The 72,089-nt window shown below is 39.1% G+C and overlaps 1 protein-coding gene across 1 annotated transcript; it reads left to right on the forward strand.

The window, feature by feature from the left end:
• Positions 1-5,421: 5,421 nt before the first annotated feature.
• Positions 5,422-54,087, forward strand: GALNT1 (polypeptide N-acetylgalactosaminyltransferase 1; the record flags this gene model as incomplete). Its single annotated transcript, XM_082015434.1, has 11 exons — positions 5,422-6,894; positions 13,985-14,159; positions 27,864-28,030; positions 35,092-35,299; positions 36,909-37,079; positions 38,567-38,684; positions 39,618-39,798; positions 48,515-48,654; positions 49,776-49,874; positions 50,644-50,778; positions 53,941-54,087. Exons 1-11 carry the CDS (start codon positions 6,756-6,758, stop codon positions 54,085-54,087), a joined length of 1,680 nt encoding a protein of 559 aa, XP_081871560.1. The 5' UTR covers positions 5,422-6,755.
• Between the last annotated feature and the right edge of the window lie 18,002 nt (positions 54,088-72,089).

Genomic DNA, 72,089 nt, shown 5'->3' on the forward strand with positions numbered 1-72,089 from the left:
TTTATGCCTGATGAAAATTACCAGATGAGTTTGTGATTCTGTGAAGAAGACAGAGAATACACCTGTTTTTCATGGGCAATGGGTTGACCCTCTGATGTGAATATTTTTTTACATTTGCTTTTAACACTGAAACTGGGTAACACTTTGTTTATCCTCAAACTGACCTATTTACTGATGAGCTGATGGTAATGAGCTCTCTGCAAAAAAGCACCAAAAACAATTTAACAGAGTGTGGGCTGGTAAAAAGAAAAATACTTGGCACAGTAGCAAAAGTAGTTCTGAAACATGAGTCTAGTGATGGCATCACTTCTGTCTTCAAATACAGGCATACTCAACTGGATAGGCATCATTAATAGTTCCTATATATGCAGTTTAGACAATGCTCTTATTGACAATCTGCATTTGGTTCATTTTTTAGAAGTTTACTTAAAAATCCATACATGTTACCTAGAGTATGCCAGCCTCTTCTCCTTCACTACTAAATAGACTGAGAAGCTGAAAATGCAATTTTGTGTAGGCCATCAATCTTTCCTTAGATGCTGTTTAGTTAATCACTTTCCATTTGGTTTAAATTTATATTTAGTTTAGAAATAGCAAATGTTGTGTCATGATTTTGATGAGCCCTTACTTTGTTCCAACTTCTGTTAATTCCTATCTGAAAGTTTGTAAAACAAACTGTCAGCTTTGTTTCCTTAGATGCAACATACAGCACAGAATCCTGATTAGTTGAATAAAGGCAATAAAGTCCTTTGTCAAGTCTGTTACAAACAGTTGTGTTGAAGACTGATCATTAGGATAAAGATGAAGGTCCAAAGATAAAAATGATTGAATAGTCATGTGTCATACTGGAAAGAGTAAGCATTCTTTCCCATGCCAATTGTGTTGTTAAAAGAGGTGGTAAAGTGAAACAATGCACTTTATATGAGCAGTAATTTAAAGGATTACCTTCTTCTATAGTGTCAAGTGTATCATGGATTCTGTTGGGGAGGGCGGGAATCACTTGACCTTCAGCAGTAACAAGACTTGAATGTACCCACTTTTCCTTCTTTCACTTCATTCTTCATAAGTTACAGCCTCTGTAATATTTCCAAGGTGTTCTTAGTACTCATTTGTAGCATAAAGTGTTTGTTATCTATTATCCAATATTTTGGAGGGAGGAAAAATACCTGGTTTTGCAAAAATCTTCAGTTTTATTACATTACTCAGTAGCAAATGCAGTTATTAAAACTATGCATTTTGGGATTATTACTGTGGCTACCAGAATTGTTTATAGGTGCAGTTGACTGACTTTGCTGTAAGGGCACACTGCTGATTCATGTTAAGGTTGTTATCAGGTTCCAAAGGTTTCTGCGGAACAGCTTCCTTACCTGTTGCCACCCAGCCTATATGGATAATAAGCTTATTCCATGCTGGGAACAGGACTTTGTGCTTGCCTTTATTGAACTTCTTGAAGTTTTCAGCCTGCCTATTTTTCTGGCCCTTGGGTGCCCCTTGAATTAGCCACCCAGAGCCACTCCAAGGGCACCCTTTCAGGGTCTTGTTTACATGCTAAACCCCTGGTTGGGTGTCACCAGCAGCCTTGCTGGGAGTGCATTAGGTCCCATCCTCCAGGTTCTCAGTAAAGACACCAACCAGTATCAGCTCCAGTTTTGAGCCTTGAAGGACGCCACTAGTGAATGACTGTCAGCTGGACTTTGGACTGCTGGTCAAAACCCATAGAGCCTGGTGGTCCAGCTAGCAGTTCACCCACCTGGTAGCCCACTTCTTCGGGTCATGTCTGAGTTCTAATGAAGTATTCTGGAAGACTGTCACAGTCCCTGTTAAAGTCAAGGTAAACAACATTTGGTGCTCTTCCTGTGTTCACCAAACCAGTCCTCTCCTTAAGGCAAGCTACCAGGCTGGTCAAATATGATGTGCCCTTGGTGAATCTGTATTGTCTATTTCCAGTTGCCCTTTTGGGTTTTTCTTTTTTGTGTCTGTGGATATAGGTTCCAGGAGGATTTGTGCCATAATCTTCACAGGGACTGAAGTGAGACTGACTAGCAGATGGTTCTCCAGATCTTCCTTTTCCTTCTTGATGATAACTTTTCTCCTAGTCCTGAGGCAACTCTCTGGATCACCATGACCTTTCAGAGATGACAGAGAATGACCCTGCAATAAGATTTGTCTGCTCCTTCAGCACCCTCAGATGCCTCCTGTCTGGTGCTATGGAGCTGCGCATGTCACTTAAGAGATCCCTGACTCAGTCTGTCTGTACTGCATATGAAGTTTCAGTCCCACAGACTCTGCCGCTAGACTCAAATCTGGGGCACTCGGAAGTAAACCTTACCAATCAAGCAAAGGAGGCAACAAAGGCACAGAGTATCTCAGCCTCTTCCACACCCAGATCTGCTGGGTGACCAGATCTGCTGCCCCACTGAGCAATGGATCTGTCTTTACTCTCAGCCTTTCTTTTGCCAGTATCCTTACAGGTGCCTTTCTTGTTGCTCTTTTTGTTTCTTCCAAACCTGAACTCCAGGGTTCCCAGAGTACCTCCTCACATGCTCAAGAGATGTTTCTGTGTTCCTCCAAAGCAGCTTGGCTTCCACCTGTGTATTTCACAGGAGAAATGCAGGAGCCTCTCTGTGATGCTGCTTGCCTCACTTTGTCACACAGATGCTGGCCAGCAGCCCTAGTTCCTCAGAGGGTCCTAGTATCTTGAAAGCTTGCCTTTGACACCAGCCGTGCAGCCAGGTGTTGATAGGCTGTGTGCACTCCTGCTTGAATCTTACCCTCTGACTGGAGCAATTGAGGAGAGCAGTGCCTGGGTCCCATGCCTGCTACACTCCACCCCCCGAGTTCTGCAGTCACTGCTCTTACGCTCAAGATCACACCTGGCAGCATAATTGTTTCATACATGGATCATAGAAGCTTTGGATTGGAAGGGACCTTTTAAGGTCATCTAGTCCAACCCCCCTGCAATGAACAGGGGCATTTTCAACTAGATCAGATTGCTCAGAGCCCCGTCCAACCTGACCTTGAGCGTTTCCAGGGATGGGGCATCTACCACCTCTCTGGGCAACCTGTGCCAGTGTTTTACCCGGTTAATAGGCGAGGAATGGTTGTTGAAGAACTGAACTCGGGCAAACTCATCAGTCTTTCAGAAGCATCCCAAGCAGTATAACTATTCTGAAAATGCACATCTGCAGGCTTTTCTTCTGTTCCCACAAGTCACTAATTTCCTGGATTTGTCTGTCACCCACTCATCCCAGTCTCCATCCACTCATCCTTTGAGTACAAGTCTCTTCCTTGCATCATGGGGCTGAGACTTGCGGTGCTGCAAGGTCTGTGTGAAGACCCATCTATCTACTGTTCACCCTTGCTCATGGTGTATCAGTCTGCCCCCTTTGTCCTGTAGCTCCTTACACTGAAGGACAGCAACTGAGGCAGAACACTCCTCCCATGGGTGAGGCCACCACCACCACTCCAGCACTAGAGAGAAGTACCTAGCATTTCTTACAGCCCAAGCCCTGGGTCGGAGTCCTTTTGCAGAGCTCTGTCTGGATCAAGGGTCTGGTATGCCAAGGGTAGTTGTTTCATCAGAGTTTCTGGGCCCCTTTGCTTCACTGCTGTGCTGTCTGAATTCTGCTGGTAAGCAGTGGAAGTGCTGTCATAAAGCTGGTGGTAAAAATTCAGTTTAATTCATGAGATGGTAAACTACCCGAGGGATTGAGAGCCTTTGCCTAAAGGTACAGGGAAGAGCCTTATTGATGGTAACCAGTGTGTGTTGAACTTTTTCACTGCTGTCTCTTAATCACTTCTCTGAACCCTCAAAGGGTTCACAAAGTGTTTCTTTGACATTTCACTGAACTCTCAAAGGAGTTTTCTTGCATTAGAGGCAGATAGAGTGCCAGCTTATGCATTTTAAAACACTTGATATAGTTGGTATTTTTATGGACAGAAAGTGTAGGTTACAGTTCTCCTCCTAGTGTCTTGCTAATTTGAGGACCCCTAAGCACTGTGCTCCTGTGTGTTTTACACTTCCTTTTATAGCCTAATGTCTCATGAGTCTGAACTTCAAGAAGTCTGAAATTATAAAAATTTATTCAGTTTTCTTTTAAAATATGTCATTTTTAATTAGCATTTGTTTTCTTTGAGTACAAGCAGGATGGTGGGTATGACTTGATTGTTTGCGAGATCATTTCTGTGGTGTCCCAAATTAGAGGAAAAGAAGAAACCTATCGTATGGAGATTTTAAGTAGATTCGTATCATGTCAGACAGATTTTTTTTTCTGTATATGGTATTTGCTTCTGCCAGTGTCTAATAGTGATATCCAGGGAAGAGAACAGGGGAAATTGTAATGATACTTCCTCGCTGTACTCTCCTAGCATGCGGTGACTTGACAGTCACAGTCAGGGACTGCCCGACGTAGGGGGGAGGACTTGGTATTTAATAGCTGATGAATAGACTTGCAGCGCTGGCAGCATACTGTGGCAGGCAGTTCCTCTGCATAACTACACATTGTGGGGAATACCTTCCATTTGTTTTTTAACTTCTTGCTGCTAAATTCACTTTATTTTTGCCAATACAAGAAGTAACAGACAACAGTTGTTCTCTATTTACCATCTCCATGCAGCTTTTGATTTTTATAGACCTGCCACTTAATTTAGGTTACATCTTTTCGAGCCAGCAAGAATGCTGGTCTCTTCACTTACATCTTACATTTAAGCTATTCCTTGCTGTCTTCATCCTTTGCCCTTCTCACTTGTCCTTTCTAATCCTTCTGTATCCTTTTTTGAAATGACAAGACTGGATGGTCATACAGTGCTCAAGATGAGAAAGCAGATACTGTGTAATGGCATAGTGATGGTTTGGTTTCTGTTCTTCTCTTTGTAGTCTGTAACAAATTATTTTTCTTTCACTGTTGCTGATCATCAAGCTGATTGTTTCATAGAGCTTTATAGTGCAACTCCAAGATCCAGAGTTCAGGCCCATCCTTGTCTCTTAAAAAAACCTGAACAAACAAAAAAAGAAAAACCAACCACAAAATCCCAAGCAAACAATCCCTGGGATTTTTTCTTAACATACCTCACTTAATGTTTCATTGTGGTAATTTCATCTGCTATTTTATCATCAAGTTGTTAATTACAGGTACTTTTGCTGTTCTTAATTTTATATAGTCACAAAACTCTTTCTTGGCACTTGATGCACACCTGTGCAGGCAGCTGAGGAATACGCACCCTTCTAGTCTTGTACGGGTGGAAGGCTACAGGCTCCTGCATTGCTATGCCATCCGAACCTATGCCACTTAGGTGTACAGGAATGCATGGAGACATGAATGTCTCTGCCAATAAGAAGAAATAAGCTGTATTTAGAAGAGGAATGTCATCATACCTCAAAATGAGGTATTTTCCCTCAAGAAGAGGTGGGGGGAAGGCAGGAATCAAATTATGACAACGAAATACTAAAGGAAGGGTAGTCTTAATGATACAGGTTTTTTTGTGAGTTTTTCCTAATCATGGTTTAGGATTAATATTCTCATTTCCAATAAATTCATCAGTTTAGGCTGAAAGCATAAACTGATAAACTGTTCGTAGGTCAATTTTAAAATTCCAGCGTGTTTTTGAAGACTCTTCTCTTCCGTTTATTTTATAAGTCAAGAATAAGCTTAAGCTTATTCTTAAGCTTAATAAGCTGCAATTCTGGTTTTGACTAGTGAGCTATTCCCACTGGGAAATACTTCATGAGTACTTTGTGTTGAAACACATCAGCACTGGGGAACATGTTGGTAAAAAAAAAAAAAAAAAAAAAATCATATTTTAGTGTAAGTGAACAAGCTCTAAGCTGTTGTTGATTCTGTCCCACCTAATTGTAAGTCACGGAAATAAGCATTCCTTGTAACAAAATTTGCATGGAATTTGAGTAGGACGAAAGAGAATTTCAAAGGCTGGCATTCTAAAATTTTAATGTATACATGTTGAAAAATGTATAAAAGTTTGCTTTATAATAAAGTGTTAAATTATCAAAGTCACTTTAAGCATCAAAATTATTAGTTGATAACTTTAGCTTTGAATGCCTAGTAAGTGATCGCAGTGGCTTGTGGATGCTTTCTTCACTTTGCCTACTGTTTAACTTTACCAAAAGGGATGTTTATTTTTGGTTTGCTGAAAGCAAAGCATTTGTCTTTGTGATGAAGGTGTAACGTGCCATTAGAATTTATGTAAAATACAGGCATTTGTAGACTAGCGTTCCTAGTGATGGGCCCAGAAAGTCAGTGTGTATGATGTGGGAGGAGCATGAGGAATTGATTCCCTGCTTCCTGACATGTTCCTGGCTTTCATTCACGTAGCTTGTTCTGATTTCTGGGGGATCCAGAAAGTTCCTTTTAATTTCATTAGATGGACCTACCCTCTTCCCCAGTGGTTCAGCAGAGCACTTTGTTTTGGTAACTCATTTTAATGTTTCAGGTGATGAATGTTAGCATAGTAAAGGACTGGAGTAATGCTGCTTTAATTGACTCTGTTCCCTTAATCTCATTGGAGTGCATAGAGCATTCATTTTGATACATCCAGCATTTGGTAATTAAACTGTTACCTTTAAAATGTAGTTAAAATGTCTGCTTTTAGCTGCTGTCCTCAGGTGACTTTTTGTGACCTTTTTTCTTTTTTCTTTCTTTTTTTTCCAGATATAGAACGTGGTCTCTCAAACTGGATTAAAGCAACCTGTTAATATTTTTATTTATACTTTTTTATTTTTGTATTTGACTTAAAGTGCCATGAAAAAATTTGCATATTGCAAGGTGGTCCTTGCCACCTCTTTGGTTTGGGTCCTTCTGGATATGTTTCTACTGCTGTACTTCAGTGAATGCAACAAATGTGATGAGAAAAAAGAACGAGGCCTGCCTGCTGGAGATGGTGAGTTTTCTGCCTGAGTAATCTTTAAATTATGCTCATTTAAAATTGCACTCCTTTTAAACTTTTTTTTTTTTTTTTGCCCCAACAATATAGTATTGCATCAGCATTTAGGAATTGCAGAATGTTCAATGTTTGTTTGAATGGCAAGGGAATAAGCACATTGCCAGAGATGTATGTTGCAGGCTGAAATACTTAAGATGTACAATTTTAAGCACTAATGGCTATGGAAAAATAATAAAACTATGCAACAAGTGGTTCAGGAATGTAAGGTATGTTAATATAGTCTAAAGTATGTTCTAAATTTCCACCAGTGAGGGAGCGAAGGCACTGTTAACTTCACTAGAGTAGGTAGTAAAACAAACCAAACCAAAAACCAAGCTTACTTGTCCCTCACCCCCCTGAACAAAAACACAAAACCACAACACCCAAAAAAACTCACCTAAGCCAAAATTTGGGCAGTGACTATAGCAATAAGGGACAGTGAATATTGTAATAAAACAAATTTATGAAAATAACTAGAATAAACCTGGATGTAAAAGTGTCAAATATGAGGGGGTGTCTGTGTGTGTATATATGCACACACACAAACCTGCACATGCTTATGTATATAAGATTTTCTTTTAAGTGAAAGCTGTATTATTCAATACTACAGGTCTTCAGGTAAGCTTTTAGTTTTGTTACTGCCATCTTAATTTTTGGGTACCAGTTAGATGAGCTGAGTGTGGTTTTTTTTGAAAGGCAGTATGTTCATTGTTGCCAACTTTTTAATTTTAGTGAGGTCATTGTAGTTGATCACGTGGGAGAAAGAGTTGGTGCAGCGCGGAGTCTCATCCCTGCAGTGTCTCAGCACAGGCATGTAGAACTGCAAGCAGCTGCTGCCTCCAGTTCGTTTGTGAAACATGTAATTTGTTCCCTGCTGTAGGATACCTAAGCAGTGATGCTCAATATTAAGTCCGATCAGCCAACTGTACTCAAGATTAATTAACGCTTTCCATCACAAAAAACTTTTTTACCTATTGTCTATGCCAGATGTCAACTTTGACCTCCCTGGGAAATTTTCTGAAATGTTTTAAGAACAGTGTTGTTCTGTTACAGAGTAACACTGGGGAGATATTTAGGAAATGTTACTTTTGGTTTTGGTTTTTTGTGTGGGTTTTTTTTTTTTTTTAACCTGTGATGAAAACAGGCTGATAAATCTCCACAGAGAACAACAATGTATAGGAATGTAGAATTTCTGTGCTTAGTACCTCGGAACTGTTGTTTCCACAACTGCATGCAAACATTTTAGAGAGGTTCTAGATCACCTGAGTTTTGCAGAAGGGGCTGAAATTTTCAGTCACTTGCAGTTCATCTTTTGGGTTTCTTTTTCAATAAACAGAGAAGAAGGTGACGAGAAAATGTATCAGAGTTATGTAGAAAGTATGTCTTTTATAGGAGCTCAGTCTTTTTTTTTTTTTTTTTTTTTCTCCCCCAGATGTTGGGAAACTTTCTTGAGGATAAAATGATGACTGATACTGTGGTGTTAAGGAATGGATCCACTTTTTGGATTCCCACAAAGTTTTTACATGGTGCTATAGCAGATAACTTATGCCAGGCATCTTTAGAGCTGTCTTGCAAGCAGGATTTTTTTTTTTTTTTTTTGCTGTTGGCAAACAGCAGTTGAAGTCGATATATTATCAAACTTGTTTTTTGATATATTCATGATGTCGAAAGTTCAGATGACTTTATGTATAAAAGTCTTTTGGGGATCCTTCAGGTGAGGGGGAATCTGCAGTTTTTAAAGATTAGTATTATGACTTTCCCTATGCAACATTAGTTTTACTTAGTTGAGTAGTCTTCATTGTGGCCTTTCCCTAACCTGTGTGTGCTAAAATCCTTGATATCCTTTTAATATCTTACAGTTGGCTTGTAAACAAACAATGACAAACCCAAACAAACAAAACAAAACTTTTAATTTTTTACATTTTTTTGGTTGTTTTTTTTTAAACAGCTGACTTGTAGTAAGGTATTTGCAGAAATATGTCTGCTAGAAACAATGGTTGTAGTTGACACTGTGACACTTCCTTTTAACCTAGTTGCATGCCTGCTCTTAGATATTCTTACTTGTTCCAGTAGTTTACTGACTTGGAGTCTGTAATGGATTTATTCCCACGCAGAGTGCCTAGAATCTCCTCAGATAACATTGAGCCTACTTTTTCTGTGAAGCTTTTCTCAAAATCTGCTTTTTCACTCTACTCCCCCATCCATTTCCATAATTGATTAATTTTCTTGATTCAGCATAAATTATGTAAGTGTTCTGAATTTAATAATCTCTTTGTCCATGTCACTGTGGTATGTAGCTTCTCTTTGTAATTCGTGGAAGAATTCCATGGCATTTAATGAACCTACTTGACATATGAATAAGTTTTTCTGAAGAGTTTGTAAGTTTATTTTAGGCTGTGCTTGCCTAGTTGGAAAAATTAATCTTTAGATATCTCAGCAGGAGCAAAGGATTTTGAGGATAATTTTGGACAGTTCTGGCTTTTATGAAGTTAGAGGGATGTTTTCTGTAGGTTTTTAATACAGAAAATGGAGGGAGCTTCTTTTTCAGAATGAGACTTAGAGCCATGGTCTAAATTGCCTTTGGGAAAAATCTTCCTCCTTGGTATTGGTGGCCTAAGATACTAGCATCTTAAATCATGAGATTCACCTTATGTTTAATATTGGATTGTATGTATACCATTGTTTTATTTTACAAATTGCTCAAAATAAGAAATAGTAAAGGAATGTGAATCTGTGGAAAAATCTGTGTACATTATTACGGGGAACTGTAAGATGAGCTGGATAAAGGTCTTTGTGTCTGCTCTCATAGAGATTGAGGGCTGGCAGTTGAAATGATATGAGTGTGGAGATGAGGGGACAGAAGGTGAAGTGGAAAAGGGACAGGCGCTTACCAGGCTGTGAGTGAGAGAGCTGAGGTGGAGATGTTTTGGGAAAAGGGGGCCTGGTATGGGGTCTGGGTAGTATGGAACTCGAGAACGAAAGTGATACCAGAGGAGGGATAGTTGGAATCTAGTGACTGTGATTGTGTGGGATGATTTGGCCCACCCCCTCCACCATGGTGGAAGAAGACAGTAGTAGCTTCAGGAGGTAGCCTGAGGAAGTGGGATCAGAACACCTGGATGTTTCTAGCATCAGTCCATGGGAGCTCGGAGGGAGCCTGTGCTTGTCCTGGCTGATACTGCTGCTCTTTCTTCTCCCCACTGTCACCATTCCAGAGAGGTGGGAGTAGGTCGGTGGAAGCTCTCTCCCGTGCTCAGCTCTCAGGTTGCCTCACCTATTCTGAGCTACCCAGCTGGCCTCGATGGTGTCCACCCCTTGCCCAGACTGTCACCGGTGTTCTTTCTATTGGCCCATCTTCTGGGTGGTGGTTCCCTGTTTGTAATTCTTGATGGTTCATCAGTCAAATTCACAAAGAGTAGTTGTTGTTGATGGAAGGCTCTTAATGTAAGTTCAAAGGTTGTTAGAGTTAGAAAGAAAATCACTGAACCTTAGCAAGCATCATCCATGTTATGTAGTGGTTTTTGCCAAACCTGAAATTCATAGGATAACTAGTTGAGCATTATTGTTTACAGATGGGGATTCGGCATTACAATTTCGATTTCACAGCCTGGAGTAGAACTTACTGATAAGTGTAAACAAGTTCTAGACTTAAAGAAAGGGTTCAAGCCATTCTCTAACAATACAAAAATTCCTGTAAACAACAAATGCCCAGGTAGTACTGTGGTTTTATAATAAAGAATTTTTTTGTGTAGCTCCATCTTATTTCTGTAAGAATCATTTATGTCAGCTCTGAGGTCTTGACTTAAATGAAGCTCAAATGAGTCCTTCCTTACCCCCAGTTATAGGCTTCTCAAAGGTATGACTGCAAAAGGAGCTTCCAGTTTTGGCACTTGATGCAGTTTCTGAATAAACTTCGAAACTCATCCCTTTTCCCTTTTTTCCTCAAGGGGCATTCCACTTGCGCAATGATTAAAAGCCCTGGGGGGAAAAAAAAAAAATTCTTTCAGACCTAGGAGTGTTGTTGCAAGAGTCTTGTGATCTCAGCTACTTGCTATTTACTCTCTTTTCTCAGGGCAATGGCAAATTTAAACTAGGACCAGCCATTTTCATCAAATGCCAGTCGAGCCTTGTGTTCTGAATTTTGAGCTCATTGGTGAAGATGGAATCTCTAAATTGTAACTTGGTTCTGGATTTTCTCATCTGTAAAAAAAAAATGTAAGAAGAAAAGTGAGAAGCTTCAAGATATAACACACAGATTTAATTTTTGAAAATAGGCACTATTCATCATAAATCAGTCTTGTTATATTAAGGCTGAGGTGTGTATAAGAGACAAAACTTCTATGAACTTCTACCTGTCTGAACAGCTTTCTTGTAATTGTGGTAGTTCTTCCAAAGGTGACTGGACTTTTGTTTTGGTCAGTTTACCATTGTTGTGGTCCCTAAAGACATGTCACAGGAGAATCCGTTCCTTTTTCTGGCTTTGGATGGTCTTAGATTTTGAAGTATCTGTTTTTCATCAGGCATATTGCCTGGTAAAAAGGAATTTGTAGTCCGTAGACATAAAGAGTTCCTGATTTTTAATGAAGATCTGGAAGACATCAAGCCTTCTTTGAAACTAATGGTTTACTGATACAAATGAGAAACGTATAGAAAAACATTACTAGATTTCCTATTGGATCAGGTGATGATTAAGTCATTCATTTAGCTCCAAAACTTGTAGCTATAAATTAAGTTTCTGCTTGTTAGAAGTATGTCATCAGTACATGTCTACAGTCCTTCAAAGGAAATATTTTTTTCATAGATAACAGACAAGAGCACTGTGGTTTGAGTTTCTAACCATGTGTATTAGTCATTTTGAGAGAATGTTGTTGGTTTGTGTTTATATGAAAACTACATGCTTTTGTGGGAAAACAGATTACCATAAATGCAGAAACCTGAGAGAAGATGGTTTCCTTTTCTTGGAAAGTCATCTCTCTGTCTGCACACCAAGCTTGCCTGTCTTTGCATTTAGTGAGTTCTGTAATATCTGTGGAACTACTTAGCTGTTGCTGGGTTTTTCTGCAGGAGAAGGGAGTACTTTATTTAGGTAGAATGTGTAATCAAGTAGTGTATATTTGCTAGTGAAATGAAAAAATTCAGCTGATGACTTTGTGGAATTTGTACACCTGGGTCCAACTCACTGATGTGCTAAACCAGCGTCTAACAGCAAGATCTGCAAATGTGAAAGATGAGTTTTCAGTTAATACAGCTATTCAGTTTAACTGGTTTAGTCAAAGTTAAGAAACAACTGGAAGTCTAAATGAAACAGGAAATTATTTTTTTTTCTTCTAAGTAGCAAATATGGTAGGGTAAGACATTCACTCTTCAGAATGCTGAAAAGTATGGTGAATATAACTATTCTGATAGCTTCTATTAAATCATTTTAGGTATGTTGAGCACTCAACATTTAATGATACTCTGTCCAAGTGAACTTATATACTAGTTGTTATACACTTACTAAAAATAGTTACGATAGCCCATGTAATAAAAGCAAGCTGAATATATAAAATTAAGCCTAAATAATTGCCTTATTGTATACTGTAATTTTATATTAATTATCCCCCAAGAGGCACAAATTCTAGTTTAAAAGGTTATGCAATTGCAAATGAGCAAGTTTTGATGCCGGCTCAACCTGCTTTCTTAGGAGGCAAAGATACAAAGCAAACTGCTTGCTCATTTTAGCCCATAGTTAAAACAGGTATCTTAATCTGCTCAGGATCTGCTTGGACATACTTATTCTATCAATTTTCAGTGTATGAGTGGCTAGCTGGCAACTTCTAGAATTATATAGCTCAACTGGCAGCCAAGGAGGGGTTGGTAAAAAGAAAGCATCTCTGTGGTGGGATGATTTTTCTCAGTAAATATTACTGTGTTAATGCAACTAGTGCAGTTGCTTCAGGTATTTGAAAATGAAAGTTTCTCAAGGAACATATTTTGCTTGTAACCAATTAGTGCTAAATGCAAACTGGCAAAATGTTTCAATTATTAGTAAGTATGTGTTTTAAGTCTTAGTGTTTCAGCAAGGATGGAAAGCTTGGGCTTTTTTTTTTTTTTTAACTTTTATTCTTTATATGGCTATTTGCTCTTGGCATAAGCTTTAATTATGCTGTGCTGTCCTAGATACAAATTGAAGATAGGCTTATTACTATGTGGTTCCTTTATTTAAAAAAAAAAACACCCTTCCTGTTCCTCTGTTTAGATCTTAAATTACTAATTTTTTAATTAAAGTTTGTACTGAATTTGTAAAGTAGCAATATATTTCAAATTCAATATTCGAGCATTTAAAACATGTCAGTTCAGGAGAAAAGTAGATGGGTATTTGTAAAGAAAATGTAACATAGGTGGGTTTTTTAATGTTTTGATTTTTTCACTCCTTTTGTTTAAAAAAAATCAAATAATTCAAGAGCCTGGATTCCATTTCTCCTGCCTCTCTCTCTCATGAGTTTGATCAGATATTTGATATTTAAGATTTCTTTGGTTTAAACATGTCAAGTGTTACAGTTTCTGTTTCAAGTACTAAAATTAAACTCAAATGTAATTGTGTTGACTAAAAAATGTTAGTAAAACCAAGAGAAATTATATCTGACCTGTAAATGCCAATGTCATTCCATCAAAACAAAAATGTGAAAATAAATGTAAAATTACAATTTTACTTGAATTTTCCTTTACAGGGATTATAGTAAAGATTAACTTTTCCTGAAAAGCTTGTGTGTGCAAGAGCAATCTGGGATATAAATGTCTGTTGTTACAGAACTTGAACAGTAAAGTCAGTTAGGATATGATGATGGATAGATATAAACCCTTACTGTTTTTTCAAATGAATTGTGGTGTCTAAGAGTACTAGTTAACTATTTCTGTTAAACCCCCAAATACGAAAATTTGTTTTCGCTTCCAAAACCCGATGGGCTTAGAACTCTGTTTTAAACAGGAGCACTCCTACAGTGTAAAATAAAGTATGAAGAAAAAAAGCATGCGTAAAAGTAGTTACCAACATTTTATTTATTCTTAGTTCCAGAACCTATACAGAAACCACATGAAGGACCTGGAGAGATGGGGAAGCCTGTGGTCATTCCAAAAGAAGAGCAAGAAAAAATGAAAGAAATGTTTAAAATAAATCAATTTAATTTAATGGCAAGTGAAATGATAGCACTCAACAGATCTTTACCTGATGTCAGGTTAGAAGGGTAAGTGCTTTATGTTGTATTAAAAATGTACTCTACTTAAATGAAGCACGTGTGAAGAGTGATCCAAAACAAGAGTTCAGTTCTGTAAGATATTACTGTTGAAGTGCAAAGTAGCATGATTTCCTGTATATATGGTACTTATTTGTAAAATGAGATTGAACAGCAGAAACCAGTTTTCTTCAGTGTTATTTTATTTTGAATCTGATTAGAAGTATGAAGCCTGTTCGGGGAATAGAAATTAATTTGGTTGAAGGAAAACAAAGTTAACTTATGGCCTGGCATTTCAGAAAAAAAATACTTATTTTAAAAATGCATGCGCTGCTTTTAATATAATGCAGAATTTTAGTCTGCCTCATGAAATAAAAAAGATTTGATGAGAGAGAAATACTTTAAAAATTTCTTACCTAATGAAATGTGCAAAGCCTCATTTAGATTGCATTATAATGTTCTCTAATATCCATCTGGTTTGTTTTTGATCTTGCCTCTGAAATATTGATTCTCTCTGAGCTATTTGAGTCATAAGTAATTAAAAAGAAAATTGTCACCTTGTTTTAAATAAAACTAAGATTGCTTTGCTCTCCTGAGGCTCCTCTGGCAGGTTAGCTGATGACTCCCCACACCCCCGATCCCTCTTGTTTATGAAAGGGACTCTCAAGTTAAATAAAGCTCATGAAACAAGATTTTTCCCAATTGGTTATTTGCATTCTCTTGCAAGATGCTGTAGAAACTCCATTTCTTTAGGAGCTTTGCTGTTGCTTCTGTATACACAAGGCCTAGCTGCTGGATTAATTTGATTTCATTTCCTACCTCAGAAGGTAATATTAGAAGAATGAGATGAAGCTTTTACCGTTTTTCATTTTTAATAAGTGATAAAGAACTGGTTTGTAGGTACCTTTGTCTATTGTAATGAATGTGATTCTATGTAGCGTGCGAGTTCCTGGTAGTGCTGGTGTTCTTAATAATTGAGACATATATTTTTCAGAAATGATTTTGTAAGTTTGAATTAATGTAACTTTTCAATTGATTTTCAGATATATTATTAGTCAGATTTTACAGTCACTACTTGCCTGTTTCTCAGTGGAAGAATGCGAATCATGAACTTGAAGGGTTTTCTTTCAAAACTGACAGGTGTTTGAGGGGGTTATATCCTTTTCTCTCATGTTATTGCTCTGATCATGGTTGCAACTTGGCATTGGGATCTCCTGGCATTCATGCAAATTCATATGCAGTGTCTGCCCCTTTTACCACACTCTCTACAGGATGAGAAATTGCCTCACTGTAAAGTGGTGACTTCCACCAATTAAGAACTTGTGGTTTGCATTCTCGAAAATAATGAGTTTTGTTGGAGACTTTTGTCAAAACTGGGATGCTAATTTGGGGTGATTTCTGTGTGCTTTTTCTGGAAGAGCTGAATGGAAAAAATTAACAAAGCTTTGGGGAAATGATAGTTACAGCGGTTGGTTATTTGGAAAGTAAACATCAGCATTCATATTGGAAAGCTTGCATGTATATATTCTAGCATTTTCATAGTGTAAGTACAAAGATAAGAAAATAAATTTGGGGATCTAAGAAGTTGACTTAATTGTGAGCTTTGTGAAGTCTAGACTTTTGAATTAACCAAAAATGGAAAGAGAAATTGTTATAAACTATTAAAAATCTATTACATAAGCATCACTCAAGCTTTTGCAGACAAATGAAATTACAATTTTAACATCAGGTTGAGCTATAGGAATCTTTTCTCTTGCACACTTCGCTATACTCTGCAGTTGTTGTGTTTTGCAGTAAGATATGCATTATAAATTTAGTAATGTTGCATTTGTTGCTCTTTTCCATTTGTATGGACACAAATACTGTCACTATGCTATCTGTGTGAAAGTGAAATTTTAGAGTAACATTTTAGGTAAGGTCTCAGGGAAGAGTTGGATTTTTTAATGTTTGTAAATTGCTGCCAACAATTTTAACACTTATTTGCTGTGTGCATTTTTAGTAGATTTGGAGACAAAAGTGATCCCTGAAAAGCTCCTCCTTTTGTCATTGTTTCAGTATGTATGACTCTATAAGGTCACACTAATTAAGAATTTGGGGAGTGTGTTAACATTTTCCCAGCAAATTTGGGAACAACACTGTGTTTACAATGCAAGGGTATCTTAGTCTGTATGTGTGGATTAATATTACTTTTCAAGAACAATGTAGCCATTTTTATAATTGTGAAAACTATAAATATGCTCTGGTGTTATATGTATGTCTTATGGAAATATTTATCTGATCAGTCAAATTATTCACATGGTCAGAAGCATTTTCTGCTGCGTTAGTGGAACTGCTTCTGTTATAGCTTCTTCTATCTATATCCTTGCTAATATGGAAATAGTTTGGGGAGAAGGAGAATGGGTAATTCTAATCATTCCTTACCACATTTATGTGCTTACAGCACAGCTGCCAGTAGCACTTCCAATCAAGGTTTTGAAAAAGTGAGATGTGTTCAAAGGCACACTTAGCTGTTCAACCATGTAATTATTTTCTTCAGGTTTTTGTGGGTTGCTTCCTTTAATGTAGTGTGGGGGGAAGACGTGACTATTTCAAGTCCTATAATTCTCTGGCATGTCAGTTCTTCTGAAATACAGAAGTCTGTAAACGTTTTGCCTGATGGTTAATCACTGAAAAGCTGGAATTTGCCACGTGTATTTAATGGGGATGGCATAATCTGTCAGCTAGAGAGCAGCTTTTGAAGTAGTCTATATTATCCTTCACATTAATTTCTAGTTCTGCCAAACCCCTCTGTCATCTGTGTGAAGACAAGTGCATTCGTGTGCCTGCTCGGTCCTTGAGTGCTTGTAGGTTAATCTCCATGAATGACCCATTCTGGGCATCATGTTTATGTTTTGGCCAAGAAATTTTGTTTCCTTAGTAGAAGAACAAAAATGTAAGCTTTTTTAATAACTTCTAGGCACTTTTCCAGCTCAGGAGTCCTCAGTACAGGACATCTCAACAGAAGTTGAAATCTGTGTTCTGCTGAGCTGTGCCCCAGTCATATTAACAGGTTTATATTTATTTTCATTATATGGCACAAAATTACTGAGGCCCATAGATGCCTTTAAAATCATTGACATATACCTGAATTGCTAGTCATTTTGTGTCTGTAAGCGGGAACATTATTCTACTTATTCTTCTCGTTATCCTGACTGAATGATTTGCTTAACAGCAGCTAAACCAGAAGTAATTTTTTTAGCCTGGATACTTTCCTGAATCTGGACTGGGGCATGTTAGTATAACTACCTAATATAACTGTCAGGGCCACAACCTCAGTTGCGGGGGAACAAGCTGCTGGGGATAGCAGATTGGTTTTAAGTTGTTAATAGAATAATTCTTGTAAGCATGTCTTACTCTGGTCTGTGAATCAGTCATCAATGTGGGAGTTGATTCACAGTTGCCAGGAAAATACATGGCTGTGGGCTTGACATGACAGCAAAGAGTAAAAGATGAGTGATTAGGAACACTAGAGTCTTGCCTTGATTTTGCTGAAGATGAGAGGCAATGAATAAAATAAGTGTCAATGACTAAAATAGGTGTTGAGTTGTGCCTATGTGCCTTATACTGGTATTCAGGCTGGAAAGTGGTGTTGGTTAAATTCATGCATTTTGTATGTGTCCTATGACTTGGTTGTGCTCTCAGTGCTGTTTGAAGTGACTTGGAAGCTTCTTTGCAAAACAAAGAATGAGTACTGTGTTCTAAGGCTGAGCTTTTCAATCTGTGTTCATTATATAATAATTTGTAGAATATATAAAACTTTTAAGGAGACATCTGGATCCCTGGTGTGAGAGTTTAAACCCAGTTCTGACTTTACATTAGAAGCGAGCATCTTAAAACGTTCTCCTTTTCCAGGCACAAGTGGTCAAGGCTGGAAACAATGGAGGCATAGCTGGGACAGGATGATGTCATTCATGTAAGCTCTGGTCCCCAGTGGAGCTTATAATGCAGCGCTAGGAGGGAGTCATATTTTGCAGGTTGAGATTTCTTGGAAAGGTGACCTGCCTTTCCATGCAGACCTGCACCAAGGAGGAGTGTGGATAGCTTTGGGATACCTTAGTAACCCTTTTTCCAAGGCTGCAGGTTCTGTAGAACTCATCATAAAAGATCTTCCTTGTCATTTTGTTCCTTAGTTAGCATAATTTTGCTAGGATTAAAGGTATTGGACATCTTCTTACACCTCAGCTCTGCATAACATTTGGGATCTTTTAACTGTCCTTTCCTCAAATTGTCTGTATTCAGGAAGTAGGTATGTTGGGTTTTGAGTGGTATAGATAGTGTTAGGGTATAATCAGTTTTTAGCGAGATGGCCCTACGTATTTGAGTGAACTGTGTCTAAATTCGTATGAACTATGACTTCAGCCACTTATTTTTATATTAAGATGCAGATCTCTGACTAAGACCTTCATGTTTAACTAGTACAGTAATGTGGTCAGTTGAAGCTGTTATTGAAGGCTTTCTTGCTGAATCAAACTACCCTGCTCAGTTTCTGCTGCCAAGCTTACTTTCACAATTGAGAGGAAGTAGACAATTTTTTTTTTCTGGGGTTAAAAGCCATTCTTCTCAGTCTAACTTACACGAATGTTATGGATTTTATAGCAATGATGCTGGGCTCCTTTCTGAGTAACTCCTTCATATGACTAATTCTGTCATCTCTTTCCTTAGAAGGAATTGTATTTAGATTTAGGCTTTAGATTTAGGCACTGTTTATTATATGGTACAATATAATGCTTTTCAGTTATGGGACTGCAATCTGGTTTTCATATGTGTGCTTTAAAAATATATTGTTGATTTTATGCCTGAAATATACATCTGAGAATACACTGGAGTTTGCGTTTTTAACTTCTCAAAACAAATTGTTTTGCTGTATACTTTAAGATACTACAGTTGAATCATAGTATGACACACTCATAAAATTTACACAATCCCTGTGTGAGGAAAATAAGTTTCAGTAAACCTATTCTTGGTAAAACTAGTAAAGGCACACATGCAAGTGCATGCCCTTAGAATTCAAATGTGTGACATTTTATTTTTTAAATAGCACCTTAAGTATTTACTTCTATGTGAGGCTTGTGAAGGTGTGTTCTTTTTTCTTTTGATTATTTTAATTCAGGAGAACAACTAAGGGAGTAGTTCTATACTACATATAATCTGGTGTAAATGTAGACTGCAGCCCAAAGAAGTCTTCTCACTGCTTCTGTTGATACTGGTCTGATGATTGGGTGGCCTTGGTGTTCACTGACTGGATGGAGGATTGCACACCAAAATGTGGAAAACGTTATACTTTGTTGAATCAGCAAACTGAAGCAACACACCCAGCAGCTGTATGATTACCAGATCCGGTGCAAAGAAGGGGATGGGACAAAACTGTAGTGGTAAAAACTGTGATTATTGCTTTTGGCAGCAGCCCACAGTTGCACTGGGTTAGGTGGAACATGGAAGGGAAAAAAGAACTTTCGTACAGAAACAGTGTATTAAAATCCCCATGACCTTATGGGGTTTTAAATAGCTCCATAAATTGTGATACACTTTGTGAACTTTTCGTATTCATTTAGCTCAGGTCATAGTGATGTAAAAGATAATAAAAAAAAGAGCAAAGTTGTCAACATAGGTGGTGGAAGATTTCAGAAGTTTATTCATTGTGTTGCAAGCTAGGAGTCCAGGCTGTTAAATAATGTGGCATCTGTAAAGGAAGTCTGCTGATCTGATGACCAGCAATGTAACTTTCAGCAATGTCATGCTGGAAGTCTGAAATCCTGTGAGGTATTAAAGACTTCACGATTCTTGCAGGAATATTTTTTTTCTGACTTTTGTGGTCCCTATAGCTTGTTACTGGCCCTCTGTAGAATCAACATTTGGAAATGTTCTAGTTCATGTTGACTTAATGAGTTAGCTGGAAGAAATTACCCATAGATCATTTTCCTAAAGAAAGCTTGGGGGGAAGGGGAAGTCACTTCAAAAATCATCTTGCTTTGTGTAAACTTTTTTTTAAGGTATAGACATATATAGGCATACATATATATGTATGTGTCTGTATATACACACAACTTGGCAATCTCATTCTTAGTTATGAGTGTTTTCCATTTTGGATGAGCAGCCATATCCTGAGCTTTATTCAAATTGGTAGGTCAAGTATGGAAAATAATTTGGCTAGAGAACTTAAGGTTCAGTTTCAGTCTTTGAGTACAGAATTGGGTTTGCTTCTGTCAGGAGGTGCTTTCCTGTGGTCACTTGCAGGATAAGGAAAATAGTCAATTGCAGCTAATTATTTTTGTGAAATTCTGCTGAAATTCTGTAACCACAATGGTTTTAAGGACCATTTTGGATTTTGTTTCCAGGGTCTAAAGAAGATTTCTACTTGACTCATGAGATAATGCGACCTTTCTTATATCCAAATCTTTTGAGATCAGAAGAAAGGAAAATTTCATACTCTTGATGTCAGGTAAATTATGTAATACTGTTGAAGGCAGACATTAAGCAGGCTGGATGGAAATGTTAAAATAAGAATAAGGGATTTGCCTGCATTCAGGTCACCTGTTCAGAAAGATTAATTGGAGTTGTGATATGAATTACACAAATGAAGACCTCCTTCTAAGCCCAATTGTTCTGATTTGATTGGAGGAAGCAGCTTCAGGGGCAGCGTGAAGTTTTGTTGCACCCTTATCTGCAGTGCTTTCTCTTTGTGTGGCCACAAGTTAAAACTGCGGCTGTACACAGTCTGTGTAGTGAAAAGTGGTTTGGCACGTTCCAACAGTCAGTGATTCCATCTTTCTCAGAAGTATTGCTTTTAGCCCTTTCAGCTGTGGTGTTTCTGTGTGAAAATCACATCTTTATTCAGCTCTGTTGTTCTCAGTCTGGGGGCTTGGGGTGTTCTTAAAACTTATGTTGGAAGCACATTTATTAACACTCTTGCTCCTAATGATATGATGAGGCTGCTGCTCATATCCAGGAAAGACTAAGTCAGTGTTTGCTAGAAACACACCACTTGACTTGAGTGCGGGTGGTTCTTGCTGTGGTGCTTTGACACTCTCTGCCACCCCTGCTACAGGGCGTTGTCCTCTGATGGAAATGTAGATCAGTCTCAGCAGCTTCAGGGTGACTCTGAGTCTTACTTCAAAACTGCTTTCATCCATCTTTTAAGGAGAGAGGAGTTTTCGCATTGGTCATAGCTGTGCCTCAGCTTTGTTACGTTAACTTTATTACAGGCTATGGCTTTTGGCAAACAGACAGGTAAACAACTCAGTACCGATGTTTTTTGGCGCTGCGGTGATATTCATCACATAGCAGCAATTAAAGCCTGAGGTTTCATGAGAGGGGTTCAGATTTTCTGATTTTTTTTTTTTCCCCGTCTATTGATCTTGGCATTAACTTTGTTAACCTCAATAGAAAATAAATGTGTATTTTCGAGTTTAAGGATACTGATGCTTACTTCCCAGAGGTTCCAATATATTTTTAATACTGAAGATTATGCTGCTTGTACTGCATCAGTAATATTTTGTACTGCATCAGTAATATTAAACAGATTATTAGAGGGGCTGTACTGTGTAACATTTCCTCAAAACTTCAGCTCTAACCTGATTTTCAGCAAGACTTGGATTATTTCTTTGTCAAAGTTCTGGGATGCAGTTTATTTATAACTGCAGCTTTTATTTGTAACTGTTTTTTGTCATATACAAGATAAAAGATTATACTACATTTGTAAAATGACTAAATATCTTTGCTCCCCGGCCCCAATCTATTGCCTTCAAAAATGCATCAGCACTGCGTTATCATGCTGCACATACGAGCCCCCAGTCTGACTTGAGTGCAATTTCCCAGCCGAGCTGCTTAGTGCACAGGAGACACTTTTTGCTTGTGTTCCATCTCTGTCCTTTATCGGAGTGCTCTGGGTTGTGTGCACTGCGCTAGAAAACAAGGATTGCATATGTGTTTTACTGCTGTTAATGTTTTAGAGCCACTGTAAATTATTGGTCTTGCCTTGTTCCTGTGAAAGGCTGGTGCAATCTGGGAACAAAATTGATATCTAGTCTAGCAAATGTGGCTCAGGTAGTGTCCCAAGTCTACCGATTTTTGTTTTTAGGTAAGCATGAGTGCCCTCGTTTTGAAATTTTCGTGTTTTGAAAAAAATACTTGTCTTCTTGTTGCTCCTCTGTAGAGAATAACCTGTTGGCAGCATCAGAAGAGATAGAGATCTGCCCTGTAATATTTAGTTTAGCACCTATTTCTAATGCAGAATATAAATATGATACCCTCTTTCTAGAAAATTACCTAAATCTTTTTTTCATGTTTTGCCTCAGTGAAGAAGGCTTTCCTCATTGTGTCTCCTGCATAAACATTAGGGTAGTATATAATTGATTTCCTACAAGACCTCTACCTTGTTTGTAGCTTTTTTTGAGTGTGACCCTTTAGCCCATGAAACAAAAACTATGTAGGAGCTATCAGGATATTAAATGCTGTTTTATTACATTATTTTCAGAAAAGATTTAGTATGGCTTTGAAGGGTGTGCAAACAGATCACTGCTAACATTGTAAATGTATGCCTTTCGAGATATGACAATATTACACATGTAGCACTCAATCTTTGGTTTTAAGAATAATTTCTAAGTAAATTGATCCATGAATGCAATTTCATAGTATTGATAAAATGCCAACTACTATTCTGTAATAAGATGGCCACACAGTTGCATTTTTTTAAGGTAATATTTGAGTTGTTTCTGAAAGTCTCAACAGTAGACTGAAAGAGATGACGTTAGGATAGTGAAGGGTGGCGTCTTGAGTTCCTGGCACCTCTGCATGTCTGGTGCTGATGGTTAGAGTGCATGAGCCTTGTTGATCTCAGGGTTGGGCACTGAGCAGAGCAGATGGGTATCAGAAAAATTTCACCTTCTGAGGAATTCAAGGGAAGGATCTTGCAAGATCACCTAGTAGATTTCTTCTGTCCCTGTAGTGGTGAACTCAGTTTTTCTCATTCCTTTGCTGGCAAGAGAGGAGAGAGAGGCTTCCAGTTCTGCCAGATGTGAAGGAGAGTTGAGGATATATGGTTGTGCTGATGTAGGAACTGCAAGATGAGGAGTTGTCATCTTTCCTTGCAAGATTGTGCTGAAGCAGCATTTAAACTCTGAGATTTAACAGCTTAATTTTATTTGGACAGAACTGCCTTACTTGATGTCTCTTCTAGGATATTTTTGTAATGTCTCCCGTGGACTACTTGTACCTTGGGCTGAAAGAGAAAAGAGGAAAGCAGTTTATTCAGAGGCTCTTTAGATGCATTTGAAGTAGCATCAGGTAGTTTTCAAGTGGCTATACATTAACCATTTAATAAAATTCTCCTTTAGATTTTTTTTCCTAAACATTTATGTCTAAAAAGTGCAGAGCTTCTAGATTAAATTAACATCTTCACAAAAAGTCAGGATAATGGAGAAGCATAACAGAACTCATAATTGTTTTTGGCCTTCCATTTAAAAAACTTTTATAATAGATTTAGAACTTTGAAATCAAGCTACAGGGTGTTAGGGACAACAACTTGTATTTATTTTGCTGTCACTGTTCTCAATGTTATGCACACATATGCTGGGATATGTCCTCCTTCCTTCACTTGTAGTCCGTTAAAGCTTAAATTCAAGTTATGAAGGATTTGGTCCAGTTACACTGCCTTGTGCTCTTGGGGAGATACAGACCTATGAGTAACAACGTAGTTACAAGGGACCAGGCCAAAGTATTTTTAATATATGGTGCAAAATTGCAAAAAGGTGAAATTCTGTGAAGAATGCGTATGAGCATCTTACAGAGGTTGGAGCAGAGTCATGTCTTTATAGTCCCATGGCTTCTTTGTAAAACAACTTTTAAAAGTATATCTTGTAGACTTTTTTCCTGAAATCTGATTTTGATGGGGCATTAAAGATCTTGGATAATTTTAATTTTATATCTTAATGAATTTTCCATTTTATTTCCTAATTGCATGAAAGCAAGAAACAAAATATTAGGGAAGAATACAAGGCTAACACAGCTGAAGTTAGGGATTTCAGTGCATGAGAGGGAGACTTGCTATGAAATCAAGAACATCACTGTTTTGAGCATTGTAATGTGCACGTCAAGGAATGTGGGCTCCTTAAGCTTCATGTCTAGATCATAATTTAACAATCTGGCCTATTCTTTTTCTGTGTCTTTAGGTAACAGGGCAGTAAGTCTCTGCTTGCATTTACAATGTCTGACAGTTTTTGGGAGTTTCCACTATCTAAATAGTACATGGAGTCACATTAGCCGAGAGTTTGCATGATGAATGCCGTAGATTAAGGAAAGGATGATGCATTCTATGTGAAGTAGACATTCTCAGCTGCAGTTTGGAGTCTTCATTAAATTACTGGAGATGGTATGCCTTCCTAATATTATGCACTCAATTTTAAAACTGTTTGAGGCATGATCCAACAAAAGGAACATAATGTATTAGTAGTGAATTAAAATTCAAATTGTCCTTAATTCACACCCTGTGTGTCATACTCCTCATGGTTATATTCTGCTATTAATGTTGCATAACTGTTGGTTGAAACTAATGCTGTATATTAAAACCTATAGTAATCCCTTTCTAGGGTAATTTTTTTTCAAATGAAAGACAAAAAGGATTCTTAATTTAAATGTTTGTTAGTAAAGATAAAACAGGAGGTTTAAATAGAAGGCTAATGCTCTAATCACAGGTGTCAACTGTTCTGTTTTATTTGTCTTACGTTCTGCAGAAATATGTTCCTGTGGGTGAAGGAGTGTATGTCAGTGTTTTCAAAATTAAACCCAGTGGTTTTTATTCATATGTATTCAGAAAAATGAGCACAAATATAGCTAAAAGGTATATAGAGAAAGGCAGGTGAAAGGAGTATTAAAAATCGGATATTATGCTATTCTTTCCTTTATCCTGCCTGCATCAATGAATCTTTCCAGAATAACTTCATACCAAACACTTTATTAAGAACAGCATTCAAAAGTTTCCAAACCAGTTTTGTTATGAAGCACCCTTGTGTTACCCATGGCAGCCTTTTACGTATTGGTAAACAAGCCAGTCTAGGGTCGCTTCTAAATTGTTACCCCAGAAGTGGTTGATTTCTGAGGGTGGGAACAGGCAAGTCTTGTTATGGAAAGGAGGATGTTCACCTTCTGCAGGACAGGGCAGTGGGAATGCCTTGTAGGGAGAGGGGTGTCCCAAAAAAATTCCTGTATGCCTTCCTCTTAGTGCTAAAAAGTTCCCCTTCAAAGATGGATCGTAAACGTTTTGATGTATTTGTACTTTGGACAGTGTAATGGTTTTCAAAACGTGGTAGTCCGTGATCACTTGGCTGGCTTTTATTATACCAGTTCATTCATTTCAGCTCAGTAAAATAAAATCTTCAGTAAAACTGTAAAAAAAAAAAAAAAAAAAAAAAAAAAAAAAAAAAAGCAAGACTGGAGATGAGATATTTCATATTACAATAGTAGAGCCTGTGGCCACCCCAGCAAGATATTCCTGGTGAATGACACATTGTTACTGCTTTTCACAGAGAACTGCTAACAGGCTTCTTTCAACTTTTAAAAAAAATATTCTGCCAAAAAGTAGAGGAACAATTGGTGGATTTGTATTACTACTGTAGCTGGAAGTCTACAGTCAGACACTTATTTTTCTGGTCTAGGGAGCAGTGCAGCAGAAGGAATAAAACATTGAGAATTTGGCTTTAAAGTAGCAAAATAAGCTGAACAAGTGACAGACAAGGGGGAAGATTATTTGGTTTATGATTGAGTTTTTCACCTGAACATCATAGCATTTTTGTGAAAAGCTACTTTATTTTTCAAGTGATACCACAGAAATAACTTTATCAGTTGGCATGCTTTGAAAGTTTTTTTAATATGCGAGTTAAATCAGAAAACATAGGGATATATGGGTGCTTTCCCTGAAGAATTTATGATGTTCACTTCAGTGTGGTGAATAATTAAATTTGGCCATAATTGTATAAAAAGTAAGTATAATATTGAAGACAAATAGTGCCTGATCTTACTTCAGTTCTCTTTCTGATAATCTTCAATTCTCAGAAATGAAACATGATTCCACAGAAGCTCTTTCAGATATTTCTTCAATTGTACCTGGACTTACTGATCTTTTCTGGGATCTCTGTGCATATTGGGCTTTTGTCACCACCTCAGAGCAGAAATGCCTACGTGTTACAAGAGCTGCTCTCACTTAGAAGACCTCTGGCTAACCCAGTTACCCAGCAAATAAAATATTCATGCTGGGAGCCCAGTTTTGGCTGATGTTCCTAGCGTCACTGTTTTTTCCAAAGGCAGAAAAAAGGGTGGGGATAGATGCTGACACTACAATCCTGTATTGGCAGGCTGTTCCTTCAGTGTTGTTTATATATGTTTAGGGTAGAGGATATGCACTACATACTTCCGAAGCCATCAGACAGAGCTACTGCTGTTAAAGCGATAGTCATGAATACTTGTTAGCATATTTTAATAGTATTTATATCAGGTTACATTAGAGTGAATTGACCCAATAATTTGGGATCTAATAAAAGCTTTTTTTGTTGGCATGAAACTCCATTGAATGTGTTTCTTTTTCCGCTTCAATGTTTTCCTTGTGTTTGAGATCTGCATGTATCTCCTTAGCTTTGATTCTTAAAGGATTTAGTACCATCAAATCTTATGTAAGTTTCTGTGTGTGATTTTGAACGTGCAGAAGGAACAGATCTGTGCAGAGAACACTTAAATTTGTATGTTTATTTTTTAGAGCAGAATTGTATTTTCAGAATTGTTAAGAGCGCTTTATGTAGTGCGTATTGATTTTTCTAGGAGATACTGAAAATATCAATTGTTTTAAAATAGCATTGCAGGGCATAAAATATTGGTCCTATGTGGGGTTACTTGGAGTGTATGTCATATTTTGCATAAATGTCCTATATATGCTGTTATGAGAAGTGGTCCCTAAACCTGTGGTCTTCCATGCTAACTTTGGAATGTGAATATAATTCTTCTTTAATCTGATGAACCTTTATAGCACTTCCAACATGTATACAATGAAGAAAAAACCCCCCACCTTCTTTGTGTAATATAAACACATTTAATTATGAAATATACTTAACTTACCAGTATCATAGGTAGCATACATGTACTCTTGGTTTTTTCCAAACATTATCTGTGTCCAGAGTTCTCTACCTCTTTAACTTATTATTTGGTTTTATTCTATATATGGTTTTTACTACATTTACTTCCTAGATTAAGTTTGCCATTTCTTATCTTGTGTCTCTTCCTTCCCCCTCTCTCCTCATTACAGTACTAGGGTCTCCCTCTTGCCCTCTGAAGGAATGCAGGCCTAAATCAGGGGCTTGGATTAGTGATTCTGGACATACTACTCTTAGCAAAACAGGGGTAGTGGAAATTAATAATCTGTTATCTCTGTGTGTTAGTAGTATGGATGTCTCTTTCATTTCTACAATTGGTTATTGAATTGAGGTTCTCCTTAGTGGTAGGATGGAATACATAGATGTATACATAAAAGTAAAGGTGGGTTTTAGGTAAAAATATGAATCTGTGCACCGTTTGTTCCGTTGCCATACAATTGATATATCATGAATGTTAGTATCAATACTCAGAAATAAACCTCAAAATTGCAGTTCTAACTGCAGGCTTGACATTTACAAATATATGCCTTATTTTTGTTTATAGGTGTAAAACAAAGGTGTATGTAGACAACCTTCCCACGACAAGCGTTGTCATTGTTTTTCACAATGAGGCTTGGAGCACACTTCTACGAACTGTTCATAGTGTGATAAACCGGTCACCACGACACATGCTGGAAGAAATCGTCCTCGTCGATGATGCCAGTGAAAGAGGTAATAACATCGATGCCTTAGCTTGCTGCTCTTTTTACTTAAAAAATTGAGACTGACTTTCTAAGGGCTTAGCTCTCCTCAGCAGAACACAGTAGCTATGCAAGGGATGGCAGAATAAGCAATGCCCATTTTGAAATACAGGTGGGTCATTCTCCACTGAAAGCTAGTATAAGTTTGTTTACTTTTCTGTTGACAGTGTGGAGTTTGTGTTTGCTAGTGGGTTTATCCTATTGCAGCTTTCATGTTTTGCATTTAGAACTTTAGCACATTCCTAAAGCTTGAGGGCATTTAGTACTTAGATAACCTGATGAATAATAGTAAAGTCAACTCTGTTTCTGACACACATCCAAATTTACTATCAGTACCACCATTAAACTTGGTGCTCAGGAGGATTCATTTTGATTATCCAGTTCCTGGGAAGTTAAAATTCAGTGTCTGTGCTGTAAGAGATTCCACTTTTTAATAACTAGAGCTCCAGATGAAATCTCCATGAGGCAGAATGAAACTTTCCATGTGTAATGAAATTAGTAGACAAAACTTGAAGCTGTTTTTTTCTTAAAATAACTTTATGTTTTACTCTTTCCATATTTTTTGCAGATTACAATATAGTAGAAATAAAAATAATATTCTAGACAATACTTGATATTTTATTTTGGTTATTAGTTGATATTTGGCTTGTTCCTTGCTTAATCTTCGTCAGTGGTAGGGGTTATGAAGTATAACTTGAGGGATTTTTTTTTCTTGTTTGTAAATGGAGATGAGAGGTTATTATGGTTTTTTTCAGCTAAAACTTTTCTATATTTTTACATTGGATCACTGTTTTTTCTATATTTTGACACTGAAAATTTTTCACTAGGACTAATAGCTAGTAGGCCACTAGAAAAAAGTCTTGTCACCAGTTGTAGGCTGTTTTCAGTATCAACAGGAGTTCCCGTGCTTTAGTCATGGAAGGGTTTTACATCCAGAATGCTGACATCTCTGCCTGATGCTTCTGATTCCAGTGCTGCAAAATCCATATTCTGCTACTTACAGTAATTGCAACTTCAAAGTAAAATGGGTTACTGTTGTCCAAAAAAGATGATCTGTCCCAACAAGACGTATGAAGACAGACACTGGATTTCAGATTATATGGTCGGAGTAGCATTATGGTGCATGGATTACAATGGTTAACAGGAGCTTTTGTAGTTGAAGAACTTTAGGAGTGGATTTTTTGCGCTTCACATCTAATGTGGTAGAAAGTATGAGTTTCTTCTTCAGGTTGCATGTGTGTATGATGCCTTAGCATGTTAACTGTCCTATTCCAGACTATGTAGGTCTAAAGTACAGCTGTCTGTGGAGTAACTGAGTAATGAAAGATCATATCTGCTAACTGAGTTCTGACCAACCTGTTTTCCTAAGGAAGCACAGCTCATGCACTCAGGTTGTGTTTGCACTTGTATCAGTCTGTGTTCCTTTCCTCTCTTGGGCACCCTTGCTTGCTTTTGCTTTCTTACCTGATACTAAGTTTAACTGCTTCAGACAATTTCACTGCAATTTGGAAGAAGGGACAGAGGCTTTAAATACAATTACACTTTGGCAGTGGAGGAGGAATGGCATTTGGCCAAGTGCAGGGCCCTGCATGTGGGTTGGGGCAAATCCCTCGTATCAATACAGGGATCGAGAGCAGCCCTGCCGAGAAGGACCTGGGGGACTGGTGGATGAAAAGCTGGACATGAGCAGGAAATGTGCACTCACAGCCCAGAAGGCCAACCGTATCCTGGGCCGCATCCAAAGCAGCGTGGCCAGCAGGTCAAGGGAGGTGATTCTCCCCCTCTGCTCCACCCTGGTGAGAGCCCACCTGGAGTCCTGCGTCCAGCTCTGTAGCCCTCAGCACAGGAAAGACATGGACCTGTTGGAGCAGGTCCAGAGGAGGCCACAAAAATGCTCAGAGAGATGGAACCCCTCTCCTCTGAGGACAGGCTGAGAGAGTTGGGGTGGTTCAGCCTGGAGAAGAGAAGGCTCCAGGGAGACCTTATTGCAGCCTTCCAGTACTTAAAGGGGGCTTCTAAGAAAGATGGGGACAGACCTTTTAGCAGGTCCTGTTGTGACAGGAGAAAGCGTAATGGTTTTAAACCAAAAGAGGGCAGATTTAGACTAGATAGAAGGAAGAAATTCTTTACGATGAAGGTGGTGAAACACTGGCACAGGTTGCCCAGAGAGATGGTAGCTGCCCCATCCCTGGCAACCTCCAAGGTCAGGCTGGATGGGGCTCTGAGCAACCTGGTCTTGTTGAAGATGTCCCTGCTCATTGCAGGGGGGTTGGACTAGATGACCTTTAAAGGTCCCTTCCAACTCAAACTGTTCTATGATAAAACCTGCATCTTTCCAGTACCGGCCAGGTCAGGCGCTGCTCTGTGTTACACTGGGCACCTTGCTGTAGCAAAGACGTGCCTATCACAATCTGATCTAATTGAAGATGTCACTGCTCGTTGCAGGGGGCGTGGACTAGATGACCTTTAAAAGTCCCTTTCAACCCAAAGATTGTATGGTGATTCTATGATGAAAGCTTGTGCAAAAGGCAAAGCTACCACATAGATGTGTTCCAGATTACATGAAAGGTGTGATTAACTGTTGCTTTTGGAAAGATCAAATTTTCACAGTTTTCATTTGTGGGGAATTTGTAATTACACTCCACAATTTCTTGTAGTTTTTTTAACTTTTATATAAAAATTACAGATTTTTTTATTTGATCCTAATGTGTGTGAAACTGCTCACCTGTTTTGGTGCTGTTCCCGGGGAACAATCCTCTTTTTAACATGGATGCTGATATTTGGATTCTGAGTACCTATACTAGGCTATTGCACAGGTATTTGCTTCCATGATGGAACAGAGATAGTACATTTGTTTTGGTTAGTTAGCTTTTTTGCACAGACTCTTGCTAGGAAAAGAATGTTTATTGCAAGTGCACTCTGTTTCATTTGTCAAAACATTCCTTGGTACTAATTCAAATCGGTGCTAATGATTAATTGTGACAGGTCAGCTTTCAATATGACCTAGAAATAGAGGAAGCTAATATTAAAAATAATATAGACATATTATTTCTTATGTTTTGCTGCTTCAATTTCTGTTTTAGAAAAAAATCAATTTTAACATATCAATAGCCATGTCTTCATTATGAAGTAGAATTACAGTCCAGTTGAAAAAGCATGTGGCTTTTTCTAGATAACTTTTCTGTTTCTGAGTTTGGGTTAGGTAATAAAACCAAGGTAACTTAATTCCAGGCTGAAAGATAGAGCATTTCAGACTTTCTTTGGTGGTATTATTGAACCTGTTCTGATATTTAATTTTGAAATCTGTGATCTTCATTTCAGATCACTCAGGCATCTTTTATTTTGTAGTTATTTTCAATAATCACTGAAAATTTGTTTTGTTTTCAAAAAACTTGTTATGGTTCCAGCAAGCATGCTTTTACATTAAACAAAACAGAAGGGTATGATGCCTGAAGATTTCAAGGGTTTGGCGTATGCTGCTTGAGCATTCTGTTTGTGTTCAACTAAATGAGCAGATTTTTCCAGAAAAAGAAATTGTTCAGCCTGAGTAGTGTATTTTGAATTGTAGCATCAGAGTCAGTTTAATCTGAATAAAGTAAGCATTCAATCTGCCTGAAGCACACTTTGTACCTGCTAGTGTCATGCTCTTAGAAGAATGAATTTGCATAATATCACACACTTGTTTCTCCAAAGCTTTTCTTTTCGGTCTAAATAAAACAGATCTGTAACATTGTTCTCTAGTTACTGATCACAATTGCATGTTTTAAGTATGGATCTTTGGTAACTTTAAAAAAAAAAAAAGTTAACAGGTGAAATCATGATTAGTCATTACTTAAAACTAGGTCACCACTGAACGGGCAAGTGTGTTAGGGCGATTGCATTTGGATACAATACACTCACAGAAGTTAGTTATACAGATACAGATCAAAGCAATGTAACCAAAATGAAATTCCTGCCAATATATAAAAGTATTCATACTTCTTAAAACTGTGTTTGCAATCTTACATGTGATAAATCTGTGTTTATATTATAGTTTAATTAGAAAAATGTTTGAAACTTAATTTTTCATTTATATTCATATAAATGTGACTCAATAATAGAATTGCCAAAGTATCTTCAACTTACATGCTTACTTGACTTGAACTGAATATATTTGCTTTTTTGGCTTTCTTAGTTCTGCTACTGCCATAGAAGATGCTCTTTAAACTGCCCATAGTCCTAGGTAAAATTATGCACCCTTTTGATGCAGAAAAAGTTTGAAAGGAACAGCCAACATAAAGAGTTAAATAAAATAAAAGTTATACCTCTGAAAATACATGAATTGTTATTGTTCCCAAGTAGGAGTATTTGTGTTTTGTTTCTTTAATATTATGAAAACCTCACTCTGCCTGAAGTATATGAGGCAATGCTAAAAATTTACTCAGCTGTCATCTTGGGTCACTTGTAAACAACTGGCTCTGTAATGCATAAGACTTCTCATTTGAATGTTTAATATAGGGTTTAGTATAAATATGACCAGTAAGTTTGTCTAGAAAATTATCACGACAGCTACATTCCTGCATTTCTTGTAGGCCAAAGTGTATTGCATGTATTAAAAGACTATTCAAATACTCTTTTTTAAAAGAAAAAAGCAAGTCTGGCCTTACAAGAACCTCTGACCAGTTTCTGGATGGATGTCCTAAAGCTCTAGATTCTTCCTACTTGAACTAAGGGAGCAGTTTGTGAGGGATGTGCGTTGCTCTAAGAGGCAGTGCTCTGAAGGGAAAATACACTGCTTGGATTTGAGCATTTAACTCTTAACTGCTGGTAGCAGAGGAACACCAGAAATCTTAATGCCCGAGTTATTTTCCATGCTTTTGTAGGGATGAGACATCAAGCTTTAACTTTTTTGTTTATGTTGCTGAAATTCTAGTAGTATTTTAAGGGCACGGTTACTGAATGTCTGGAACAATGTTTTGCTTCTGGGAATACTCCCTTCTGAATTTTTTAACAAGGTGGTAGCTCATAGGAATATATTTACGGACATGGTTAAACATGGGAGAAGGACTGTTCTTAACCCTATTCCCTCCATAGTGAAAACACTGCACACATCTCTGGTTGTTTCTTAGAGGAAAAAAATTTGAAAAGTGCTTGAAAGGATAAATTGAAATTTTAAATACTTTATAGAGAAAATGTAGATAGGACTTAAGATTTTTATATGCAATATGTTGACCATGACTTTCTGTAATGAAACTTTCTATTTTATGCTAGTTCTTGACTGGCTGCAGTTGTATTATTGAAATCTTTCTCTCTTTCTCTCTTCCTCCTGGCAGAACTATTCTGTTAACATAACTGTGCATTCGGGGACCAATGTCACAGCCCATATTCATTCAGCTTTAAGTGGTTAAAACCGCTTTAAAAGTACTGTAGTACTTTTTATCAGTACTACACCTGAAGCGTGCAGAGGAACATGTTGATTTGTGTGACGTGCTCATTGAGATGGTTCGCATAGAGATAAATGTTTCAGTTTTATTCTCTTCGTGTCTATCATGGAAGCCATATGCATTAAAACAATAAACATTACTATGATACTAGTTCTTTTAAATTAGTGGCTTTGGAAAGCTACACTGTAAAGAGACTGTATTTGCTGTAGCCTCAGTCAGCCAAATGATCTCTGTTTGTGCTCAACCCCAAAAGGCCTTCAAGATGTTCAGACATGTACGCTTGGTTTGTACTAATAAAGATTTATTCATCTGAGTCGCTGTTAATATGCAAAGTAAGAATTAACTTCTTTTGAGTTTCCTTGGAGGCAAATATTTAAGATCTTTAAACTCTTAGGCTCTTTTGGCACAGTTCAGCTTTCAAGATGTGTCAGAACTTATTTCTGTGGGTTTTAGTGACAGTCCAACAATGCACAGAAAAAAATGAGGAGGCAATTAGAACTCATTCATCCAGAGCAGTGGTAAAGAATGATAATCACCCTCAGGTCAGCTCTGCCTCTTGAGGTTTACAAAACAGCCACTAAGAGTTCACGCTGTCCTTTTTCCCTCCCCTCCAGTGTCATGCTTGTTCTTGTATGAGGTACTTACTATCTTATGCTAAATCCTGCTACAGGCTTTGCACTGTTGTAGTACAACTCCCATGTGCTTTGAGTGTATAATCTAATATATTCCGTAGCTTTTGTAAGACTATTTTGCCTTTTTTACAGATTTGGAGTCTGACAGTTATTGCAGAAGTCTGTTTCTGACTGTCAGTTGCATTCTCCCTCAATTCTTTGTTCTTCCTTTGGCATCATCCATCATAGTCTAATTTTTCATGATGGACAAAAACTGTGCCTGGGAATAGGAAATTTGTTAATTTGGCAGCTCTTTGTAATGCAAGTAATTCTGAGTCTCTGGACATATGGTAGTCAGTTATTGCTGTTCTATTTTGAATAATTTGTTCCTCAGCTAGGCTGAGGTTTGTTGGTGTTACAGATACTCATTTATGTATAGCTGATTTTGTCTTTGGTTTAGGTGTTAACAGTGATAATTTAATAGAAGAAACCTTAGCTAAAAAAATCCAGAGAAAGCGCAAGTGAAAAATGGATTTGATTGTGTTTCAAACTGTTTGCAAAGAAATTATCTGTAAGTTACTTCCCTGTAGGAGGTAATTCATTATGTTCAGCTAGTTGGATCATTTTCTTGGTAGAGAAGTGTTATGTCCAAGAACACTTATGCATATGTTTTTGAAAGTAAGTGTCACATCTATTCCATAATAAAAACTTGCCTATCCCACCTGGTTTCTGTGTGAGCATTCTACAGTCTCTTCATTTTTGTGTTTGCCATAGTGAAGAGGAAGAAGAACTTCCTGCTCTAGCAAGTGAAATACATGGGGATGTAGAAGGGCATATTTTGAAGTATAGAATAAACAGCAGAGGAAGCTAGCTGAGAAAGTAGGAAAAGGATGGAAAAGAAATGAGGAAATGTCTCTTAATTCAAGTCTCTTCAACAAAAAAAAAAAAAGCTGAACTATGTAACTGACAGTTTCCACGGTTTTGCTCATTCTTTGCAGACTTCTTGAAAAGACCGCTGGAGAATTATGTGAAAAAACTAAAAGTACCTGTTCATGTGATTCGAATGGAACAGCGTTCTGGATTGATTAGAGCCAGATTAAAGGGGGCTGCTGCTTCTAAAGGCCAGGTCATCACTTTCTTAGATGCTCATTGTGAATGTACAGTAGGCTGGCTTGAACCTCTGCTGGCAAGGATCAAAGCTGACAGGTAATTACCCTTCTATTGGTCCATGTTGTTTTTTTCAGTTATTAAAAAATGTTCCAAGTATTATAATATAGTCTACAAGCAGATGTCTACTTTCTGAAGGGATGGATAAATTCTCATTGGTACAAGGATAAAAGGCTAGTTTAGTACAACTTTTTAAAAGTAAAACTTGGTTTAAAGTGAAACTTATATTGGGATTCATGGGATAGTATGTCAAATAGCAGGAGACTGAGCATGAATGGAGTTGAGAGAGCAGTGGAATTTGAGGTCTTCTGTCTGCAGCCTGGCCCATTCCTTCATGAATTTGGGAAGATATTCTTGAGAAAGAAAGGGAGCCCTGATCTCATGTAACACCAACACTGTAAGCAAGAACTGTCAGGTTTACTGTTTTCAGGATCTCATTGGGTTTGTAATGTATTTGCATTGTGGAATTCTGTGACTTGGTCTTCTGGGATGTATTTTCTAAAGTTAGAAAATTACTAACTGGAATTAGTTACTGGAATCATACTGATGTATGCTGCAGTAACATAACTTTATAATTCTATCATAGGTCAATACTCAGAACACATACATGACAGTGTGATGGAAATTGTATTGGGGGGGAAGTGAGAGAATGGTCTGCTTCATAAAAGCTTCATATATCTGAGCAGTAACTCTGTAGTTGCACACTAGTCTATTAGTAAACAGCATATTAAATAGACTAGATGTTAAGTATGGTGTTACAGATCTCTGTTTTGTTCTTACAGTTATAGATAAAAATCACTTTTAAAATTTAACATTACAAAATACAGCATTACATGATGAAAAGCTACAAGTAATAAAGAATCTTCGTTTAGAACTGTGCTAAGACATAGTACTAACCTTTTAGTTACCAGTAATACACTTTTTGTGAGACTACGATACAGAAATTGTTAAAATTTGCAAATGGCTCAACTAAGTCAGTCTTCTAAATTTAGTTGCAACCTCTGAATCTTTTTTACAGAGCTCTCCAAGAGACGCAGACTGCTTTTGAGTGTGGTTATTCAAGTGTCTTTAAGATTATTAGAATTAGTTTCTGTGAATATATGCCTTAATAATTTCAGGACAGTGGACAAGGAGGCCTCTTTCTGCCCACTTTGATGCAGTAGTTTGACTTTGTTAACAATGACTGTCATCTCTTAGTCCTGAGGGCATATAAGTATACTTCCCCAGGGCTAATGACAAAGTTTAAGTTCAAAACATGCAAGTTACTTCGACCACTTAACTACAAACAGAATACTCTTGTTTTGTGTACAATCACTGTGTAGCACTGACAAAGCTGTGATCAATTTTTCCAGCTGCAGAGGGATGAATATTTATTACTGGTAATAATGCAAATAAAAAAAGAGCTAGTATTGCCAAAATTGTATCAGAAAAACATGTTTTCCTTTAAATGCATTAACTCTAATTAGCAAGACAGAATTTGAATATGTTTCATGGTAATGATCTATTGGGTACTGTTGTTAAGAGATGGCATTATGAAAATTTAAACCGTATGTGTTAAAAAACAAACAAAAACCCCCAAAGCAACCAAAACAAACCCCACCTTTTTTTAAACTTTAATTAATAGGGTTTGGTTCTTTCCTTTTTCTAGGAGAACAGTAGTGTGTCCCATTATTGATGTAATTAGCGATGACACCTTCGAATATATGGCAGGTTCCGACATGACCTATGGTGGATTCAACTGGAAGTTGAATTTTCGTTGGTATCCTGTTCCTCAGAGAGAGATGGATCGACGGAAAGGAGATAGAACCCTTCCTGTTAGGTAATGAGAAATTATTAAATTGGTTAAAATGTTCACCTGATGTTTACTCATATCGTTTCTAGGTTAATCTTGTAAGTGCGTACTTGATGAATTGTGTTGTAACATTTTTTTTTTGTCTGGCTGAAGGAACATTATAAAAGTTTTTACATGGATTGGTTGTTGGTAACTTTTAGTAGTGATGAAGGAAGCAATCATCTTGTCACTTCAGAAACATTTTTATGTCAATTACTGGTGAATTACTAGCTTTTAACTAGTTTTTATACTGATTCATGGGTTTTTATTGAAGCTTATTTTAATCTTGTATTCTAACAAAGTAAACAATATTTTGAAAAGATGCATCGATTTTTGGCATATGTATGTGCGTGTATATATCTGTGTGTGCATACATATATAATATCATCTTCAAAATGCATGGATAGGAGGTGAATTTACACTTGCATGTCATATAGATGTTATGACAAAGATAATGCGAAACACAGATAACTTGTGTGTAATGTTTTATTTTTAATAATTTTTAAGTGTTAAAAATAAATTTTTAACAATTGCAAACTCACATTTTCTGACCTTACTGTTCTGAAAAGTGGGCAATATTTACTTACTATAAAGTTGAGGATATGGCCTTTACTCTTTTTTGGTTTTTTTATATAAGAAATCAAGAGGTCTTCTCAGGATATTGCTAATTGTACTCTTCCCCCGATCCCCCTGGTTTCCATTTTGGGGGGAAAAAAGCAACATAAATTTTGAGCTAGATTGTGACCTAGGTTATATTTTATGTGTCTTTCAGAAAAATCCCAAAGTGTTTCAGGAAAATGGCTAGGCTAAAAGTATAAATAATTTGTACACTTCAACTACAAAGTTATATTGTCAGCCTAGTATGCAATTTACCTATTGTGTATTTGTTGACTATAAAAAAAAGGAAAATTGAGAGATGTTGCTGAAGTTAAGAGAAACTAGGACAGGGTTGTTTTTTTTTTTTTTCTACCAATAAGGAATTTGTAAAGAAAATCTGGATGTAATCCTGACTGTACAATTTTCTTGTATGAAGCAATAATAGTGAAATGAAGCAGGCCACTTCATGGCCTTTCATAACTTGTTCAAGAACAGTTGCCAGAAGTATAAATTTCCTGTAAGAAACTGGTTTCTTTTTTATGAGTTACCAGCATTGGAGGCAGAAGTTTTTCTCAGGAATGGCAGCAGCTTTCTAGGGGCTGTTTCTCTATCTGACTCCAAATTGAAGTGAGAAAATAGGGAGAACTGTCACTAACCGGTTCCATATCTGTAAAACTTTGAGCTTGCAAGTACATCAATGGTAACTGAATTTGGATGGAAGCCAAAGGAGAAGGAACATGTTAGGAACTTGGGGGTGGGGGGGAAAAGCCATTTTGTCACTGCAAGTGTGAAATATATTTAAGTATATGTTTTCATAGTGACTGATGCTTATTTTTTGTCCTTTTTTCTTTTTTTTTTTTTTTTTTTTCCCCTCACAGGACACCTACAATGGCAGGAGGGCTTTTTTCGATAGACAGAGATTACTTTCAGGAAATTGGAACATATGATGCTGGGATGGATATTTGGGGTGGAGAAAACTTAGAAATTTCTTTCAGGGTAGGTAAAACTGTTCTTTTTTCAGTGTGCTGTTACTCAGTGCATCTTGATCTGCTGCCTGCATCAGTGTCCTCTCCTGTTGCAGTTAGCCCTTCGCTTCCCATTCCTCAGTGGAGATAGGCAGAGACTGTTGGTGAAAAGTACATGGTGAACAGTTGGCAGAGCCCTGTGATTAAAAGATTGGAATGGTCATTCTGAAGAATGAATGCATGTGTGTTAGAAGGAGTTCAGTTAGAAAAGCTAATCAGGGAGCATAAGTTAAGGTTGATGTCATCAATGTGTCGGTGAAATGTGAGCACCTCTGTTATAAACTCTCTCTTCTTGCTGTTTTCTAACTTAATGAGTGCATGTGTTCTTTTGGATGTGGACCTAACCAGCACTGTTCTCACTTTCATTCCTACCAGATTAGTACTATTCCCTTTTGGCTTACTTACCAGCCCAGAGTATATAGGTGGATACTAAAGAAGTCGTTCAGCTTTCTGAATCTGTGATTTTTAGAAGTCCAAAGTAAAATTGAAAATATTTTCAGAAACCTTACTTGGGAAGTGAATGGGTGTGTTTTGTTGTTGTGGGTCTTTTTCCGCACATGGAGATTCTACTTTATAATGGACCTTTTTGGACAGATCACCACCTGTTACTTCTGTGATTCATGTGAGCCTTTTCCTTCCTTCCCTGTCAGCTTGCCCAGTTCTGTAAAGTAGTCTCTTGCTGATGCATTATCGCTGTGAGGCCTGACATACTCTTTCTTATGCTACCTTACTCAGGCTTGTGAGCACCTTTATCTGTTGAGCAGGTAACAGGTGTACATTTCTCTTCCATGCAGCATGTGTTTGTTTAATGTTGTTTCTCCAACTTGAACAGAAGCAAGTGATTAACATTTTTAAACTTTTTTAACAACTTGAAGCTATGCAGTAATTGTTCTATCACTTTCAGATTTGGCAGTGTGGTGGCACTTTGGAAATTGTAACTTGTTCACATGTTGGGCATGTGTTCAGAAAAGCAACACCATACACTTTTCCAGGAGGTACAGGGCAGATAATCAACAAAAATAACAGGCGGCTTGCAGAAGTCTGGATGGATGAATTCAAAAACTTTTTTTACATCATTTCCCCAGGTGAGCAGGTCTTTGGTTATGAGAAATACCTATTAAGAATTAAAATGTTATTACTACTGGGAAATAATATGAGTTTTTAAATAAAAATGTTATTGCTTTGAAGCTCACATAAAATGTGCAGAAAGGAGGGTCTTAACTGAAAAATAACTTTGTTAGAGATGTGCCCTGAAGTATATTTTTTTCCTTTTTTTTTTTTTTTTAAACATGCACATGGTTTATGAATGAGCTTCCTGTGCAACAGAATTAAAGCTCAGTGGAACATCAAAGAGCTCAACTATAGTGCTGGAAACTAGCTACCCAAATACATCTCGTAATGTGCTGGAGTTTGGCCTCTGGCTTCTGTTGTAGGCATTCCAGCTTGAAGAGATAGAAGTGATTTAAGTGAAACCCTGTAGCAGGAGTGGCAAAAGTTAACATCTTCTGGCTTGGTAGAATTTACACTTCACTATCCAGTGTATAGGGGCAAGTTGCCAATATACTTGACTATCGTGATATTTATTATGTTTCTTAAAGTGCATGTTAACAAAACAAGAGGATGTAAAATATGAGAGCAAATTTCCTATGAACTCAAACTTTCTGGGGAAAAAAAAACAGGAAAAGAAAGGAAGCTTGGGAAATACTGAATTACTGCTTTCCACTACAGGATATTTTTGTTGTTGTTGTTTGTGTGTCTGTTTTTTCAAACTTTGGGTAGCAGTAGACATCTTCTCTAAATACTTGAGACATTAGAGACATTTGACTTTAAATACTAAGTGGTAGTTCTATATGCCATGTCTGCTTTTCCAAAGACGTATCTTTAAAACAATTATTTCCATATGACTTGCTTATTAAACCTGAGTTAGTACTGAAATTTAAAATCTGTAATACAACGTAGTCTGAAGAGTGTCAAATTTTAGATTACAGGTTTAAGAATACTTGTGAGAACAAGTGACTGTGTGACTGTGCAGATTTATGGTGTTTTTTGGTCTTAAGAGAATGCATTACTCAAGACTCTGTAGGATTTTTTAATTAAAAAAAAAATTCTTGCTACTATTCAAAGCTTTTTAGGTGAAATCAGAGGCTAACAGCTTATGGTTATGCCTTATGTTGTTACTAATGAAGCATTATGAATTCAATCATGACATGTATAGATATATAATTCAGAAAAGTTGTATATAAATAAGTGCAATCACTTTTTTATTAAGATTACTTTTATGCATCCATGTCAAGACAGATTTTAAAAGGTAGTGGGAACACCTAACTATAAAAATAACCTATTTCTTAAAAATGAATGTAAATTACTAAACACCATGATAAGGCTCTGTTACTTCATATATCATCTCTATAGTCCTTCCATTTCATGTGGTAACTGTAAGCTACAAATGGAGTTACACTGTTTAAATTTTGTAGGATTGTTGTTTTGATAGGACTTTCATAGCTTTGCAGCATTGTGGAATATGCATGCATTCTCCTGTTGGAGAAAAGGAATGAAAGAATTTAATTTAAAATAGAATATTGTAAAAATTCTGAACTGGTGAAAGTAACTTAAGCAGTTATCTATAACTGCACCATATTTTCTTTCCTTTCAAAAGATGCATGTCTGCATAGTGTGTATGCTAATAGCCAGACTGATGGGTGGACAGGGAGGTGTTCTTGCTGTGCTCCTCTTCGTATGCCAGTCAGTAGATGCTCTATCTCATTTGTGTGCCCATATCTGTATTGACATTGCATTAAAGTTTGGTACTAGAATTTCCAAGTCTTTCAAGAATAGCATCAATAGCAATATAGGTACTATATTACCTAAGTAAGTTGGGTTAGTCTGAAATTGGTTTGTTGCCTGGAGCTGTGAAGAGAGTGGTTATTACTGTGGTTCATTCTTAGCTCTGGTATAATACCTATTGTTTAGAGAATGAACACATAAATGTACTCAGTGCCACTCATGTCTCTCACCCCGCAAATCCATGTAAGGTGTGAGAGTCAGCAGGTATTAACTAGAAAGGATTACTATTTTGGGAAGTTCACAAACACCTTACTGTTGTTATTCTGGTATCTCCAATCTTACCTGAGTGTTGCAGACTCTGATTTTTACCTGCTGACAGCAAATAACATCAGTGTAAATTTCAGTAAGAATTTCTGGCCAATAGTTGTCTTGGGAGCTCAGTGAATCTCTGCTATGCTGGGTCATTTAGCCATACTTTGCTTTTCCAGGTGTCCTTCTAATATAAAAATTTAAATGTTTAGTTCTTGCAGATTGATGGTGTAGTGACCCTCTGGCAGAGTATAGTACACAGCCTGTGAAACTCTTTGCTAGTACGTGAACTTTCAGTATTACTGTGACAGTGTCATGAGTTCTTGCAAGGAGCAAGGTGAGGATTTTTAAGCTGATGCTGGTTTGCAAGCCTGGGTGCAGATGAGCAAGGAAAACAGGCAGTCCTCTGTGCACCCAGGTTTTTTTTCTCGTTAGTTGACATGGATGAGAAAATTGGATTTTGAAGGAGGCAATATACTGACAGGCATCACTGATCCTAGCTAACAAGGAATGTTTCCTCCTTTATATCCTTTCTATTCTGCTCCCCTAAGATAGTGAATCACAGAGGGGCTGGTCCAGGAAAGCAAACCTAAGATTCTCAGGTAGGTTTCCCACTTTATGTAATCTGCATCATCTGGAAAAAGCGTGCTGCTTGAATGATGGGAACTCAAGAGACTTTTTACTATTGATGTAGTGTAGTTAAATGGAAAGCTGCCCTCTTGAAAAGAAAGCCTGTAATCCTTTTTTTCTTTAATGGGTATAGTCTAGTAGAAATTGTTAGTTGTCTGTTTTAAGCTTTCACGCATTTTAGAAGCTATCTCTCTGCTTAGGGGTGGTTAGGTACAGATGGAGGTTGGGCAGAAAAGTGTCGCAGCAGCTGCTGCTCAGCCAAAATCAAGCCTGTCTTATTGCACGCAACAGCTATTCTCCAGGGCAGTAATGGCACTAGCTGTAGCCTTTTCTCATTAGCCGACAGTTTTCCTCACAGTCACACGTTACAGCAGGGTGCTGTTTCCCAGGCCGTTTTCTCTCAGGTTTTCAGAAGATAGATCCAGTATGTGCAGGTGAATAGTCTGATTCCTGGCTCTGGTTGGCCTGTTTTGCAGACTCTGCCACTTCTTTATGATTTCTAGTGTTGGTCTTTTGTTACTTTCTCTGATCTAAAAGGCTAGGACTGGATTGTCCAAGGTGAGGCTTCATGAGACGGCAATGTCAGTCTAACAGCTTGCTGTGAGGAGAGTGCTTTGCTTTTCATGGCAGGTGATAGGGCTTCACCTCCCCTGACTTGCCGGTTGTTCATATATGTGAACTGATTCGACTTGCAGAACTTGTCAGGATTACTTGCCCTGTGGGCTGGCTCTCTACTGGTTAAGTTAGCGCCTGTGTCAGCACAGGAGGAGCAGCAGGAATCTGAAGCTCAGCGAGGGAAAGCTGCCCCTTTCTGCAGCAGCAGCTGCAAAGCATTAGGCTGGCTTACCACAGCTACCTCCCCCTAACCTTCTCCTAACTACTAATTAATGATGAACTGACAGTTGTAGAATTTGTTGGTATCCTTAATCTAAAAGTGAAGCATGGATACTTTCAGACTGTGTGGTTTCCCCATGCTGCATGTGAGTCTGGGTTCCAGCTCAGACATGCACCCTGCTACTTGTGTCCGGCATGCACCTTTGTCATTCATGAGCCTCTTGCTGGGTGAGCTGAAGGAATCCTGAAAAGCAACTCCAGCGAGCTTGGGTAGAGCCTCGTCTAGCTTGTGTGGAAATCAATTTTATTGTTGACCAAAAGTTTGCCGCAGAAGTTATCTTCCATTGCACTGGGGCCAAGTGGGCAGGCAGGAGGCCTGAAGAGACAGCATTGCAGAATTATCTGGGCAAGAGCCATCTAGACAGAGAGGTGTGATCCTGAAAACTGGATCAGTAGGCTTAGTTTGTAATTGCTTCATGCACTTGTCTCTAGCCAGGCATGGTAAGTCAAGGTTCAGTATGTACAGACTGGAAATGGATAATGGTTTTATTTATGGTTGATAGGGAGGACAGAGGAGGGGCTGAGTCCACATCTTGCAACGTACCTAAGCCTGTGTTCCAAATACGTACTGAGCTATTCCATGTGTTCTTGTTTTCAGCCAGTATTCCCTATTAGCATTAATTGCGAATGCAGATGATGTAGCTATTCAAATTGGTTTTAAATGATAGTTGCTTGTCAAGTTTCATAATACTAAATAAAAACGAGTTCTATGATTTTTAACAGAAGAGTAGTTTTAGACGAAACAGTTTTCATACTGTGCTTTGAGAATGATTGAGCAATTTATAATCATGATGAAAACATCATGCTTTTTTTTTTTTAAAGCAGTTTAGCATAAATATATTGCCACACATTGAACTTGGCAAACAAATCTTCAGCTCTTTTGAAGTTTTAAGGATGTCAGAACTGCAACACAGCTGATAGGACGCTTAAATATAAGATGGCAAAGAAAATTAAACTGAAAAAGTAGTATTCTACTGATAGACATCACTATATTTTTGTAAGGGTATAAAGAAAGACCATATATATTACTAATCGAGAGTAGTATGGTATTGCATACTAAGCTTCTTCACAAGCAAGTGCTGAGATGAATCTTACTTACATCTATACAAATGAACTGGTGATGGTGTGGTTGGATGATTTGATGTGGGGTTTTTTGCCTTTTAAGTATATCTTTAAGCATATGGGTGTAAAAAAGCATGACATTGACCCACAGGAAACAGCGAGCTGTGTGACTAAAAGCCTGGACCTCCCTGATGGTTCTATTTATGTAATTAGGGTTGGAGGGGGGCAGGGGAGGATATTGCATGGCCAAGTAAAGACTACAGTAGCAAATACTGTTAAATACTATTTCTGATCTTTTAAATTTTTTTTAAATGAACCAAACATTTTTTTTGAGGGAAAGGCTGTGGACGTTGTCTAGCTGGACTTTAGTAAAGCCTTTGACAGCGTCTCCCACAGCATTCTCCTGGAGAAACTGGCGGCTCGTGGCTTAGACGGGTTTACTCTTCGCTGGGTGAGGAACTGGCTGGATGGCCGAGCCCAGAGAGTTGTGGTGAACGGCGTTAAATCCGGCTGGCGGCCTGTCACGAGTGGTGTTCCCCAGGGCTCGGTTCTGGGGCCGGTCTTATTCAATATCTTTATTGATGATCTGGATGAGGGAATTGAGTGCTCCCTCAGTAAGTTTGCAGATGACACCAAGCTAGGTGGGAGTGTTGATCTGCTGGAGGGTGGGAGGGCTCTGCAGAGGGATCTGGACAGGCTGGATCGATGGGCAGAGGCCAAGTGTATGAGGTTTAATAAGGCCAAGTGCAGGGTCCTGCACTTTGGCCACAACAACCCCATGCAATGCTACAGGCTTGGGGAGGAGTGGCTGGAGAGCAGCCCGGCGGAAAGGGACCTGGGGGTGCTGGTTGACAGCCGGCTGAACATGAGCCGGCAGTGTGCCCAGGTGGCCAAGAAGGCCAACAGCGTCCTGGCCTGTATCAGCAATAGTGTGGCCAGCAGGAGTAGGGAAGTGATCGTGCCCCTGTACTCGGCACTGGTGAGGCCGCACCTTGAATACTGTGTTCAGTTTTGGGCCCCTCACTACAAGAAGGATGTTGAGGTGCTGGCGCGTGTCCAGAGAAGGGCAACGAAGCTGGTGAGGGGTCTGGAGCACAAGTCTTATGAGGAGCGGCTGAGGGAACTGGGGTTGTTTAGTCTGGAGAAGAGGAGGCTGAGGGGAGACCTTATCGTTCTCTACAATTACCTGAAAGGGGGTTGTGGCGACGAGGGTGTTGGCTTCTTCTCCCAAGTAACTAGTGATAGGACAAGAGGAAATGGCCTCAATTTGTGCCAGGGGAGGTTTAGATTGGATATTAGGAAAAATTTCTTCACCTAGAGGGTGGAACAGGCTGCCCAGGGAGGTGGTGGAGTCGCCATCTCTGGAAGTGTTCAAAAAACGTGTGGATGTGGCGCTTCAGGGCATGGTTTAGGGGACATGGTGGTGCTGGATTAATGGTTGGACTTGATGATCTTAAAGGTCCTTTCCAACCTAGTGATTCTGTGATTCTGTGAAACACAAATATTTGAAGGAACAACTAGTGAACATGATTGTCCTCCTTATGATGCATATACCTGTGGAGTCTGGCATAATTGTCTACTGTGAGGAAGATTTGATCTAATTCTTGTTTTGTGGCTTGTTTTTTCTTCTGTTTTTTGGGGTTTTTTTTGTTTTTTTTTTTTTTAGCTGAGCCTTGAAGAACAGTTGCAAAAACACTGGAAGGTATATGTTACTGTGCGTGTATAAATTTTCCTGGTCTGTGGAGGAAATAATGATTTAGATATGTACTTAATTTTTTATGTTTTATATTTTGTAGTTTTCTTAGCTTGCTTCCATTTTTAACCCCAAAAAACTGTTAGCCATACATAACTGCCACTGCACTGTATAGTAGAAATGTATAGGAACACTCAAACTAATTTTAAGTAATACAGATAAGGTACCAGAAACCTGGGAGACACAGTAATTGTTAGAGGACACACCTAAGGCAACTATACTGGTTCTGCTGTTCAGTGCATTTGCTAACCTGATGCTAACTGTAGCCTACGTGCAAGTATATGGTTTGGTGCAGACCTAACTTCAGAGAGGATTTAAAAAAAAAAATTCCTGACTAAAAATGGTTAAATGGAATATAATACACACCTCTTACTTCACAGTAACAGAGGGAAAATCAGCGGACACTTTTCTTTCTACATGGTGACATTTAAAACTACTTTAAGCAACAGCACACTTGTATGCTATTAAGTATCACTTTACATTTAATTCTTTATGGCTGTGACTTTCTTATTAGCATTCAGTGATGTGCCAAAGCCTTAACAGTGTTGTTTTCTGAAGGTCAGTGCAGCAAACTCTGAATGAGTTTTTGAGTATCCTAAGGTGGTTGGTGAGGATGGCATGGTAATTGTTTCATCCATCGGCTGCTTTTTCATAACCGAAAAATGAAGAACTCCATACTTAGCTGTGGTTGGTACAGTCTTTCTCTTCTTACTTCATCATCTTTTGAGAGAGTGCTCCTTTTGGTGTAGAGTAGATGTTTGCTTTGGTGAAGATAGGGCGTTCTTTTGGGGACTTTTTGTTTGTCTTGTGTTTTGGTTTCAAGATTTCTTTTGTGGCTGGAAAGCCCAGACTGAAGTTTTCTGAGATTCTATTCCAAGAGATTTTTAGATTTCATTCACACTATACAAAATTTCATTAAAAAACAAGCTTTCCTTTGCTTTCATTCCCCTACCAGTATAGTTCTCCAGCATCTTTTTAACAAAGTCTTTAGTTTTTGGTTTGGTAGTGTTTTTTTCGGTTTTGTTTCTTTCTTTTCCCCTTGGGCGGGGTGGGGGGAGCCTAAAAGCCTCGCTAGCACTTTTTCTTTCTGGAATATTGAAATACTAATGTTTTTATTGATATTTACAAACATTTAGCTGAAATTATGCAGTTATCTGTCTTAATTGAGTAGAAATACACCATCTAGTGGCAGGTTGATTTCATAACACAGTATGCCGACTTAGAAATGTCTCAAACTGTTTCAAAAGGTCAGCAATTTTAGAGGTAATTCACAGTCCTCTAAGTGGAGAGATTTCTGAAAAATCTATGCAGCCGGAGGTCTACAGTGTGGTGGCCAGCTGAGCTGTATTTGTGGTCTGTGAGGGGAATTTAAATTGCTAGGACTCATTTTTGTTCTTTTTTAATTTGGGTTTTTGTTTGGTTTGGGGTTTTTTGTCATGTATTACTTTTGGCCTGTGTGGTACAGAGTGTAGTGTGGAAAATACAAAAAGAATGCAATGCCTGAAAACTAAGAAATTATACTACCCTTAATCTATATTGTTGGAATATTAATGGCAATAGTGCTTAATTCTGGTGAGGCAAAAACATCTACTTCATCATGCACACTTTCCTCAACCCATCTGCCGATGGGACTTGCACAAATTAATTTTCAGAAGGAATTAAAACAACCATAAAGGCATGGGAAAATACAGGAGGAATGAGCACTTTCATAGATGAGGAGCAAAGGAGAAAAAAGGCAAGCAAAATACCACCAAAAAAATGATAACAGTGCTAATTGTGAACGTACTTCCTGCAAATGCTGCAGTTATATTGAACAAATACTGAATTATTAAAGGATTAGTTTCCTGTATGAAGGCTGCTTTCTGACTGTTTCTTTGTGCAGTTAGAGAGATGGTGAAGGGTCCAGTAGGTGGTACCGAGCTTACAGAATTAAATTAAAATGGAATTCTCCACAGAAGGAGATTCCTATGTTATGCTGCACAGATATGTGCCCCAGTTGCCATTGGGGGTGGAATGGCATTAGTGACTATAATGGTTTCAGCCTTTTTCCTCTGATAACTTAGTAAGTAACTGCATTCAAATAGTTCCACAAACCACAGGTAAGAAATTGGCATGTGTAGCACAGATGTAGTGATGCCATCTTTTGTATAATTATCTGGAAGAGGGAGTCACAGGCAGTAACTAACATGTCCTCGCTGAGAATGTAAACAGCATAATGCTATCTTAAAATCATTTATTTGTGTAGAGATGACTTTCTCAAGAGAAAGTCTTTCACGCAAGCAGCGTATTATACTGATGATTTTTGTATTAAGTGGAATTGTATGACATTTATTAGCAGCCATTGAATAAAACTTTCTTTGTTTCTACAGGAGTTACTAAAGTTGATTATGGGGACATATCGTCACGGCTTGGACTAAGACGCAAGCTCCAGTGCAAGCCTTTCTCCTGGTACCTGGAAAATGTTTATCCTGATTCCCAAATTCCACGCCATTACTTTTCTCTGGGAGAGGTAAGTTTTCTGTCCTACATATTTATCTACCTTATGTGAAGTACATGGCATAGTAAGTTGTTTGTATTCTGAACTGAAGAGTGCAAACAAGTTATCTTCAGCAAAGTTCAGGTATCTTGCACCTATGTTCCTGTCATCTAAAATGATACATATGGCTTCTCAGTGGGGTAGAAAACTGAACTTTGGTATACAGTACTGTAATTTTAATGTTTTCCAGTTTTTTTTACTACATTACTAAATGCCACATAGAAGGGCTTTAAAAATATTCCTTCAGAAATGTATAGTTATCTATAACTTTCTGTATATTGTTCTCTGTGCAGAGTATGAGCAGAGTTTTTCCTTAAAAAAACTAGACCAGGTCAAACAAGAACTTTGCCTAAAAACCGCTCTGAATTTTACTCCCAGAACCATTGTCAGTGACCAGCAAATTTCAGTGATCCCTAAGGCTTGCTGGGCATTCCTCTGTTTTTCTTTAAAGTTTAAGTGACTGTAGAGGTAGTACAGGTGATGCTGTCCTAAATAAGTAGGCATCTACTCTCCCCTACGAATCATGTTGAGCCAAATATTGAGCCTGTTGTAGGGTGATTTTGGACTGTTTGTTTTCAAAAGAAATGCTTTTGAAAACAAAATGAAGCAGGCAGCATACTGCTGTCAGGTGACTTGATATTCATGCCTGCTTACTATATAGTAATACAGGGATTAAGGCTGTAACTCAAGAAGTGAGGAAATTGAACCCAGTCACCTGTGATTTCAAAGGGAATTAAACCCACCATGCCTAGGAGAGTGCTTTAAAACTTGTGAAGGTTTTGGGCTGGAGACTCAATTGTGTCCATTCTGTTGTGGCTAAGTCTTTGAGCAAAAAGAGTGCCCAAGATGGAAAGATCTCTGAAAGAACGCAAAGAAACAAACATGCTTCTTGTAATCTGGTAGCTTGAACACTTGCTTGGGAGTTTGAGCCTCGGACAGTGGTCTCACTGTAGTATGATTTCTGTGTTTTTACATTTCATTCACATAACCTCTGGTGTGTAGCAGAGAGACCTGGTGCCAGTGTCGTTTTGATATGGACCTAACTCTCTTCTAAAAATAACAGCCTTTGGTGATGTGCTCTTTTTCACTCCCAGATAAGAAATGTGGAGACAAACCAATGTCTGGATAACATGGCAAGAAAAGAAAATGAGAAAGTTGGAATCTTTAACTGCCATGGAATGGGTGGCAATCAGGTGACAATTTTTAAAAATATAATATCTTAATGTATTGAATTATTTGGAGCACTACTTCTCATCAGGACAATTCTTGGATTCTTTCAGTAGTTATCTTTAGAACACACGTAAGTTGTAAAGTTTAGGAAACCCTCATTGAAGAAGATGCCTGTAAGAGGAAATGTCTGAGAAGATTTGTTGGTGGTTTGTCATTTGTAGGTTTTTGAGGCCTGATTGCAGTAGGTTTTAGTTCAACTTTCAAGTCAAAAATGAAATGAGGGGAGGAGGAGATGGCTACAAGCTAGGCTTTTCCTTCTGTAGGTTCACTGGAACTGTCTTCTGGTTAGACCTCCTGATTGGCATCGTTACTTACAAAAAAAAAAAACCACCAAAAAAACCCCCTGTACCTGAAATGCTGTTTTTAATGTACTTTTTTTTGAATGTCAGTTCTAGAACTTATTTTATGTCTGGGTTTTTGTTCAATTGTTTTCCAGTATACAGAGATTACGTGTGTTGGGGAACCTCCTGTTTCTATGCAGGAAGCAGTCAGCAATTCAAAAAATGTCAATTTTGACTGAAGAGCTTGTTCATACAGTGGTTTTTTGTTTTTTGTTTTTTTTTTTTTTAGGGAATAAATATAAAATCTTTCTATGTATGCTGAAGGGAAAAGAAAAAAAATAGTGGATATTAATGAAGAAATGTACAAATCTTCCCCCTTCCCCCTGCCCCAGGAATCTTTTAGTCGAACCTTTTTTTTCAGTTCCTCTAATTCTTTTTTTTTTTTGTTTAGGTTTTCTCGTATACTGCCAACAAAGAAATTCGAACAGATGATTTGTGTTTAGATGTATCCAAACTTAATGGCCCAGTAACGATGCTCAAGTGCCACCACCTAAAAGGAAATCAACTTTGGGAATATGATCCGGTGGTAAGTCTTCTAATGACTTGTGACATTAAAACGAGTCAATTTGGGTTTTAACATGAGCCTAGAGAGCAACATGTTCCAGTGTGGGACCGCTATTTAACAGTCAAAACAGGAAACAAAGTCAGGATTATCTTCACTTTCTTATTAATTCCTGGTGTAGTCAGTCAGTGGGCATCTGTATTGATTTAATTGCCTGGTGAGTTTTGGGGGAGCTTTTAGAAGAATATTTTCAATGTGCTTTTGGAGCCTCTGGAGAAAGATAGTCTGCTAGTGTAAGATCAACAACGAAAAAGTATTGCAGGTATCTACTGGACCAGTAAAAGATAATGCTCATGATCTTGTGACAAATTCTGATCCACAAGGTTAAAAGGAATGCTTTTCTAATTGAAAAATCAGCATCTCAATTTTTATATGGAAGATTTTACATTTCTAATTGTCGTATGTTTATCTCTACAGTATCTCTACAGATGCTTAAAACAACTTTATTGTAATCATTCTGTTTCTTGTACATAATATTCAAATTTATTTTATTGAAGTTCATAGGTTGAACTGCCAGATCCAGAAATCACTGTCTGTTGATATATTCATCACTAATTTGATTTGCAAGCTCTAAAACCAATTTTGTGATTGAGTAGTGCCGTGAAGAACTTTGACTTATGGCATGGCAACTTAGAAAAAAGAAAATAGTTCTCAAGCTTGTTAATTTAAAATCAGTTGTTGTTAAAGACAGTTGCGAGACAATTAGTGGAAGAAGAATCTGGCCAGTATAATCATGATGACTGTTTTATAAAGAGAACGTGTAGATATTTAGCTACTAAAAAGTAATTTCACTGATGTAAAAAAAACAAAGGGGGGGTAGTATTTCTAACTAAATAGACTTGCTGTAGATATTAATAGCTCAGGTGTTAATGAAATGTACAGCCTTTAAGACTAAAAGGAAATATGTGTGGATGATTTTTTTTTATTAGGATGGCTGTTAATGTGGAAGACAGTGGAACTCTACTAGGATTTTTGCACGTTGCTAGCAACTGCTGATAGGAGACTGAAGAAAGCTATTGAAGGCTTTCAGGATTAGAAGTTAATTGAAATTATTAAATTTGAGTCTTGGGAACCCTTCATTCATGTTTTTTATGTAGTTAGTTTACCTGACTTAAGTAAATAAGATGAATAACATTACTACATGCAGTGATTCACCAAACAGCAAGTGCTTTTTATTTTGTTTCTATCTTATCAATGGTAAGAACATTGCATCTTTTGACAGCTAATTGTAGTAGTCTGTCTTGCAGTCATTGCCACAGACTGTAAAACAGACTTCCCCTGTGTCAATCCTCAGCCATAAATTTGGTTGTATGTGTCTTTCCTCTTTGTTCTGTCAAATAGGAGAATCTAGGTATAATCTTCAGAACTTTACTGAAAGCTGACTAATAAAGCACAAAAACAAGTTAGAGAATACTTAGCAAGAACTTCTGCCCACATAGGTGGGTGATTTTTTTTCTGTAGTTTTCTTTTTTCCTTCTGCCTCTGTTCAGGACACATGTAAGAAGCCTGTTTCCTTTAATGTCTACCAGGAAGAAAAAGGAATCACAGAATCATTAAGGTTGGAAAAGACCTTTTAAGATCATCAAGTCCAACATCAACCCAACAACACCATGCCCACTAAACCATGTCCCGAAGTGTCACATCTGCATGTTTTTTGAACACTTCCAGAGATGGTGACTCCACCACCTCCCTGGGCAGCCTGTTCCAGTGCTTGACCACTCTCTCAGTAAAGAATTTTTTCCTAATACCTCGTCTAAACCTCCCCTGGCGCAACTTGAGGCCATTTCCTCTCGTCCTATCACTAGTTACTTGGAAGAAGAGACCAACACCCATGTTGCCACAACCCCCTTTCAGGTAGTTGTAGAGAGCGATAAGGTCTCCCCTCAGTCTCCTCTTCTCCAGACTGAACAAGCCCAGTTCCCTCAGCTGTTTCTCGTAGGACTTGTGCTCCAGCCCCCTCACCAGCTTCATTGCTCTTCTCTGGACATGCTGCAGCACCTCAGCATCCTGCTTGTAGTGAGGGGCCCAAAACTGAACACAGGATTCAAGGTGCAGCCTCACCAGTGCCGAGTACACAATCACTTCCCTACTCCTGCTGGCCACGCTATTTCTGATACAGGCCAGGACACTGTTGGCCTTCTTGGCTAGGAAGGTGGGGGGCGAAACTTTGTGTTAGTTACTTGTCTACCTAAGTCTATTCCAACTTCCTTCTTCATTCTTCAACATTCTTCAGTGGCTGTGTGAGTGCAGGAGACTGATGTGCTTCAGTTTTTGGTTGGTTTGGGGTTTTTTGTTTTATTTGTTTTGTTGTTTTTTGTTTTGTGGGCTTTTTTTTTTTACCCTTTGCTGCTTGTGCACATAAGGCGGCTCGCCTGTTCTGCTATTTTCCAGTCAGTCCAGTGTCCTGGTTGTGCTGCTGAGTGAGAGAAGAAATACTGATAGTAATGTCAGTCAGTACCATAGACAAGTTGATGCACTGATGAGTATCCATAGTACAGTGGCAGGAAGCGCAGCTTATGAAGATCTCTTCTCCATGAGGATAGTACTGAGGTAGATGAAGTGGTGTATGGAATATTGCATAAGTAAGATTAGTAGGTGTTGGAAAAGTTATATATGTATGTGAATTTGTACACATCTTTTTTTTAAAAGAACATACTTTTTAAGGATATAGTACTAAAAGAAGATAGTGGAATGTCAGTTCTGTGTCCCTAACTGAGGAGAAAACAGTTTTTTTGAATACATATTCAGTATGTTCATTCTGATGTGATCAAATCTAATATTATAATTAATAATTGAAGTTTTATATCTTACCAAACTTTAATTTCTAGCTCCTCAAAGTTCCCTAGCTGTATAGTCCTATTTAAGGAATGGTGGATATTGCTTGATAAAGAACATTGTTTAAAAGTTCAGACTGTTCTGTTTTCATGAAGCAATGTTTTTAGTATCTACAACATCAAATAGCATATTTAAGTGTTCTTTAGGATTGGGATCTGGAGTCAGTAACCGAGAGGTCTTGTCCAGTTCCTCCTTACATATAGAAGAATTTTCATGGCCACTAGAAACTTTTTGCGAAGCTTATGCATGGTGACTTTTGTAAAACTAATTTATTTTTATTTTGTCTTCAAGAAATTAACCCTGTTGCATGTGAACAGTAACCAGTGCCTGGATAAAGCCACCGAAGAGGACAGCCAGGTACCCAGCATCAGAGACTGCAATGGCAGCCGCTCCCAGCAGTGGCTGCTTCGCAATGTCACCCTTCCAGAAATATTCTGAGAGGTTCTAAAGAAAAGCAAGGATTGACTGGGCTACCTCGGCTGATACTTTGGCTACACTGTTAAGTAGCAACAGAAGGAACTTCTGCATGGCAGAACTCACAGTTCGTCAGCTGTTAGAACTCCTGCAGCTTCTTAGTAGCTGTGAACCAGCCTTCCTGTATAAGGATGTGAAACTACCACACATACTAGTGAAACTGCACCCACTGATGTTTACAAGATCGAAAGAGTTTCTTCCAGCAAGTAATTTAGAGAACATTTGGACAGTGGAAACATAATCAGTGAAATAGTCTCTCTGAAGAGCTGCCTATCGTTGTAGTTTGCTTGCACATCAGTAACCTCTGCTGAACGTGCTGTTGTAATGAAGAAAGTTCCAAGATTTTTTTTTTTCCTGGTTAGCAGTGGTAACCAGACTGCTAAATATAGATCCACAAATAAATGAGAGAGAGAGCCGGAAACCAGATTCAGTAACATGAAATAAGAATTCTGTGGTTTAAAAACAAAAAGTAAACAGGGTTTAATGGAAACTAAATCAGAACTATGAAAAAGTACAATTTGTTATAGTGAAGTATCAAATTTATATGTAGATTTTATACCTCAGTGGGGGAAAATAACGAAGTCAAGAAGAAATTGTTTCTCTTTTTCGATTGTGTGATAGTCCATAAATACTATTTTTTTTTTTTCTGGTGGGTCGAAAATTATTTTGGGCGCAAACAAAATGAGCATAAGAATAAACTTAGCTCTTGAATGTCTGATCAACTTCTTTCTTTTTTTTTTTTTTTTAATTTTAATTTCTTGGCTGTTGGAGTTGCATCTTTTTATTACTGTCTGAAAACTGGAGATTAACATGCTGTCTAACTTTTTTTGTCCAGACCTGCCGTTTCAGTTTATACTTGGGTCAGTCAGCTTATGGACTTTCATGGCCAAACAAAAGATTTAAGTACACTTTGAAATTTAAGTTAACTTGATAGAATATGCTTAGCGCCCCAGACTCATACTACTGTACTATGGTTTCGTTTTCATAGCAATAAATCTTTGTTTCTTGTTTGATTTCAGTCATTGGAAAGCCAGAAGAAAAGATACATTATTTGGGTAGCAGGAGATTGGCAAAACTGAAGGTTTTCTGGAATCCTTTTTCACTTCATATTCAGATGTGCTTCAGTGTCAAGTGCATATTTAGATTAGACTCTGAATTGTAATGTTGATCTGCTGCTTTTTTTTCTAATAAAACCTAAAGAAAAATAGCTAAATTGGCATGGTTTTTAAAATTAACATAGCCAAAAGCAATATGACTACGTCATTACATTGATACGCATTTTTTAACTGAATTGCTTTGTTTTGTTAAGGAAAATCTGTGTGGGCTGATCTTGAATGCTCAGAGTATACATTGAATTTTCTTTTGGAAAGAAAAATGAGATTTGCTTAATGGAGAGGATATTTTTATGATAAATGTCATTGTTTGGCCAACTGTCCTGTAAAGCAAATTAAACCTAGACTCATGCAAACGTTGTGTGGAATTATATTTGGCTATTACAGCCATTTCAGATTTGCTATTCCAAGGTGCTTCAGTCTGTGTTATCTCCATTACGTCTGCAGCAGTACTCAAGAGTTTTCATACCCAAAGCAGGGGAAATGTTAACAAAGTGCAGTATTATGTTGCTACTTTAAAAATATGTAGGGTGAGTTGATGTGGGACTAGTATCAGATAAAGCATCTAAATATATAACTGTCTTTTATTGACCCCTCTTTTTGGATAGCCCTGCAAATCTTAGGATGTCAAAGTGGATTTATGAAAGTAATGATATGGTACATTTATCTGAAAGATACTGAACTGTGCCCAAATGACTTTTCAAAAAAACAATGCTGTCTTAGTGGTTATATGAGAAGACTTACTCCTCCTTTGGTACAGTCAGTGAAGAGGATGGGATGGGTGACAGTGTCATCATTTGTAATTGATACATTTTCTTGCTCCTTAGATCCTCTGTTGTCCCTCTTGCTTTTATACTGTTTCTGAAGTACAGTTTGTGGTGGTCTGATACTGCATACTAGCCCACCAAAATACTGTTTGCAGCCTTCTGCGTGTTGCAAGTGCATGATGGTTTGGATCATGTTTTGGATTTTATTTTAGTTTATCCTAGCAAACTAGCTTTGGTTTTTGTGGGGGGTGGGTGAAAATGAGGTTATGTATTAGTTCAGAAACAATTTCCCAAACTTGAAATTGATCCCTTTTAAAAACATTGCCAGTGAAGAGTAATGTGCATTTCAACTATTCCTGTTGTATTAAACACCTTTCAAAGATGGCCACAGAATAGCTTCTCACGCATAGTTTTCTTCTAGCTTCTCTTGCCACAGATGTGGTGGCTGTCGTCAGGGCTCCCTGCTGAAAGTGAGTTGCCTCAGTGACTCTGTTTAGCTGTAGTCTCCCGGTGGCGGTCCTGCGCTTACAGGCATAGTACCTCTATGTCCCAGACTTGCATAGGAGTATTGGTTGACTATATCCTTTCAGAGTTACAGACATAGTTAATTCCTTTCCACCTAATCCCTATACTGAAGTCTTCGGTTGGAATTTTTAGAACATCTGTAGCTATTCTTATTTAACCTGTTTTGGGGGGGTGGGGAAAAAGCATTGTGTTTTTTCTTACTGTGTAACATACCTGTGTTATTAGGCATATGAATAATTTCTAGTAGAAATCCCACTCTGCTTTCCAGTGCCTCTACATTTATAGCTGCTTTGTTCAGATCTGATGTAGGAGAGGAAAAAGCAAAAGACCACTGCTGTCTTATTTGACATTGATAGCAAATACAAGCAGGGTAAGGGGGGAGAAAAATCAGTAGCCATATTTTGAAGGGAATTGTTAAACTCTCTTTTTGTCCTTCTGTTTTGCGCTCTGTGTGCTTAGCATAAATTTCCTCTGCATGCTTTAAAGACAGTGTTCTGTTCTCCATCTCTTTTCATTTGCCTGTGTGAAGACATTTATTGAGAAACAACAGTGCCTTTTAACTGAAGTGTATTACATATTATGGTACAAACTTTGAATAACTGCACTATGCCGGGTCTGATTAGGTCATCTTCAGTGTGTTTAGATACTGAAAGTCACAAAACAGGTAACTGTGTACGTTCAACTCTGAATGTCTTTGTCGCAACATGCCAGGTTTTCTTATCAGTATGAAATTAAGTTGTGTTTTAATAGATTTATTTTTATGGTAGTACTATTCAAAAGAGCTTAGCAGTCGCTTTTCATTATATCATAGCAATGGACTTAATCTGAGATACGTACTGTAAGCAGAAGAGAATCTCTGTGTTACAACTTGGCAGCAGCAGATCATCTTTCTAATTCTTACTCTGCAGAATGCTTCTTAGCTGTTTTTTTGTTCAAGTAATGTAATGCGTTTGGAGAGATGAGCAAAACCTTGGCAGATTTGTGCTGCCATATTTCCCCTCCAAGGTAAGTAAGGAGCTGCAAGTATGCTTCAGAAGATTGAGGAATAGTTACTCAAAGCTTTCCTTCATTTGAAAGTATGGAGGAGTTGTTAATGTAGTGAAGAAATGCTGGGAAATGTAGTTGTTACAGAATAGATTTTAATAGAGTCAGGTACCTTGTATCCTATCTGAACTTTATTGTAATACTAGAGATTTAGACATATGTCAGGTTAAAATGATCAAACTTGCACAATGTCAGCGTGCTGTTTGCTCTTGGGTCTATAAGAACACTTCTTACAATCATCTTAAAGCAAATGGTTCCCAAGTTTGTGTCTAAATGCTCTGATAATTGAGAATCGATCAGCTAAATATAGTTGTGATATTATTTGAAGACAGTGCACATGGCGTACAGTGCTTTGAATAACAAAATAGTACTTCCTGTGTAATTAAAGTTTTTAACGTAGAAAACAAAAGTGGCACAATATCTATGCTCGGAACTGGTGCTATGGCAATTACTTGCTCTACTGTCAGAAATAGCAGCTTGCTTTCATCTCAAGAGTTTGGTTTCGATATGGACTAGCATCACCTGGCGGAATGGCTCGGCATGGTTCATGTGATCAATTGACACTGCATGAAATGTAAGCAGAATGCTACAAATGCGTTCTCCAAGATTCAAAAAAGAAAAGCAGTGAGCAGTGTAGTAAGTTTTCATCTTAATTTCATAATTCCTAGTTTCTAGATATCCTACTAGCTATTGTGCCACTTTTGTTTTCTACATACATCGTCTTTCAATAGATGGATGTCTTTAGGAGTTCTCAACCTTGATGTTATTCATGCTTTGCATTTGTGTTCTTCAAAATAGCTTTTTGGTCTCACCTCTTGTGGACTTCACTCTCATTTTTATCACCTTTCTCTGAGTCTTTTCTTTATTCTTTCAAAGATTGGATAATGCTGTTTAAGGTACTGATGAGTTCATATATTGCCATTAAAGATGTGCATTATTTCTACGTTATCCACTATGCATTCTAATGGTGCATTAAGTTTTTTCATTAAGTGATCCTCAGTGGCATTTTAGTCTTCTGAACATTTAGCTTATAACACAGGACTGTAGAATTAATTATTTGTTCCATTTTGCATTAAGTTGAATTTATAGATTTTTGCTTTCTTTCCTTGTATGCTCTTTAATCACCTAGTTTTGGTTATTTTGCTGTCTTAAATAACTCTGACTTCTTTTTCTGTACTTAATGATAGTGGTTCAGTCACAGGTTTCTGACATTCCCGCTTTTGCTTTTCTCTTGGATTGGAGTGGACCTCTGCAGGTCATCTGGTTTAAACCTCTGCAAAAGCAGGGCTGACTTCAAAGTTAGATCAGGTTGCTCAGGGTCTTGTCCAGTCAAGTTCTCAGTATCTTGAAGGGTACAACCTTCTGGCCAGCCTGTTTGTGTTTGACACCTCTCATGGTGAAGATTTTTTTTTTTCCTAATACCTAATCAGAATTTCCTTTTCTGCAGCTTCTTTGTTGCCTCTCATCTTTTCACTGGGCATTTCAAAGTTGATCATAAATCCTTACTGTTGAGGTACTGTCTGCTGTGTCACTTCCCTGTTTCTGGGAGTATCACCAGTTGGCCATGCATAGTTCATATATTGAAAGTGAACTGCTAACAGAAAGGAGGTTAAATCAGTGTTTTAATAGACTTCACCACTGCTTCCTCTAAATTCTAGAAATACGCCTTTCCTACAAACTTGGCTTTGGCAAAGGCAGGCACCTATCCTGTGACATGGTCCAAGAAAAACTGTTGGGTCCATGTCCAGTCCACAAGAAGTGAGAAAGGAGCCCAGCCTTCATTGCTGTGGTGACTGCAGCGTTGGAAATATTCAGACCAAAGAATTTGAGAATAAGTTTTGTAGTTGCCTTGGCTGCGTGATGAGATCTGGATTGTTTCAGAGCAGAAACCTTGTTTCAAGTTCAGTGAGAACAGGAAGAATTTTCTAGCTGCTGTTTTCTGTCATGGTTTTGATGTATGTGCATTGATTAATCAGGGTATGTGGGTCTCTGATGGATCTTTTTGGTCTGAAAATGTTTTCAGGTAGCTAAATCAGATTAGCAAAATTGTAGTTTCAGATCCATGCCAGTTAGTTGGACACAGCTCAAATGACCAATTCTGATGGCAAGTATTCTAGGATTTTGGGATGTAACAGCTGTCAGTATAGGCAATTGCTGTGATATGGTAAGTGATGGCTTGCTGAAAGCCAATGAACCCTTCGCTTGCAATTCCTCCTGTAGCCTTTTAAGTCAGTGAGGTGCTGGGAGTGGAAAGTGTCATTTCCATTACCAGGGTAAAAAACTCTCCCCATGTGAAATGAAAAAAGAAATGTATCCTTGAGGCAGTGAGATCGAGTTGCGCATGTAATTCCATTCAGATGTGACTGTACTAAGATGATGAATGAACTGGAGACAAATCTCCAAACCAAAAATCTTCTCTCTCATTCCCAGATGCTGAAAACCACAGGAACCAATTCTGTATTACCCATATTTATGGCTTGCTTGAACGCAGTAGCTCTCAAAAATTACCCTTTGTAGTCAAAGCCAATCATTCTTCTGATCTGGCTGGGGTTTTTTGTCATCTTCAATGTGAATTAGTAAAAGAAAAAGCAAAGAATTATTTAATTACAGATTGTGCATATGTGCGTATTTCTGAAGTAGTTTAGACAAAGCACATTAGACCACTTCAACCAATTATAACTGAAGTTCAGCCCCACAGCAGGAGTGTGTACACCCTGTCACTTGAGAGGCTGTTTTACTTTCTGTTACCTGTTGTAGGCATGCTTAGCCCTGCCGGTCATGTTTGGAGCATAAGATATAGTCAGTGCCATCTCAAGCCTGCTCAGGCAGGTCCCTGGTGCAATGAAATGCTTCATTGTTCTAGTTCCCTTTCATGGCTCTGGACTGCTAGGAGGCATTGTGTGCCATTTCCACTCTTCTGTGTTGTACTCTTGCCTTGAAAAGCACATTGCTGAAATACATATTGAAGAAAATTTTATCTTCTGAGTCATGGATTTCGTCTGGGTGTTATTTTTTGTTGGTTTTTTTGTTTGTTTTTTGTTTTTTCCCCCTGGCTAAGGACTTGCCAGAGACTAGATCTCTTGAATGTGTCATGATCAGTCCTCTAGGACAAGCTTTGTTTCTCTGATGCTTCAGTCTAGTTGGATCAGTGATATTCCAGCCTCATGAAAGCTTAAGAGGCCATTGGTTCCTGCAGTCAGATTTATGACAAATGTTAGGGGTGATCCTAAGTAATCACTAACATCACAGAAAACAAATTCATTGTTTTCTTTAGGTTCCAAAAAATGCTACACACACCCCCAGCAGTTTGTCAATAGAGAAGGGATTTTTTTTTTTTTTTTTTTTTTTTTTTCTCTGTCAGGACAGTAGAGAGAACTCTTCAACTATGCTCAGGCATATGCATTTTAGAGCTACTGGTTTACTCCAGCACACCTGGTCTGCTCTGTAGTAGGTGTTGGAAGCCGCTTGACTGTGAGGACCTCTCTGCTTCTGCCACCACTTTGCTGCCACTGTGCAACACATCGTGGACAGGTGAGGTTGTCCACCTTCCCTCCACCTAATCTCACAATCCTACCTGAAGATTGCAGACCTGGCTTGCAACAGCTTGGTTGGGTGGATGGTTTTGTTTTCAAGGTCACAAACTACTGACTAAAATGTTTTCTTTTTTGGTGGTTGAGCTGATTTCATAATCAGTAAGGTGGGAGCCTCTGTCCCATTTTTGCCTGGCTAGCTAGTTAAAGGTGCTTCCATATGAAGCATTTGCTTAGAAGAGAACCAGCTTATTGGCTCATAAAGGGAGAGGAAGCCACACTACTATGAACAGTGAACAGGCGATGCCTTTTGCATGGTGTTTCATGGGATGTTGCATGCAGCTGACAACATGATGTAACCAGCTGTTATGATAGCCACAGCATTGCAAAATGTTGTGTTTTGGTGTAGAAGCAGTTGACCACCGATACATTGGTGCACTGAGCCTCAGATTTGCTTGTAGCTCACTTACTGCGTACTCCTGAATATTCTGGTGCATGGGATGGATTGGTTCAAGTTCCTGTATCTTCTGTAGGAAATATCAGAGGAATGTGTAATGGATTTTCTTCCCGACATGGCACCATTTGAGTCTGCCTGTTAATTGTGTGTTTGACTTGGACATCAACAAGACACTTTAATTGTTCTCATCCTGTCAGTGATGTGTGGGAAGGTCCATTAGATGCAAGTCTGGCTGTAGGACCGGAAAGGCTGATGTACAAGTTTCCTTCATTTTTCAAAGAGATGACAGAACTAGACTCATAGTAATGATGGCAATGTGGTAATAATAAATGTGTTTTGGTGGGGACTGTAGTGATAGTGGGAATGTCCTTCTCAAAACTTTCCAGGGATGCTGTCCCTTCTCCCAGACCTCCTGATGGAGAACTGTGGAGCACTGTGCCTAACAATTCTGCTGTGTTTCATCTTGGGCATGGGTGCAAGACTGCTCCTTTAGGAGTATATGTATCTTCTGCCTTGCAAGACGTTCTCATCAATGGCAAAAAGGATTACACAGTGTATACCTATGTATGATTTTCAGAGTGTTGTTCTTGCAGTTCTTAATATTGCTGGTTAGAGCAGTGGAAACTGGAGGAGACTGGTTTGTCCTTCAGTTTTGTGGACATCATGGTCTAAGGGGTTTTGGTTTTGTTTTGGGGGTTCGGGGTTTTTTTGTTTGCTGTCCTTTGCTGTGTTCACATTCCATAATATTACAGCTCCATAAGGAAGTTAGATGAATCCTACCTGTCCTGTGATGGAACTTGTCTGTGAAGATATCTGCAAGAAGGACAAATACTGCCAGAAATAGAGAGAAGATAAAAGCATGTAATGGATAATAACTCCCCTATCCTGCACCAACATTTACCAAGCTCTTTTGAGATATGGTAGCTCAGCTTAGATTTCTTCCTGTAGTAGTCTGAGGTCCACTTTGTGATATAAAGGTACCTGCATTTTTCATTAAACTGCTCGCCTCAAAAGCTGTCAGGTATTGCTTCACGGTATTGCCACAGACAATTTTGCCTTTGTCAGTGGTATGAGGTTTTTTAAGATGAATCCGCCCAAGGTTGTCTGTAGTATTAGTTGACAAAGCCAGGGGAATGGTCACCTCTGTATACACTGTGTCCTCCTCCTTTGCAGAATACTTTGCTACTTTGGTTATATGAAGTGTTCTTCCTGCCACTTCTCAAGGAGATGATGTGAGCACCTGGGGCTAACGGGGCATTGGTAAGGTGCTTGTGAAGTTGCTGTTTGTGAAAAGAAACCCTCTGACAAGTAGGTATCGATGTGTCGGGCAGTTCATGTTAAGGCTATAGGTGACTCCATGCATCTTTCTTTTGATAATAGAATAGTTAAAAACGCACAACTCGAATTAATTAATATGTGTGTGCTCATTTTCCTCCCTCCTTTCCCTTTCCATAAGAGTCCTGACAGTTTGTGGCTATCAGTCAAGTGGCTGAGAAGGAACTTAGTTGGTGCTAGGCACATCTGTGCCCCAAGTATGAAGAGCGGAAGAGTTACTTTCCCCACTGTGGATATTAGAAATAAAGAATTGTGGTATCTATACAACCAACATGCAAATGTGCAAGAAGACAGCAACTTGGAGAACTCCAGTTAGAGGTAATCTCACTTATATGCAACTTTGTGTATGATTTTTTTTTTTTTAAACTGTTGATGTGAGCCTTCACTTCTGGCTATCTTGATTATTCAGAGCATGAAGCTTATTGAAAACTAAGCTGTTGCAAAAGGCTAATGAAGTGATTGTTCCTGCATCCTGTGGATGTAGCTTGATGACTGTAAATTTCAGCTTAGTTTTTTTTTTTTTTTAGGATATGCCTGGACTAGGAATGTTAACTAGCTAAAACAGATTTAATGCAGCTGTATATAATCAAGGACAGAAGCAATAGAAGCTCATATTCTATCTGATGGGGTTTGGGTTAAAAGGCAGTGGGGTAAATGTGACTTGGAACAGACTTGTTCCTTGCTGGCACATCAAAAAAAAAAAACACCCAAAAAAAGCCAGCCCTGCTAGTGACCATGTAATATTTTACTAATTTCTCACAGTTAGGGGGATAGTAAAACAAACTCAATGAACAATTGAATTTGTTTCTTCTCTGAATTTCTCAAAGATTAATTTCTAATACTTCTCTACTTACTGAAAACAGGATTTTTTTCTTTTTAAAGTCAAAGATAGCATATCTTCTTGATCAGTTTTTGCTGTATATGCAACCACTCTAAATGGGAAGTGTTTAGGGTCAGCGCAGGGGTGAGTTATGCTTTCCCAGGAGTCACTCTGTCATTCTCCTTGTCCAAGTTTCACCTAAATGTATTTATTGTAAGTGTCCTAGGAAAGACAAATTTTTTTTCTTTCAAGTTAGAAGAGCCAAAAATTATATCTGGATTACTACTGGAAAAAGGGATGTCTTCACAAGTTTTAGTTAAACTTAAAGCTGTTATTCTTATGATCCTTCCTCTGAAACAGGTGACTGAGCTCACATGCTTCTCACAGGCGCTTTGCTGCGGGCTGCGGCCGCCGGGCACAGCCCGCGGGTCCGGGCTCCGGGGTGTTGTGGTAGGCGCAGAGGCAGGTTGTTGAGAGACAGAAGCAGAGAGGTCTGTTAAAACACAGTGACAGCTGGAAAAAAGCATGAAACTTTGAACCGGAGGAGCATCCTGCTGCAGATCTGCTCATCGTGACTTCGTGTCACTCTCGTGGCGTCACTTGTGTCCGGTTCACAGCCAGCGGCTTTGGGATGTCCTGAAAGAGGCGGCTGTGCTGAGGCTGGGGGAGCGTCTTTTGAAGGATCAAAGCAGCGCCAGCCCCAGGACTGGAATTTCGGTAACGGGGACTTTCTCAGAAGCGCAACAGCCATGGTTGTGTCAGAATGGCCGTCGTCGTCGCTCCGTGCGCTGTTCAGTTTCATTCGCAAAAGGGATAGCCCACACAGCCGTCCTTCTCTTCCCATGGAAAAGGTACTGCCCGCCTTTTCCTTTCCCCCTCATGCGCAGAACAAGTTACTGCTCAAAGAGGAGGAAGCTTTGCTTAACAGTCAAAGGAAAAAGGGGTTAGGTTCCCTTTTCGTGGGAAGGGAGGGTGCGGGTATGGGGAAGCAGAGAATCTAAGGCACTGTGTTTAGTCTTAAATGTCTCCACTGAATTGCACAGAAAGCCTCGCTAGGCAGGATTCCGCAGCTGTCAGCACGAGTACCTAGTTCACGGGAAGAAAAAAAAAATGCATAAAACAATTTCTTACAGAAAAAGAAAACCTCTTCCATGACTGAATATTTTGAAATGTTTACCCTTAAAGATGAACACACAACACACCATTTTGCAAAGAGTTGGCAAAGTATTTTGAAGGTGATGACAGCTAAAAGAGCTCACTTTTTCCTTTTTGGGTTTAATCTCATTTTCTTGGCATTGCAACATGTCTTTTCACTCTTCCCCCCCGCCTTTCTCCTTCCCCCTTCCCTTAAATGCCAAAAATGTAACCCTGTAGTTACATCAGAGGCTTAATCTTGGGGCAGAGCAGGAGATAAGCAGGTGTGGTATCGTGCTGCTCTTCCATTGCTCTGTGCTTTCCTCGGTTGTGATGATTCCTGCAGCTCAGCCTCCCACTGTTTTACGCTGGTACAGACAGTTGTTTCATGTGGCTTCTCGCTGGCCAAATCGGAGCAGCCAACCCACCCTCCTCCTTCTGATCTCAAACCAGGGACCAAAGACACACTGTTAAATTTCAAAACCTTCCCTACACTGGGTATATCCCTCTGACTTTATCTCCCCTCTGCTTTCCCTCCCCATTGCAAAAGTAGCCTAGCCCTGTTCAGAGGGGGGATCCGTATCCGTGGCTTCGTTTGATTGAATTTTTGACTGAATCGCTGTGGCTGCCGCTGCCTGCCCGGCTCCTGCCGTCCTCGCCGCCTCCCACAGGGGACCCCGCTTTGCCTCCATCACTCGGCTGCTCTCGGCGTAAACGGCTTCTGCTGCACCTACCCGTGAGGTGCAACCCTTTTCAAAGTGACGGCTTAAAGCTAGTGGCAAAAGCAAAACAGGTTGGTGCCAGCGTTGGTTCCAGATGGCATATAAAGTGCCTGCAAGCATTTTGATTTTTGATAATGTTTTCAAAGTGGGAAGGGAAAAAAAAGTGCTCTTTTGGTTTGGTGCTATGAAGGGTGCTAGTGATCTTGCTGGTGGCTGCTACCATCAAGCGTGGGTTTTGTCCAGCTTAGTAGCACCTGTAAAGAGCCAACCTGGACCAGTCAAAACCAGGTCTGTCTCTTCAGTAATTCCCTCCCTTGTGAGTTGCATTGTGAGCTTCTCCCGAGATGTAGAGTCTTGTTTCCCTCTGCATAATGAAAACCTTTCAGAAAACTTCTGGGCATTGCAAGCAAAATCTTTTGCATAGCAGCAAGTGATCAAATCTTAAAGAAAACCATTTTACAATTGTTATAAACAGATTTGAAGTGTTTGTATTGGGCCAATATTTGGCATCCTCTTTTTTGTTGTTAAAGCCAGGAGCATCAGTTACTATGAGTACAACTGGGCAAGGCCAGAGGCAGCTACAAAAACATGTGGAAGAAATTAAACCTCTTTCCTGTGCCTAAAAATGTCGTAAGTTCTTGTGATCTGAAATCTTAGGATCTTGTAGGGTTAGCAGTAATCACCGGCTCTCCTGTCAAACTTGTCATAGCTGGCTTAAAATGCTGGGGCTAGCATGGAATTACCCCCATCCAAAGTACTTGGCCCCAATCCCTTTCCAAAAAGCGGAGGAATACAAAGAATGAGAAAGCAAATCTTTCCAGCTCATATCAAACGGCTTTCTAGATGACACTGAAACTGTTCGCAGCTGGCCATGTAAAACCAGCCTGCAGCTGGTGCCACATCTTGGTCCAGAGCGCAATGGTTAAAACTTTCAAGACAGTTATCTGTGACTTTTATCTAGTTTGCAGATTTTGCTTTGACAGGCAGCAAGTGCCCTAATTTAAAGGGTAGAGATGGCTCCAGTTACTAATTTGCACTGCTGATAACTGGTCTCTCCTGTGTTTGTCTAGGTGAGTAAATGGAAAGTATCTGTGATGGGGGTTTTTGTTGTTTGAGTTTTTTTCCCCAGGGGGTGGGGTAGGAATGCAAGAACTACAACTTCCCTGTGATTTTAAAAAAGTTGTCTGCTGCTTTGCTTTTCTGTTTAGCTACATAGGGCTCAACTTCAGTCCTGAAGATCAGGGTGTGTACAAGTATTGCACTTTAACCCTAAGTTTTGTTTGGTCTAAAACTAAGTAAGAAACTTGCAGAATCTTATGTGATTTCCACCCTTTTCAGGATGAAAATAGTGGTCATTCCTGGGAATTTTCCTTTCTGTGCTTATATTTTACTGTACCTCAAGAACTGGCCTAGAATTGACTCGATCTTTCATGTTGCTCAGCTGAAGAAGGCAAGTAAGTTTTCAATTACTTCCAATAAACTAAGAGTGCTGAAGAGCGAGAGGATTTGAATAAAATAACACCGTCTGCTTTTAATTTAGAAATAATAATACTGCTCTGAACCTGCAAGCCAAGACTAAATAGCCCTCGGAAGAGAACATCGGTTTTCCACGATGGTACACTAGGACTCCTGTGCTGTGGCGCGGCTCTACCAGAGAAGCTTCTCTGGGCTACGCACGTCACCCTCTGACACCCGCGCCATGTGCCGAGGCGTTAAGGGGGGGGAGAAGCCGACTCAGACCAGGTTTTAAGTCAGATCGGGCTTTTGCCGCAGAAGGTTCCTGAGCGGCGTTAGGATGATGCCCGAGTTCAAAGGGGAAAAGTGAGGGGGAAGGAGCGGCGCGCGCCATGCCGTCGGCCTCCGGCACCTTCCATGCCATATCGGGAGGCCTCGGCCTTCAGTCTTCCTGCTTCCGCTTTCTTAAAAGCTGATGTGTGGATTTAATACGCTAGCTGTTATTAAGTAGGTTGTTTAAAATAATTAGATTTCAGAGTCCATTACTCAGGGTTTGGGTTTTTTCCCCCCCCCCACTCTTGTTTGCCTCACATAATGATCGTCATCTGTGTGAAATTAAGGCTTCATATGGAAATAATCTGGAGGGCAATGGCTGTGTTCTTACTTATTTGGATGTGTTTCTGTTATTTTTTAAAATATTATACACATAGTACCAGCTAAAGAAAAGAAAAAAAGAGATGGATTACGGGAGTATTTGGGGTATTTCAGTCTCAGGAGCCACTCACAGAGCAGCTAACTTCCCGGTAAGAATCTGACCGCCAGCTACCGCGTAAACCTGCGTTACTGTTCCCCGTTTGCCAGCAGCGCTGCCGGTGAACGTTCCTTTCCTCCGTCTGCGTGGTGCCGGTACCAGCAGTTTGCTCCCTGCAAGCCTGGCCAGCCCCGTCAGGCCGTGTTCCTGGCGGGTTGCCGAGGGCTTTGCCCGAGGGGCTTGGCGGGGGCGTATTTCGGTATGGTCCCCTAATGGGCAGGGGTGCGTTGGCTGACCCTTCTCCTTCCTCGCCCTAGCTCCTGTGTTTTAGGAAGAAAATACTGTGCGACGCAAAGGTAAGCTGTAAGCAAAGCCGTTACCTCGGGGCTTTGAAGGAGTGGTAGGCGGGCTCCTGAGGACGGTGCTCCTCGTCATACGCCCGTCTTTCCTGGGCTAAACCCGCCTGTGCGGACTGCTGCGGTACAGCGCGAGCTCCCGTGCTCGCAGCGGGCTCTGCTGTAGGTGTTCGGGTACCCAGCTTCGCACGGCTGCCCGGGCTCGCCACTGAAACCTCCCTGTCTGATGGTGCTGGTCCTTGTCTGACCTCGAGGTGCTTGTTTAATCTGCTCTGGCTGTTGCCTGCGGCCTTCCAGGGGAGCGGGAGTCCCGTCCTCGGCTTCTCTTGGCGTCCTTCCGCCCCAACACAGGGGCTGGCATCGCCTCTTACCTCCTGACACGTGTTCCTCTGGAGTGGCAAGCTGGCGTGACGGCTGCTGTCTGAAGTCACTGGTGGTCCCAGCAGACGTGGGCTTGTGTTGTGGAAAGTGGAGGTGGGACCTGGAAGCAAAAATCAGAGAGCTTTCTATGAAGTTTTATCTACCTCTTTTTATATATATATCTCCATAAAAAAATTTCCTCTGATATCAGCTTCCAGTATCACAGCCACCCCCTTCTTGACCTGAAAATACTTTTTTTACCAGAAACCTGTGTTATGTTGTAGCTCTGCTCTAAATTTAGCTGTACTAGACACAGTTTAGCTCAACATCCATTATCAGTTGCTCCTTCATTATTTAATACAGTTCCTCTTGCATGAAACTTGCCTCGGTTTGTGTTTTGCTCTGGCTCTTTCCTGAGGTGCCAGTTGTCACTGTTTATGCTTCCCAATATTTTTAACCAAATCAAGTGGTCATCCTAGGAGGAAAATATTTGGGGGATGAAGCTTTGTAAGATGCAATTTTATCGTTGACTTAATTTAATCTGGTAGTTGGGGTTTATATATTTAAATGCTTTAAATTCTGCCTCCCTGCTGCAGTGCTGAGCAAGTATTCCTATAGTTAGTTTATTCAGTAAAGGTAAGGTACTCTTTTTCCCAAACACTGCTACAAGTATTTTCTTCATTAATATCAATGGTGCTTTGCTCACCAGTGTGTCAAGCTTCCTTTCTCCTCTTACAGGATAGGCTTCTCGCAATAAACCCTGGACTCCCTGACAAATTTTCAGTGCTTGGAACTTCTTTTTCCATTTAATACTGTTGTTTCTGGCAACGGATTTGTAACAATGTCGAATTGAAAGTTGAAAGGCAAATGAGATTATTAAGAGTGCCTTGCAGCAGCCTATTTACAGCTTGTCAATTCCCCTTAGCTAGCAGTGCTTGAGGTGATCATTTCTGTCCACTGTGTGTTGCCAAAAATGAGGCAATCCATTGCATGTCGTCCCCCCCCCCTTTTTTTTTCTCTCCATGTGGTAATGTTGTCTTGACCTGTGGAGCTCACCACAGCTTGCTTGACTGGTTTTAAGCTCAGCAAGACTTCTTGTTGCAGGGTTTTGGAGGCAGGCAGTCCTGACTGCAGCATCAGAGTCTGGGCTTCGTTTTAGGTTCTGCTCAATCTGCAGAGATCGAATCGAGTTATTCAGGGATAAGCACAGGCCTCCCGACGGTCTCTCTAGGGCTGCTGCTGCTTCGGGTTCCTGTCACAGTCTGATTTCTTCTCGGGCCCTGCCGGTGTCAGGGAGGCTGGTCAAGGTTGCCCCTGGATCAGTCACGAACACAAAACCGCGTTGTTGCTAGCAAGCGGTCGCTTCATTCGGGGTGAAACACTGCTTAAATATTTACATTCCAGAGGGACTCTATATACTCACAAGCGTGGCATTCAACTCTCTCGTTCTTCCAGGTATGTGTCAACCCAAACTATTCTTTTCATCAGTTCTTCTTAGGGTCTGACGTTTGAGAACTGCGCGGGGCAGAAGGTGCTTGGAAACGTGCCGTCAGTGCCCAGCGAGCCGGTCCCGGGGCACCCGAGTGCCAGAAAGGGCATTTCTCCTGCCGGGGCCCCGTGCCCAATTCAGACCCCTCGCACCTCATCTGCCTGCTCGTGGACTCGTGCTTCGCTTCCGGCCGCTCCCTGTGCACGGGTTCAGCTGCTGCTTTCTGGCAGGGATTGGTTTGCTCTATGAATACGGTGGAAACATTATTTTGCAAGTTCCAAAGCTGGTTTTGTGTGCAATAAAGCCTAACCAGCAGTTATAGTGGCAAACGGCTGGAGAACACTTTTGCATTTGGCATGTTTAGTTGCCACGTGTATATGTTGCACTGATTAAACGGGCATCTTCGTGTTTGGTTGCTCTTCCACACACGTGCGAGTGAACACGTGCACACAAGCAGATCGAGTGTAATATTTTTGTCCTTTATTTTGCTATTTTACTGTTAATAACTCTCTGCATGTAGGTGATTCATCTGTAGACTTTAGCAGTGACATTTTATGTCTGGCAAAGTGAGGTGCGTTGGTTTGAAGAGCCAGCTGTCCTCTGTGGCTATGACCACTGCAGCAGCCAGGCCAGGGAGCAAACAGCCCTCAGCTTGTGGGCTGGGCTGCTCTGCTGATCAAGGTCTATCTTCCAGCAGCTGAAACTTGCCCATCACAGACCCTTGTCTGTAGGAGTGTATTTAGCCACCAAGTTTGATAGTATTTTTTTTGTCTGTCCAGGTAGATCTAAGTTTTTTTCAGGAAGAGAATGGATTAATACATTTTGGTCTATTGCACTTGAGGAATACAAGGCAGGAACTTCATTTGTCGAAGTTTGAGTTAAGACGGTGTGATATCAGTGGTGAGCTCTGAAAGACCATCACTGTTTGAGGAGAAAACCTGTTCCTGTGTGTTACGTAGAGACACCGAGGGAGGAAAAAAGGTGAGGGAGCTTGACAGGTCCTCTGGGGTCTAGTAACAATAAAGGATTTTATAGATGAACAGAGCTATTTGCAGCTTTGGAGTCCTATTTGTGTTCCCTTTTGTTTTAGGTTGTGTGCAACTTGCAGTAAATGAATTGCCTTAGCAAGGGGTAAATACAGGTCACCTGGCAGTATCTCTGGGTAGTCCCTGTCAATAAAGGGCCCAAGGAACCTCCTTGCTCCAATGTCCTTCACCCTGACCTTGCTCTCCTTCTCCATGCTCTGGCATTTGCAGCTGCTACCATGCAATCGATTTGGTGGTGGGGTGAAAGGAGCCGGGAGGTGAGAGCACCCTGGAGTGAAGGCAGAGGGATGGCTTGCAGTCTTAACACTTTGCTTCTCCTGGGCCTGGTAACACTTTTCTCTGTTTCTGTGGAACTAATGACAAGTCAGGAATGGTGTTATAACTTTGTCAGACTTATAAGTGGTCCTTAAAATCAGAAAAGAAAAATCCTGGGTTAGATCAGGTTTGTCTGGTTATTAGTTTTTCAGTGTTTGTTCTCTTTGTTTGCATGTTTAAGTTCAGATGTTTTTATTTCAGTTCAAACCAGTAAACCTTCCTTTGCTGCCTTTCCTGACTGATTGCATCAATATCACAACCTCAGAAGACATGCTGCCTACTGGAGGTAGGCACTGGACCTTGACGGCCTCTTCCTGCTTATTGTGCCCTGAAAGCCCTGGAGCTGCAGTTGCTTCTTCTGGTTACGCGCCAGAGGCAAGCGCGCGTGTCATACATCGCATTGCGTTATTAGGGTGCTGTTGCCAGGGCCCAGCAGAAAGACTTGCAGCTCAAGGAGCGGTTGTTGAAAGCTACTGGGGACAAAATTAAAATGAGAGAATCACCTGGTGTCTTCAGTACTATGTGATAGCAGGAATGTGGAAAGAGGAAGAATCCTTAATTAAATGCTTTCAGAAGTCTCAATGAAATCAGGTGTCTAAACCTGGAGGTAGAGCTTCTTTTAACTAGATAAGGCATATTGGCCTCAGATGGAGAGAATGAACTCAGCTGAAAATCGTCTCTGGCTTTACATTAAATGAAAGTCTCCAGAGATGACAAGGGTTTTGAATAACAACACTCAAAGTTATCA

The sequence above is a fragment of the Phaethon aethereus genome (assembly GCF_964289735.1).
Source record: "Phaethon aethereus genome assembly, chromosome: 2".
NCBI classification, from domain to species: Eukaryota; Metazoa; Chordata; class Aves; order Phaethontiformes; family Phaethontidae; genus Phaethon; species Phaethon aethereus.